This window comes from Capsicum annuum, chromosome 1 (genome assembly GCF_002878395.1).
Source record: "Capsicum annuum cultivar UCD-10X-F1 chromosome 1, UCD10Xv1.1, whole genome shotgun sequence".
NCBI lineage: Eukaryota > Viridiplantae > Streptophyta > Magnoliopsida > Solanales > Solanaceae > Capsicum > Capsicum annuum.
This window is the reverse complement of record NC_061111.1, coordinates 231,138,991-231,191,403: the sequence shown is the minus strand read 5'-3', so window position 1 is coordinate 231,191,403 and position 52,413 is coordinate 231,138,991. Positions and strand designations below refer to the sequence as shown.

The 52,413-nt window shown below is 36.2% G+C and overlaps 1 protein-coding gene across 1 annotated transcript; it reads right to left on the bottom strand.

The window, feature by feature from the left end:
- Positions 1-15,320: 15,320 nt before the first annotated feature.
- LOC107874472 (pectin acetylesterase 8-like) lies at positions 15,321-17,785 on the bottom strand. The gene is made up of 12 exons (XM_047412994.1): positions 17,668-17,785; positions 17,494-17,576; positions 17,258-17,393; positions 17,089-17,168; positions 16,888-16,974; positions 16,686-16,810; positions 16,511-16,571; positions 16,247-16,300; positions 16,073-16,150; positions 15,808-15,913; positions 15,566-15,711; positions 15,321-15,413 (listed from the first exon to the last, which is right to left on the bottom strand). Exons 1-12 carry the CDS (start codon positions 17,783-17,785, stop codon positions 15,321-15,323), a joined length of 1,167 nt encoding a protein of 388 aa, XP_047268950.1.
- Positions 17,786-52,413: the final 34,628 nt, after the last annotated feature.

Genomic DNA, 52,413 nt, shown 5'->3' with positions numbered 1-52,413 from the left:
CTTTCTCCGCAATACTATTTTCCCCAAATACCATACTTACTTGATTCAATTCATAATTCTCACAAGGCATTTGCAATCTTGGCTATTCAAATCTAACTAAGCCAAACTCTCTCTTCTCATTTTCAAGCTTAATTTGGAGTCACCAATTCCTCCACCTAAAACCGTAACATAGCACCATTCCGAATTATAAATTTACACACATCCACATTATTATAATTCCTCATCTCACAGATAATTCTTATTAACACTCAATCAACTCTAATCCACTTAATACTCATCATTTTCAACCATCATATTCATATCAACAAGTCTTGGAGCTTAGGGAACTATTTATAGGCATATACGCAATTCAACTTATAGCAAGGCCAAGGCTTGCAACTAATATCCTCAGACAGGAGATATATTCACAATACATGAGTGCTATGCAAGATCAATTTACAAGAGCTTTTAGCTTAGACTTCTAAATCAACATAGACACCAAAACTTATCCATAATATAAACTTTAATCTCCATCCATATATACACACATGATGTTCAAGCCTATCTTTATAATTACGTATACACTCCTAATCAACACCCATAAAACACCTTTTTCAAATTCTACAATCCTTTATTAAGACAACTTTCGGGCTCTATTCTTAAAAAAACACTCACTAACGTTTCCAATTAACTAAGCCATGCACAAGACTTCACTTCAATAATTCCCTGCCTACAAACTTAGATAAACCATCACACAACCACTTTCACAAACACAACACGAAATGCTTCAAATAACCATGACATCCATCAAAAGCCTAGCCTCGAGCTTACTCTACACTTGCCACCTTAGCTAAAATGAACATGCCATAATCTTTATCAATAAAAACCCGCTCACTCTCTCCTATCGTCACCACTGTTCATCCACACTCCCTCGATAAATGAAAAGTCATGAATGGGTAGAATATAAAGGGATATTGTGTATGACTTGGTGCGGTTATTGAGGCCAAAGAACTAGGGCATCAAATGTATGAATTCAACCAGAATCAAGATTAAAGATTAAGGATACCCAGGACATAAATTGAATCTTATTGGTCGTTAAGGGTGTTGCCGGTGGACTGAACTTGAACATACAATAAAACTTAAGCACATGCATTATGAACCGCGCTACTTGAGTTTGGAGTTTATAGCTTATGGAATGTCGATTTTGCCCGCTAGAAAAATTGGGACTCCATATTTTGATAGTTAGGAGAATACATGATTTCCCATGATATGCATGAACATGTATTATGATCGGGGGAATGAAACATAAGGCATGAGAAAATATCGAAGTCATTGAAAAGGCTGGGGTAAAATAGGATAAACACTACTACTTCTCACCACCAACTTGCAACCCACCGATACACCTACCTGAATCCCGCAATCTTAACTTAGTTGATTTTTTTCTACTATCTCCCCATTAGACTTAAGCCAACACTCCGAGTCAACGAATCACCATACAAACTCTAGTCCATGGCATTCACTTTACTCCAGGCTCCCCGGATACACCCATACACAAGATCCATAACTTAACCCGCATAACTACACTCGCGAGCGCAAAACCCAATCTTAACATAACTCTCAAATACCCACCAACTTAGACAACTTTAAAAGTTATCATACAACAATTCATGCACTCCGCAGCTTAGATTCTAGCACTTACCATGGATACATCAAACCTTCGCTAAACCATACTAACTTCTTCGTGCTTTACTAACATCACATCTCAAACTAACACCCTCGTCAACTTCTAATGCCCAAGTTAACTCACAATTACATCGTATACCACATATCATCATTCATACTTACCCGATCAAGGATAACACTAACCGCTTAACATTTAATAACTTAAAAAAAATCCCCATAACACCTTGAGCATACTACTATCTCGACACACAATATCACACTTGATCACAAACAAATAGACTTAAGCTCCCGTACGTACAGTTCAAACCTACTAAATCTCCTCCCTATCACTAACGTCGTAGCAATTTAATCATTAAATTCATTTTTCTCGTCACCCGCTATACAAACTTAACAACTCATTCTGACTACGATTAACAACAATCTCAACAACTATTTCCATCTATCAAACACCCCAAACATACTAGTCCACCAAAACCTCATAACGATAATAATCATCCACAATTCCATGGTCTATGCCATAATAATTTACTAACACCGCCTTCCACCACGTTTCCAACCCCCTGGTTCCAACCAATACAAGAACAATAGAGTAAACAGCTAGTTGCTAGTGAATCGAAACAGGCCTCACACGGCTTCACTAGACTTTGGTTTTGTATTTTGAAAAAGAAAATAAATATCAAAACAATTGTGTTAGTGAATCGAAATAAGCCCCACACGATTTCACTAGACTTCAAGTTTTCATCAAAAGATGATCAGAAAATATTTTCAAGAAATAAAAGTTTGGTACACCATAATCAAGGATACGAGAATATGTGTCTCGCTTTAGCTCAACTGAATGACTCAAGAGGGATGAGGGTACATCTTAAAAGCTATGGAACCTTTGCTAGTAAGCCCAAGAATATAATCAAGAGAGGAAATTGGAACTAGTTAATCACCCTGTCTCAACATTAGTACACTGATAAGGAAAATACGAAATCACATTATGAATTCTAGGGAGAAATTCAAAAACACTTCCGACATAGGCTTAATGCACAACATTCAAGAAAGTACATATGACACCTTAATTTTTCAAAACTCAAGAGCACTAATGAAACCATTTTTTTTCTAGCTCATTTACAAGCCCGTAATATCAGAGGAGATTATCTAAGAAAGCACCATCTATAAGGATTTATGCTTGACTATATCCGGTATTTTAGAACAAGGCGAAATATCCCAATTTATGCAAGATATGAACCCGTATGAATTTCTTAAGGAACCTTTCCATAGCACGTTCTACGACTTGAAAGAAAGGAAACATTTTCCTAAATGCCTCGTAGCCTCTCAAAGAAAAGTACAGACGTCTCCGTACCGGTCCGCAAGACTCTACTAGACACGACTTCATAGACACCCTAGGACACTTGAACTCTGTGCTCTGATACCAAGCTTGTAACGCCCCGAAATTAAATCCCGAGACGTCACACGGTGCTTAAGGTCACAAGTGACCCCAAGCTAACCCTTCATCTGGCATAACCCAAAGAAACTGAATAAAATACATAAAATAGAAGAAATAATGTGGAAACAACCCATAACTTAGTTTGACCAACATGAAAGTAAATTTACACGGTCACAATTCTGCTCATATATATACAAATCTAAAACTGAATACACTGACTACTAGTGACTGTCTATGAAGCCTCTACTAGCATTGACCAAAGATAGCCGGGTCATGACTCCCAACTACCCCTACTCAATACGATTGAATACAGAAAATACAATACACCTCAAATCTAAACAACTCAAGTCCCTGAATCAAAAGAACTAATCACCTATCGATCAAGAGCTGCGACCCAGCTAAACATGATATGTGCGCTACAGCTTGTACCTATATTTTGGTAAGAATGTAGCCCATGAAAATATGTGGGTCAACACTTTGAAATGTATTGAGTATGTGGGGTTGCATGCAACAGTATAAATAGTATAATCAATTTCATGAAAACATGCATACGGACAATGATGACTCACTTGGCTTGAGTTATATCAAATCATACTTTTTGTAATTTCATAATAAATAGTTCATATGATAAAATCTCATAATCCACGTGAATCATTATAAATCATAAATTATGATAAATCATCCTAAATCATCATAAATTATCATATCATCAAAAATCAACATAGGTAATTATAAATCATCATAAATGATCATAAACATCATAAACATCTCAACTCTTTGACTCAAATCTCGGAGTGACTCGATAATTTAAGAAACTTAATCTTATGGACACGGGAGTTTCCTATAACCGACAACCCCATGTGAGCTACGTGGAATACTAATGTTGAAACCCCCGTTGGCGGGAGCGTCATACTCTTTTCCAGGGAGTATGACCTTAAAACTGCAATAATCACAATCGGGCTCTCTAGCCAATAATATCATCATCAAACAACCCTACGGTGGCACATAGGTTTGGGGAAATACCAAATTTCCCTCTTGGTGCTAAGTACTACTCCCCGACAAGCTCAGAACGCATTAGAAAATCCACCACAACATCACAAGGGTCTATCATAAAGACCAAATCAAATCTCTTTCTCATTTATCAAATCATATCAATTTGTGGATTCCTAACTCAACACATTTTAGCTCAAAACATTTTAATCTTCCTCAACATCAACAAGGTATCAATGCATTGAACCATAACCGACTCGACATTTGGACAAGGATATGAAGACTTAATACGTAATATTTTCAACAATTCAGCTCATTAAAACCATCTGAAAAATACCAAGACTCATTGCAACTTTGATATCAATATACCCAATAACTCAAATCGTCATAAGGAAGCTCAAAATTTGACACATGGCTCAAAAACACTTGGAAATACCAATAATTCATTCTTGAACTTAAAACGTGGATACATGTTCAAAATATATCAATTCTTGATAGAAACACCAAGAATCTCAATTCATGGAACGAAAATAGTCAAATACTCATGTAATTCAAAACTTACAATTCAAATCTTTATAAGTTCATAATCGAATTATTTAGACATAATTCAACTTACAGAGCCATATGAATCCATTAAATAATCATAATTGGCAAGCTTGAACAATTTACATATATATATATAATCAAAATCTCATGGTAGGATATCTTGGAAATAAATTCATTTGTCAAACTCATAATAATCCATAATAAAAATTAAAGATACAGGCACAAGAACGGAAGAATTATTCTTGTTCAAATCCCCACATACCTAAAAATGGAAGATGAATATGAACTTCCGACTCTGAAACTTTATTCACGAAAATAAAGGGTGCTTCTCGAAGCCCTTAACATGATCAACTCGAATCCCAAATCAATTTGAAATTTCTACGGTTCAATCAAGAGGCATAGAAGGATGAAATTTGGAGTAGTAGGGTTGGGGTTTGAGCCTTAGGAAATTTTGGAGAAAAATGAGCTATTGAATGCCCTTAATGGACTTAAATCCATGGTTTACCCAGATGGATTGGAGTGGAAATGACCAAAATACCCTTAAAAATCAAATAATGTCAAATTTGTCCTTTGGTGGACTGTTTTGATAGGCTGAAGTAGATCGACCATAACTTTTTGCTCTGATGGACAAATTGGATGAAACCAATTTCATTGAAAAGAGAACTCTCAGAGCTTTCTGTTGATATATAGTTGCTCACCCAGATAATTATGTACAAAGATTTATGATCGTTTGAAGTTGACCCTAAAATTTGCCTGGCCTCAGTATTTTTTTCCTGAACATTTACTGTTCACCACTATTCACGGTTAGATCGGAATGATCATAACTCATCGCCCGAACGTCCGTTTTGGATGATCCACATATCGTTGTAAAGCTTATTCGATGCTCTACGCGATGACGGGTCGCATATCTAGAAATTTCACACAAAAAAATTATTAATCATGATAAAGAACAGAATTCAACACATTTTCATCCGAGATCTTAACGGACTCTGGGAAAGATAAAAAGGCTTTAACGACTCGACACATTTAGGAGCGAAATATTTAATGGAAAAACTTGGGGTATCACATGTAATCTATAAAAATACAATACTGGTACAAATTTTACATTCTGATAAAACTGAAGGACGAAATTGAAGTTTACATCACTAACTCTAATTGACATTTGTGAAGTCTCTACTATACTGACTACAGATAACTAGGAAGCGACCCCCACTACCGCTAATCAATGCATAGGATTAAGAAAGTAACGAACATAAATAATATCTAGCTAAAGTCCACGAAGTAGGAGGACTCATAATCTGCTGGCTAAAATCTACAACTGTTTGATTCTGAATGTGCATACTATAACTGAACTGATACCTACATTATGAGATAATGTAGCATATAGACGTATATGTGAATCGGTATTTTGAGGATGTACTGAGTATATGGGGGTGGATGCATAAGTAAAATATCATCTCATCATCATAATTTATAAAACAATGCATGCTAAATGTAAATGACTCACATAAGCTGGAATATCTAAAATACTGAAATCTGAAATCATGAATACCAAATCATATATGTAAATCTAGTGAGCCATAACATTTAGTTCTAAAAGTTGTGCTAATACTCTATCTTTAAATCATACCATCTAAGTGTAGAAAGGACTCACTTCTAAGTCTGAAATCTGAAAGCTGAAATTCGTAACACTTATCTTTCTGTAAAGTATAATCCGAGTAAAACTATGAGCCTTTACACTTAGTTTTCTAAAAGCTTTTCTGAAAATATTTTCTGTCAGGCTTTACTATTAGGGAGAACTTTCAAACCTTTTCTTTACTAGTAGGGAAAAATACTTTAAAACTGTTCTAAAAATCTTTACTGATATGGAGGTTCTCTTAACCGACATAAACCATGTAAGCTATATGGAGTCCAACGTCTCGTCCTTATAAGGAAGAAACCTCACGTTGGGGAGATGTGTCATACTCTTGTATGGGAGTATAACCTGTTGTCCATATGATCGATCACAAGCTAAATCTGTCATCCATAAAGAAATGGAAATAATCTAATAATCTGTACCTACGTTGTCTACGTAGTTCTGTGAAAGTAGGATGCGCTAAACCCACACTTTTCACTCAGTGCTAAATACTACTCTTTTTTTATCTGTTACGCTCATTCTGTTGGAAATCCATTTTTAAAATAGTATAATGGTTTATAATGAAAACCAATTGTATATCTATGAAGCTAAATCTATAATCTAAATCTGTAACATGGATTTCATATCTATTCGGAGACCAAAAGGTCAAATCTTTATCAATAATCTAAAAAGAATCTAGTAATAAAGTGTTCACAGCACAATCAATCTTGAAATAACAATACTCATTAGGGCTTAATGACCCATGCTTCAAACTTATGTAAAATCATAGCAAAATATCATGCTCAATATGCTTCTTGAAAATACTTCAACAATATCAAAATAATAAAATCAAGAATCTCAATATCATGCTTAAACTCAATTGAAAAAATCTGAAAAATTGCATCATATGCATAATTATTTGAAAATAATCAGGCAATTCGACATTCAATCACTTGAAATCTCATAATCTTCAAATAATAAAAATTGGGTATGAGCCCTAATTGTAAATCATGTGAATTTAAATTAAAATGATAGTTTTGGGCACAAGGACGAAAAGATTGTCCTTGTTCATAACCCCACATACCTTAATTGATGATCTTAGATGAGAAAGCTTGAATCTTGGATTCCTATGATGCTTTTGAAGATGAGTTCTTGGAGTTCTTAAATTGGAAATTATTAATCTTGAACTATCTTGGAGAATTGATGAGGAAAATTGGATTTCTTGGAGAGTAAGTTTGAGCTTTAGGGTTTTCTTTTGAAAGAGAATTTATGAATAAGTTTGACTTGAATTCCTATTTGTGTTTTTTAAAGGTTGTTTCTTGAAGAAGATAAATCAAATTGATGTTCTTAGGAATGTTCTTGAATGTTTTTCTTGAATTTCTTGGAATAGAAAGCTTAATTCTTGATTGTTTTCTTGAATAGAAGGTGATGGGATGGATGAATCTTGAAGAGAATTGATTAGGGTTTGTTCTTGGGAGTAAAGTAGGATAATGGAGGCAAAATAATGCCCCAATGACGGCTATACATTGCTATATTACGATCTGAATTGAGGAGGGGGGGGGGGGAGATCCTATTGCCCTTCATTCATTTAAATCAAAAATTCGTAACCCATATCCCGATTTTGCTCTTCGCCGCGACGCGGTACCATCGCGGCAACTTACTGCCTCACACGAAAATGGCTATAACTTTTCGCCTGGGTGTTGGATTAGTTGAAATTAGTATCGCTGGAAAACTAATTCAATTATCTACAATTTAGTAGATCTTGAGATGGAAGATTCTACATATACCAAAAGTTATACACTTTCAACCCTTGTAGAATTGTACACCAAACTTTGAATGAATCTAACGTTCTTAGCTCCACTTGCTCTAAGCGACTTCTATGAATATTATTCAACTAATACGAACTTCACATACTTAGGATTAAGGTTATGACACAATCATTCGAATTATGGATCAAGAGTACGATAATTACACCTCTACCGCGATGCGGTGAAATTGCGTTAAGCTACTGGAAAAGGACGAGTGGAAATTTGCACTCTGGCGCGACGCGGTGCTATCGTGTTGCACCACTGAAAATTGACAATTGGGAATTTAGACCTCTCTGCAATGCACCAATATCGCGGAGGTCGACTGGTATATGACCATTGCCATTTTGGCATCCACCGCGACGTGGTGAGTGCCCAGGTGGAACACTGCATTACTAAAAAAATGCTCTAACTTCTTCACCATATGTCGGATTTGGGCGAATTTGGTATTGATGTAAAGCTTATTCAATTTTCCACACAATGGAAGGTCTAAATCTAAAAAATTCCATATAAAATAAATGTTATTCATTTTTGAAGCCACTCTTAAAATTCTAGGAACGAATTTTAAGCTAGAAAAAGCACGGGGTATTACAGTATGAAAAATTCAAGTTAAAAATAATCTGTTTAATTAAGCTCGGTAAAACATCATAGATCCACCTCTGGCAGAGGTCACTCACTATACAAATATTAATTTTATCAAGGACCTTATCTTGAGATATTCAGTAATACATAGTTATTGATCATTCACATAATATAAACACTTTATAACGAGAAGTCTAGCTAAGCTAACTACAAACGGGTAATGATGCTGGTGATAATTCTTTAATAAGTTAATCAAGGAAATTATTAGAATTCTCTGCCATGTTTCAGATAAAAGAACTACCTAAACAATTGACAAATGTTGTATGAAATTTCAAAACTAAAACACACCAAAAAAATTGTACATCACACAGAAAAAATCAATGGCCAGCTAACTGTTGATCAATGCGAGCTTTTGAAAGAATAGCCAATTAAAAAGTTGAACCTTATCCAAGCAAACTTGAAATATAATTAATGGTTAGAAAGTAGTTGAAGCCCCAAAAAAATGATACTTCACCAAAAGTTGACTTCATTCCACCAAAATATTCATAATAGAGAGTAATAAATAAATCATATGCACATACATATACATAGATAGATCAATCACTAAATAGAACTGGTAACTTGGAATAACAGAGCTCATCCACAACTGTAAGGCATTATGTCCTGTAGTTTTAAGAATGTGAATAATTTTATTTATGCTATAGTACTAAGAAGGTACTATATGTCTATATCCCTTCACAAACCCCGCCACCTGATTTTGCAGATAAAAAAGAAAAATAAAAGCAACGGAAAAAAGAAAGAAAAGAAGAACGTAAGAGACACACAAGCAAGTAAGCCTTAGCTTAGCTAGCTGGCTCCAATGAAATTCTACCTCATGCAAAGTGTGAAGATGAGTCCCTTTCAGTCCACAAAAGCAATTGTCTTTACCTTAAAGAGCAACAGACACATACAGGAAACAACAATCAAGAACCTTTTGAAAGAGAAAAGTTGAGCCAAAGTTTTCTAGTAAAGAAGCAGAAATAGTGATGAATCCAGAGAATAATTTAATAAATAATTTATAATTGAAGTTTCATGTACATTAGTACTAAAAATATCAATAACAGATCCATCTTTAATCTGAAGCTTGAGAGAGGTGACAGTGGTTCTCGAATTTTCAAGTATCAAAATCTTTCAAAAATTCAAAATGAAAATGATATAACAAGACAAAACTCAACATATACAGGAGAAGACTACTTAACCCTAATGTAAAAATTGATAGCGGTGAACTTCTGGTGATTAAAAGGCCACCAGGTTGCGATCAGAGAATAGATTAGAACAGAACACAGAATACATGAACACAACAGATATAAAATGGCATGGACTGTTGAAAAAGTCACAGAATAAGTCACACAAACATGAGAAGTAAATTACTAACTCCTTGAAAAAGATAAGGATAGAGCTGAATATTTATCGGTTGTTCCACTCAATCTTTTAAATTTTGTTAGGGTAGTGTACGTCCTAAAGTAAAAATTGTTGTTCGGTTGACATACAACATAAAGCTGTGAAGAGACAAAACAGTTAATGGTTAATGAAGGTGCTCTTGGTTAGACAGAGGGGAGGGGAGAGTGCAACACATAAGAATATGTTGGACATGATCTATTATTTTCTGAGAAACTAATTAGATATTTTTAATTTTCTCCAATTGCTCATATTTTCTTTCTTTTTCTTTACTATCATGAAGAAAGAAGATCAAGAAAATGCAAAGTTTCTTCATCAAATATGGCTCAGCTTTTGATCAAAAAAGGAAAGCCCTTTCTTCAATAGTCACAAAAATTAAAAAAATGAAAGGATCTATGATCAATAAACCTTACCATTTTGCAAGAAAATATGCCAGAAAAAACAGAAGTGTAAAGTATAGAAGAATCTGCTAACAAATAAATTTTAACCAGAGTCTCAGCTCGAATCTGATATGAACCAAATGCCACTATTTTTCATGCAGGAACTGCCTTTCTACCTATTACAATTGCTATGTCTTTAGCTTTATTATTAACAACTATCTATGTTTACACAATGAAGACCACCTATACATATATACTGTAATATATCCCAGAGCTTCTTGACATGAAAAATTTAGAAATATATCTATTAGCGTACAACATATTCTTAATATAGTATAAGACTATGAGCATGATAAATGTATTTGATGCATGTCATGGAAAAATTTGGAGGGATAATTTTGAAACCTTTCAAGATGAAAATGAGTACCTGCAAGTCTCCTAAAGATAATATCACATGTAGGCAGCTATGACTAAAAATCAACTATATCCTAATATATTTCAATTTAACTACGAATATCTCAAAATAATAAGCCACAAAAATCACTTAATACACTTTTAACGCCTTATATTCCCTCCCCTGTCTTCCTCCAAAATCATTGGAAGGCTCAATCCTCCAAAATCACAATGATGCAATCATAATCCAACTTGACACCCGCTTGGTCAAAATAATCTTGATTGCTACCTTCCAAGGATATCCAGCCAATTAATCCTTAACCTCAATTATTGTTTTCCTGACAATGGATAATCAGAGAAAAAATTTATAAATATTGCCTACGGGTATATCAGTTGAAGTATATTTTTATTTTGATCAATCAAAACGCTTTCTCAAAATGTTCATGTTTTTCCTAATGCATACGACTTTCTAGATGTAGATGACAATATCTATGCATATGAATCTTACAGATCATAAAGTGAAGTAAAAGAGCTCCCAGTAAAATCGATCATGTATAGCTTAAATCTACTTGCCTGCTAAGACTCCTTAACTACTTGTTAAGATGAACTCAAAAACAAACTCTAATGTATGCACTATATATCCCTTACAAAAGGAAGGCTTAAAATTAAATATGCATAAAATAATCACACAAGGCGAAACGTTAAATATGAGCTGATGTAAATATCTATCAAGATCAACTAATCTGAAGTGGTTAAAGCAAAGTTGCCTTAGGTAACTCAACACGAAGTGACGTATTAACTTACATCTAAATTTGAAACGCTGAGGTAGCATAAAACTTGAATAATCAACATATAATCTTTTCTAATTCATCCTCCCTGAATCCTAATAATTGATACCCACTATTGAGGGAGACTGGACCATTCACCTAAGAACTCAAAACGCCTAACATTAATGACATGATTGATTTTTCTATCTGCTGAGTGTTGGGTACAAAGATACCTCTAGGCTGTATGTGTAACACGAACATCAAATATGGTAAAGAGGCTGTATGTGTAACACGAACATTAGATATGACTATGTAAAGCTGTAAGCATGTGAAATGTGATGGTTACATTGTTATAATTAACATGAGGTAAGATTAAAAATAGTAGACGCTAAGTCGACAATTTAGTAAGGTCTTTTGCTTTCAATTTCTATTACCACATCAATTTTTTAGCAATAAAATTAGACTTAGCTAAAAATAATCAATCAAAAATGTAATTCAGCTATCACCAAAGTAGAAATTTAGTTGGCCATTCCTCCAACAATTTTTAGATACATCCTTACATATTTATCACACAACTACAAAGATAAAGGCTTAAAATAAGCCTCTTTATATACAAATCAATTATTACACGTTCTCTTTCCCAATTAGTATTTCAGGACATTCATCGATGACGTTGAATGATTTGCTCTTCAACTTTCTCACCTCAACTTCCATCAGCCTCAATGTCGCTACTGATAGCTCGATTAATTTACTAGTTAAATCTCCAAGATTTAAAAAATCAACTTCAATATAAGATCACAAGTAAGTTAAAAGGGTAACAAAGAAATTGACACAAACATGAATGAGTATATGCATGTGCAAAATAATTAATAAGGAGCTAAAGACACAAGAAGTTTCATCATTGCTTTCACAAATAGAGCAGTGGGGATGGAGGATGAAGGAGAAGGGGAGAAAGTGCCCAAAACAAAACTCTATTATAGTTCTCTTAGATGTCATATTTGAAAATATTGTCCAGGATATCATAAGAGGGAGAAGGAGACAAAAAAATCCAAAAGAAGAAAGCTTACCTGTTACAAATTCCGAATGGAGAAGATGACTTTGAACTGTACACTACTGTTCATCCAAAACTAAAGCGTTGCAATTCTTGAGCGGCGAGGGTAAGAGCAGTTTGGAGGAAAATTAAGTGGGAGTAGCAAACTCAATTGAATGGTAAGAGCAGTGGTGATGCATGGTGTAAGTGGTCATCGTCATTTTGGCATCTCAAAGAAAATACTTGTAGCCTCAAAGAGAGGAAAATAGAGGGTTGCATATTGAATGCAGTATACTTGTTAAACAAGCCGACCAGAATCATGCCATGTTTATAGTACAATACATGTTACTTTTGTACAACTATCAATTACAGTATTCGTCCATTGCTTGTTGGCTTATAAAATATAGAATGTCTTTTAGGTTCTGATGCTTCTGTTGGAAGAAAGTTTTTGGCATTTTTTTTTCTTTTTTCAATTTTTTTATTCAATTACTGTACTTTGAAAAATCAAATTTTAGTTTTGTTCTCCATACTCATATAGTCATATATTTATTGTGCTAAATAACAAGGATATTAAATAAATTTAAGTATCACATTCTTTTTCGTTCTTTTACGTTAAATATAAATATTTTTTTTTGATAATCATGATGTTCAGACTAATTTACGTGCAAAATCACTTATTGTATATCTTTATTGAAAATTGAATTTAAAATTTTATGAACCCTCTTGTTAAAACACTAGGCCACACATCATTTTAGACCTCTTATCAAAATTGGTTGAAGACCACTATATCTATTGAGCTGTCCCTGGACGGAAAAGCCAATATAGAGGGAAAAAAAAGAATTTTTTTTAACTATACACACACAAAAAAAAAATTTACAACAAAAATAATCAAGTTTTTGTTTGCAGCAAAAATATTCATAAGGCCATTTTATTTTTTTCCCTTTTCCTTTTCTTTTTACAACAATTGTTTAGAAGAAAACTTTTTTTGTTGTTTTTTTTGGATGTCTTAATTTCTTAAAAAAAAACTTTTTTTTTTTTTCAAAATTTTTCTGTACAATTTTCTTATGTATATATTTAATATATATTTATATATATATATATATATATATATATATATATATATATATATGATGTACAAATAGTTATGTAGTGTATATGTAATATGTCGATATTACATAAATAGTTATGTGGTGTATATGTTATGTATCAATATTGTATAAATAATGTATAAATGTGTATCGATATTATACGAATGGTGCATAAATATGTATATATAATGTACAAATAATGTAGTATATATGTAATATATCGATATTGTATAAATGTATATAAACGTGTATCGATATTATATTAATAGTTATGTAATATATCGATATTTTATAATGGTGTGCAAGAGTGTATCAATATTGTATAAATAGCTATACAATGTATTGACATTGTATGAATAGTATATAATCGTGTATCGATATTATATAATCAAAAAAAGGAAAAAATATGCTTTAACTATCCAAAATAGAGTAAAAATATCCTTCGTTAGTTTTTTGGCTCAAAAATATTCCTCCGTTAACTTTTGGCTCGAAAATAAACCCCCCTCCCCTCTCTAACGTAATGATACTAAGCATGACGTGGACAAAAAACGCGACCTGAACAGTCCACATGAAAAATCTCTCATTTCATCCGGGGCGGACCTATGTAATATTCTGGGGTGCTCCGACACCCATTAAACTCGACACGAAATAGGTATAATTACATAGAAAATATAGAAAAATAGGTATAAAACATATAAAAGCACCCATTATAATAAAAGTTGATTGGGTGCATTGGTATTTAGGTTGATTTCCTTGTTCTTCATTGGAAGGAGGTCTCAAGTTCGAACATCATTATGGTGACTTTCTATTTTTTTCACTTTTTAAATTTTTTAAGCACCCACTATCCTTAAATCCTGAGTCCTTGCATTTCATCTAACTTTTTCTCATATTTACCATAACAACACTCTTCTATCCCCTGCAACTTCTCCTTTTTCTCACCTTTGAGATAACAGAATTACCGTTATCATTACCTCGCCAACAAATTTTGTTCACCAATATGTCAACTGTGACTAATATCCTAATTAGTTTTCTATTTTTGCTTGTTATTTTCGATTATTAAGAAAAGACAATTTCTTTTTTCTTATTTTATCTTTAACATTAATTATTTATTCTCCAAACTAATTTCAAGATACAATAGTAATCATCAATTAATAAGGCTACTATGATAAAATAGTCATATTAATAATTATTTTCTTAATAGGTGTGCCAAGTCAAAATGTAACAAGTAAAAACAAACAGATGAAGTAACTAATATGAAAAATAATTACTGAAATGATCAATGAAAATGAAACATACTCTCTTGTCTTAATTTATGTGGCATCTTTGAAATTTTGAGATTCAAATAGGTTTGTCTTTGACCTTAGTTTCTTCATATATCTCAAAGTATATAAATTTATTAATTCAAAAAACTTGAAGATTTCATGTGAAGTTTATGGTCTAACTTAAATTATTTGACTTTTGAAAAACAAAAAGTGTCACGTAGATAGTACTTTTTTAATTCACTAAATGTTGGGAGTGCTTTTTTAATTCACTAAATGTTGGGTCAGTTTTACATAACTTGGGAGAACATCTAATCTCATGAAGTTCAATAACTTATTTCTTGCAATCTTTAGCAGAGGGATATAGGTCTACATATTGAACCACTGCTTTGTCAGAAAACCAATCCGCAACAGCTTCACCAATTGTCTACACACATAAACGTAACAGAAAAACTCTGTTAGGGCGAAAAGGAGGGAAGAAGGGGTAAAAAAATAAAAAATGAAGGCACGTGATAAGCTTCAGAAAATTAATTTGCATACTCCGATAACTTTATATGGATAAAACAAAAGAAAAAGTACCTTATTAAGTAATTGTGGAGATGTAGGACTGAACCAATACCTCGCCCATATAATTTGACCATGAGAATAACACGAGGTTATGAAATAACCCCTCGTACAAGAAGGGGTTAGTTCCGAGAATGTCTTCAAGAACTCCACACCAAAACCTATAATTAAGAAATAATAAATGAAACAAAAATAATTAGACAGCCATTAATATTATACTTATTTGATTGGGAGTTACATGTATTAATTGATTTAACCTTTAATAATTTTACGTTGGCTAAATGTGCAATTGCTTAATTGGTTCCTGCAGTCGTCCCATATATGTTGTGGATCAAGATATTGAGGAACCAACGTGTTACCAACCTGGAGTTACAGATCATCAGAAGGTGGAGTATTGTATTTTAAAGAAACTACAGAAAAAATAAATGTTGTCTCTATTTTAATTTTTTTTTTTTTTTTTTTTGTATAATTTTGACTTGAGACGAAGTTTAAAAGAACGAAATTGGTAATTGCATCTTTGACCTGCCAAGTGTCATAAGCTGAATTGATTATAAACAGTGGAGTTTGGACATATGGAACAACATTCTGAGGGAAAAAACACTGCACCATCATAAGGAAAATTAGAGTTTTAGAGGGCAATATTTATATACCATGCGCCAAAGGCTTTTGTATTGAAAAAAAATTTGTAACAATTACCAGACTTGGTTTCATTGCAGACGTACACGATGGAGGCAAATTCTTAGCCGATCCCTGAAATGAGAGGAAAAAGAATATTACTACTACTCCCTTCGTTAACTTTTTATTTGTCGAGTATTTCAACAATAGATTTGGGCGTACCAAATTCAAAAAGGACAAATAAAAATGAACTTAGGGACTACTGCAAAGAAAATTTAAAATCTAACTTGCATCTTGTTAAGCATTTATACACCTTACTGAAACAATAAAGATGATGGGACTCACATGTAACTTCACAACTTTGTTATACATTTGTTGAATATCAGAAGTACCAGAGATAGTCTTCCTGCATTATACACGAGACACTTAGTTCCAGCGCCATACCCAAAAATCAGTAAATACGAGATACCATTCAAGTTTTTGAACAGTTTTCGCTTAGTGCAAAGCAAGAAGAACTCACGCGTTGATGAAGAAGCCGGCATCTGCAACACACTTAACTTTGGCATTCTTTGGTAAGAGGGATTTGAACTTGTCGCAGTTCAAGATTGTTGCCAAACCTCCTGCTGAAGTTCCGGATAAAATTGCCTGACATCACATTTTGGTATTCAAGATTTAGCTAATTGCGGGGGAAAAAATTATTAATGGATTCAATTGAATCTTACATTTTCAGCATTCCGCATTCCTTTCTGCAATAAATCATCCATAATGGCTTTGAAGATTCTTGCCCCTCTATAATAAACTTTGGTTTCCTAATATATTGTAGTTTGACATTTCAAGCTAAGTCAGTGAAGTTTTATGCTAAGCAAAACAAATACCGGTGAAATTAATTTTTCAATACAAGTGATATATGTTGTACTACTTACAGGGTCAACATGTGCAGCATCACCAGTGAAAGACGATCCATCACAGTATAGAACCCTTACTCTATTCCAATTGTAAAAATCTACCAATTACTCAAACGTTTGCAATTAGTACGTAGCCAATAAAATGTTACGCATATATATAGCACGAAGAAAAAAAAGCAAATGTTACCTGGATTAACTGTGGGATCATTATGAAGAATGCCTGAAAATGTAGCTGGTGGATGCAATGGCGTTGTCGTAGAAGAACCCAAGAATCCTTTTGAACGAGCTTTGCAACTTCGAACACTATCACACCAGCCACCACCCTAAAAGTATGTATATATATATATATCCCCAAAAAGTTAGTAACGCAACATATATAAGCATTTATAAGATAACAAATAAGGAGAATTAAATGTAACAAACATCCAAGTAGATGATCCAGCTTCGAATTCTGCTACCATATCCTCTATCCAGATAATATGCGGGTGGACTGCCATCAAGGCATACTGTTGAACTTATAAAATACACTACTTAGTAAACATGCAATTCTACTTTCTGTTAATAATGAATTCAATGTACAGTCTTAAAGTATTTTACCAGCGCCTTTAGCAGTCGCGCTTTGAAGTATCGTCATGTTGACCTTCAATTCTTTTGTTGCCAATATGGTTGTCAACATTGTTGACAACACTAACAAAGTAAACCAAAAGTTTCCCATCCTGCAAAATTTTCAAGTAAGCGAGTGTCAATTCGTGTTTTTTTTTATGAAACGTTCATGCTATAGTAAATTATTCAAATGTGGCAAGAGAGCTTGACCAGTAGTAATAAAAACAAAACAACACAAAAAATGGAGAACACCTCTAGCACGAAAAGCAGAATCAAGACGCAAGAAAGAATGTGCAAAATGACCAATATTGCTTATGAAAAAAAAGTTAAAATGAATATTTGTGTAAGGAGAAAAACAATGATGTCTCTTTACATGCAATCGTTTCAGAAAGTTGAACGTTATAAATAAATAGAGCAATTAATAAAATTTAGATATGTAACACTTATAACTAAAGGCTGAAAAAGTTCATGAATGGGGTCCCTTTTCACACAATTATTTCAGAAAATACATTAATGAAGTTTCATTAATATGTAAATTTTATTTTAAAAAATTAAATAATATTATGTACAAAATATATCTCGAAAATAAAAAAATATCACATACATTGAGTCAAAGAAAATATCAAATTTGAATGTACGTTTATTTTTCGGTGTCGTGTTCGTCTCTAGTTTAGGTTTAGTAGGCCTTTTAGCTTTGAAAAGCTAAGATTAATATCTAGCTGAACGAAGTTGTAACTATATCATACAACCATCGTTATTTATTTATTTTGTTTTAAAAAGTGTGTATATTACCGAGCTATGTGTCAACAAATATTTTTCATATTAATGGAACTTCATTAATGTATTTTCTGAAATAATTGCATGAAAAGAGACTCATAAACTCTTTTCGGCCTTTTAAGTTGCATGCGTTACATCTCTAAATTTTATTTATTGCTCTAACCTATTTCTAACCTTTAACATCCTCTTTGCAAAAGGTCAGATTAAACCAAACATTATTGTACTATCAAAAAACAAAGGGTGAGCACAAATAGTTTTTGTTCTCCTTTTTATTTATTTATTTATTTAGTTATTATCTTTTGAGTTTGTTTATTTGTTATTGTGTGCTATTTTTCTTCTTAATATATGTACTTTTAATATTTACGAAATCTCCGTTCTCTATAGTAGAAATTGCGGCATTTTTGTGTACTTGATACAATAGAGAAGTTGTTATGCCAATTATTACTTAGCAAAAAAATATCAAAATCATTCTGAATTATGTATGAGAAGTTGATTAAACACTCAAACTATTGTGGTGATCTATTACATATTTATACTATTTAAAAGTGAATTTATTTTCATCCCAACACACATATATAACTAGGCGCATGCTGGAAGATGTATATCACTCGTGCCACGTCAGCGTCACGTCACTGCAACATCAGCTACTATGTCATATTTCAATTTTTTTTCTTCCATATCACCCAATTGCTTCTTCTCACTATACACCACTAAACCACCAAAAAACCACCATCATAGCCACCATGCCATTACTAAATTCATGTATTTCACTATCAGAATCAAAATAAATGCCACAAATTTCACCACTCACAATCAAATCTACTATCTCCATTGTAACGCCCCGAGTCTACACCCTGGAAGTCACACGGTGCTTGCGACCCCGAAGGATAACAAGCTAACCCATGACTGGTACTTGCTGTGAGCACTAAATAAAATACTTAAATATATGCAGAAGTATAATTGAATATTCCATAAGGTTCTCAAAATACTGAAAGAATAACTGAATGTACCGATAATAACATCAGAAAAACTAAATATCTAACTGTGCTAGTCTAAAAGCCTATAGCTATCTGACTATCGAGTTGATGGGATAAACCCCCAACTAACCCCGATTGAAATAACTACTGAGCTAACTAAATTACTGATATAGATAAACTCTATCCTCGAAATATGAGGAGTCACCACTGTATCTGCTGCTGATAGCCTGAGCTGCTAAGTACGGTTAGGATCCTGAGCATCCGAACCTATGATATGATATATCATAATGCAAAGAAAGAGTATGCGTCAGTACGTGAAATGTATTGGTATGCTAAGTGAGGTAGGTTGATATACATGGGTTCATATGCATGAGATGATATTGTCTGAATGAACACCATGAAGTAACTAGATGAGAGTACATGTAATACTGTAACTACTGAACATATTGAATATGCAATACTATACATATAACATCTGTCTGAATTAGAATGAAGCTGAAATACTGAGTTCTGATAGCTGAATACTGATAACTAAAAGTTTAGACTGCTACTGAAGTACAGATTTCTGATGGTTAAGTAACTGATAACTGATAGCCATAGTTTTGTAGAACTGTCTGAGTTCTTTACTGAATACCGAGATTGAAACTGTAACTGTGGGAGTGTTCATCTAACCAACATACCCCGATTTATAAACTGAGTTGGGGTCCAACCTGTGACCCCAGTTGGAAGGGTGTTAGAACCTTGCCAAGGGATACTAACAAGGCTGTGTCAACCCTAATTTAGCAGAAAGACTCATGATATATATATATATATATATATATATATATATATATATGACTGCTTCAACCCTAATCTGGTAGGAGTACGACTTACCATACACTAGCTGTGTAGTTTGTAATACAGGGACTGCTACTAAGGGACAAACCCTCTATTGGCAGGAATGCCCCTATCCCTGGGTTCGCTCGGTGCTGAATCCTACTCCCAACTGAATCGACACTGAACTGATCACTAGACTGTTCTAGGCTTGACTGAAATGATCGTGTTGATTGACTGAACTAGACTGAGTTCTGCTAACTGATTGTGTACACTGTTCTTGACCTTTACTAGAATAATTCTATAACTACTGCAACTAAGTAAACAACTAGATTTCAGGTAACAAGTATCCCTAGGATTCGATAACATCAACAATAGAACATAGCAAATCTTGAAAACATAACAATAGTCAATTGTTCACAATTCATTTACTGAGATATTTTGTCAAACACTTGGAGATTATGAACTTTTACATGAATGAGAACACATGCTAACATGCCATGCTTACACTATTCAATTCACTTGGACATTCTATCAAAAACTTGGGAAGCATAATTGTGATACATGAAGAATAACATGTAGGGCATCATAACTTCAACATGAAATCTTGCAAAGTCAAGGGTTTTGACATGAGAGATAATAATTCAACACACATGCTAACATAATTTCATGGAAACTCATAAAAGATCTTAACTTGAAACCCATACAACAATACAAACATGAGCATAATTCAATTCATAGCACGGGAATCATAATTTTTGTTTTAAAAAAGGTTCTTAAACTCCAAGGGTGGAAGGAAACTCAAGGATGAACACCTAACATACCTTGATTGTTGATTTCATGGAAATTATTGAGGATTCACTTGATAGCGTGACGTGACTAGGGCTTGTTCTTGAGAGGATTTTGAGAATAAAGAATGAAATTTGCCCTTTTGAGAGTTAAATCTCGTGTTTTAGCTGAATTGGGTAAGGAAAAAAGACCTAAATGCCCTTGGAAACTCGGATTTTTAATACATAAAATTTCCCAGTGATGCATTGCATTGATAAGATCTATGTGATCATCAATGCATCGCATCGATGGGTGCAACGCATCAAGATCACATTGGCTTGCTGTGTTGCCTATCCAAACATAACCCAAACGAAGTTTGAAAATTCTGAAACTCACCCAATAGTACCTATTAACATCCCTGATCATGAATCAATTTAAAAATCAATATTTTGAGGTCAAAACGATCTAAAATAAGATCATCCAATTTTAAAGAAAAATGCTTCTAAGTCTTAACACTTAGCTGAATTTTTCTAAGTCTGGAACCCCTTTTTGGCATGCTATATAGGACTGAAATGATTAGAATTTTATGGGGTCTTACAATATCTCCCCCTTGGGAACATTCATCCTCGAATTCGGGAGACATGACATATGGCTGACCTATTTCATGAATACATGAATGATATGATAGTGTTATGCAGCTGTAACTGAACATGGAATAGAGTAAATCTAAGGAAAACTATTACTTTAGGATGAGTCTGAGTTTGTGGAGAAGAGTTGAGGATCCTTGGTTCGTATGTCTGCTTCTGCTTCCCAAGTAGCTCCCTTAACAGATTTATTCCGCCAAAGGACTTTGACCAAAGGAACTTCTTTGTTCCTTAGTCTGTCAATCTGGCAATAAAAAATTTTGACTGGGATTTCCTCATAAGAGAGACTATTCTGAATATCCACACTCTTTATAGGGACTACAACTGCTGGGTCGCCTATGCACTTATTTAGTAAAGAGACGTGAAACACTGGGTGTACTGATGCTAAGTCTGCAGGAAACTCAAGCTCATAAGCTACCTTATTGAAATAACTAAGAATCCTGTAAGGACCAATATATTGGGGACTAAGATTCCTCTTCTGGCCAAATCTCTTCACTCCCTTTATGGGAGAGATTTTCAAATATACAAAGTCACCAATCTTAAATTTGAGTTATTTTCTTCTTATATCTGCATACGATTTCTGTCGACTCTGAGTTGTCTTAATCCTCTCTATAATTAACTAAACTTTCTCTAAGACATCAAACACCAAATTAGGCCATACTACTGAGGCCTCACCTACTTCAATCCAACCAATGGGAGATCTAAATCTCCTCCCATAAAGTGTCTCAAATGGACCCATCTGAATACTAGAATGATAGTTGTTATTATACGCGAACTCTATCAAGGGTAAGTGGTCATCCCAACTGCCCGTAAAATCAACAACACACACTCTTAACATATTTTCTAAAGTTTGAATAGTCCTTTCTGCTTGACCTCTTTTTGAGGGTGAAAGGCTATACTGAGTTGAACTTAGGTACCAAGACCCTTTCAGAAGGCTTTCTAAAAATGAGAGGTGAACTGCATACCTCTATCAACATGATGGACAGTGGGACACTATTCAATCTAACCAACTCTCTAACATAGAGCTTAACATAATCCTCGGTTGAATAAGAGATATGAATTGGCAAGAAATAGGCTAATTTGGTTATCCTGTCCATAATAACCCAAATCGAATCGTGCTGATGACGAGTACGAGGCAAACCCATAACAAAGTCCATGTTCACTTTTTTCCACTTCCATGTGGGAATACTAAACTCTTGTATAGACCCACTAGTCTTTTGATGCTCAATCTTAACCTGTTGACACGTGGAGCACTTAGCTACGAACTCTGCAATATCTCTCTTCATCTTACTTCAGCAATAGACTTTCCATAATTCGTGGTACATCTTAGTGGCCCCTGAATGATTCGAGTAACGTGCACCATGTGCTTCTATAAGAATTCTCTGTCTTACACCATCCATATATGGAATACATAACCTATCCTGGCAATGCAACACACCATCTCTCCCTTGGGAGAAAACCTCCACTTTCTGGTCTCTGACTTACTCTTTTAGCTTAACTAAGTAGGGATCTCTGTCCTGCTTTTCTTTACCTCAAAAACTAAAGATGATTTTAAACTATTCTATACCAAAACACTACCCTCAGCTAAATCAACCAACCAGACACCTAGTTTGGAAAGTTGATCAACTTCCTGAACTAACTTCTTTTTTACCATCCTCAACATAAGCAACATTACCCATAGACAACCTACTGAGAGAATCTACCACTATATTGGCCTTGCCCGGATGATATAGAACACTCATGTCATAATCTTTCAATAACTCTAACCATTTTCTCTGACGCAAGTTTAAGTATTTCTGAGAAAATACATACTGCAACCTTTTGTTGTCTGTGAACACATCAACATGCACCCTATACAAATAGTGCCTCCAATTTTTTAAGGCAAACACAACAACTGCTAACTCAAGATCATGGGTGGGATAGTTCTTTTCATGTGGCTTAAGTTGTCTAGAGACATAGGCCACGACCTTACCTCTCTGCATCAAAACACACCCCAAATCAACTTTGAAAGCATCACAGTACACAACAAATCCATTTGAATGGCCGGGCAAAGTCAAAACTGGGGTTGTTGTGAGTCGAGTCTTCAACTCCAGAAAACTCTTCTCACAAGAATTTGACCACTGAAAGTTGACTTTTTTCTGAGTCAATCTGGACATAGGGGATGCAATAGACAAAAATTCTTCAATAAACCATCGGTAATAGCCAGCCAAACCTAAGAAACTCCTGATATCTGATGGAGAGATAAGTCTGGGCCAGTTTCTCACTGCTTTAATATTGTGAGTATCAACTATAATGCCATCATAAAAAATAATATAACCAAGGAAAGCTACCGACCTTAGCCTAAATTCTTACTTACTGAATTTGGTGCATAACTGATGGGCTATGAGAGTTTGTAATACTATTCTGAGATGGTTTGCATAATCATTTTCACTGCGGGAGTAGACAAAAATGTCATCTATGAAAACTATGATGAATATATCCAAGTACTGCTTGAACACATGATTTATCAAGTCTATAAAAGATGTTGGGGCATTGGTAAGACTAAATGACATGATTAGGAAGTCAAAGTGACCATATTGAGTTCTGAAAGAAGTGTCACTTTCTTTGATTGTAAGCAGATGATAGCCTGATCAGAAGTCTATCTTAAAGAAGTAACTGGCACCCTGAAGTTGGTTGAACAAGCCATCAATTCTAGAAAGTGGATACTTGCTCTTGATGGTGACTTTGTTCAATTGATGATACTCAATACACATTTTGAGAAAACTGTCTTTCTTATGTACGAATAGAACTGGTGCGCCCTATAGGGAGATGCTAGGCCTGATGAATCCCTTATCTAGGAGATCCTTCAACTGTTCCTTTAATTCTTTAAGTTCAGCTGGAGCCATTTTGTATGACAGAATAGAGATGGGTTGAGTATCTGCAATAAGGTCTATTCTAAAGTCAATTTTCCTTTCAGGAGGAACTCCGAAAAGATCTTTGGGAAATACATCTGGAAATTCACTTGCTACTAGAATCGACTCAAGATTAGGAGTCTCAAAACTAGAATTTTTAACTCGAAAAAGATAATAGACACACCCCTTGGATATTATTTTTCTCGCTCTAAGTTATGGAACAAGCTGACCCCTAAGTGCTGAAGTACTACCCTTCCATTCTAGGACAGGTTCATTCGGGAACTAAAAATGGACAACACTGTTTCTACAATCAACTGAAGCATAACATGAATAAAGACAATCCATGATGAGAATGACATCAAAATCTGTCATCTTTAATCTACTAAGTCTGCTGAAGTAACTTTCTGAGACACCATAATCGAATAGTTTTTGTATACCCGTCGGGCTATTATAGATTTACCCATTGGGGTAGAGACTGAGAAGAGCTTTGCTAGGATTTTAGGACTAACTCCGAAGTCAACAACTATATAAGGAGTTACAAAGGACAAAGAAACTCCTGGATCTAGCAAAGCATAAACATGTAAATGGTAAACTTGTAATGTACCAGTGACCACATCAGGCGAACTTTCCTGATCCTGTCGGGACTGAAGTGCATAGAGCCTGTTTGGGTGTTGCCCACTGGTGGCATTAGAAGCGGCACCCTGCTAAGACGGGTGATCGGACTGAGCTGGGGGATGATTATTCTGACTCTGTAAACCCACCTAAGGACACTCTCTGATCCTATGGCCTAGCTTACCACATCCAAAACATACATCACTTCCATCTCTACAGACACTCTGATGGTTTCTGCTATACTTCTAACAAAGAGGATTTGTTTAGGCACTGCTAACGCTACCCTGGGATTTAGAGCCTGGCGCCCTATTCTTATTACCATTCTGAATTTAGGCACTGGAGCGCTGGATGAGGAAAGAGCTAGAACTGAAGATTTAGGGCAGAATTGAGGATGATTACCACCCTTTGACTTAGGCTGAGTGAAGTTGAAGCTACCTATTCTAGCCTTCTTGCTCTCCCTCTTTTTCTCTCTAGTCTTTTGCTCCTTTATTTGTTGAGCTTGGCCCATCAGCCTAGCTAAGTTCATCTCCTTAATCAGTATTGTGGTCTTATACTCCTTGACCATACTGTCAGACACACCAGAAACAAACTTACTCATCTTAGGTCTGCTATCAGTTACCATACGAGGAGCATATCTGGTTAACTGAGTAAACTTGAAATAATACTCCTTCACTATAATGCCGCCCTACTTCAGGTTAATAAACTCTAAAACCTTGGATTTCCTCAACTCCAATGGGAAAAACCTATCTAGAAAGGTAGTAGCAAACTCTTCCCATTTTATAGGCCCTACATCTGCGCCCCTATCTGACTTACTCTACTTAAACCATATATGAGCCACATTCTGCAACTGATAGGCAGCTAACTCAACACTCTCACTAGTGGTTATATCCATAATATCTATTACCTTCTGCACCATGTCAAGGAATTCTTGTGGGCCTTTTCAGACTTAGACCCTAAAAATAATAGAGGATTTATTTGGGTGAAGTCTTAAATTCTAGTTGAAGCAGTATTGGCTATTAGGTTGGCCTGAACAACAGTTGGGTATTTATTTTGGGCTACTACAGAATGGACTAGAGTGGTAAAAGTTGCTCTGAATTCTGCCTGAGAGACATGCTCATCGAGGGTATCTGCCTGAACGGGCAGAGGTGTTGGCTGATTCTCAGTCCTACTTTCGTTGATCTTTTTGAGACGCATGTTCTATAAATCGAAGGGAAAATTAGGTTAGATAGACAATTAACTTGAACTCATGATAACTTGTACGATATGAATATTGAAAGAAGGGAAACCTTTTTCCTAAAAATATGTTATTGCCTCTTGTCCATAAGTGTGGCGCGCTACACACCCATGCACAAGACTCTACTTGACGTAGCTTTTAGACTTCCAAAGACTCTTTAGAACCTTAGTCTCTGATACCAAGTTTGTAACGCCTCGAATCTACACCCTGGACGTCACACGGTGCTTTTAACCCCGAAGGATCACAAGCTAATCCATGACTGCTACCTGCTGTGAGCATTGAATAAACTACTGAAAATGTATGCAGAAGTATAACTGACTATGCCATAGGGTTCTCAAAATACCGAAATAATAACTGAATGTACTAATAATAACATCTGAAAAACTGAATATCTGACTGTGCTAGTCTAAAAGCCTCTAACCATCTGAATATGGAGTTGATGGGACAAACCCCCAATTAACCCCGACTGAAATAACTACTGAGCTAACTGAAATACTGATATAAATAAATTCTGTCCTCAAAATATGAGGACTCACCACTATATCTGCTGCTGATATCCTAAGCTGCTAAGTACAGTTAGGACCTTGAGTGTCCGAACGTATGATATGAAACATCATAGCATAAAAAAAGGTATACGTTAGTACATGGAATGTACTAGTATGCTAAGTGAGGTAGGCTAATATACATTGGTTCATATGCATGAGATGATACTAACTGAATGAATATCATGAAGTAACTGGATGAGAGTACATGAAATACTGTAACTACTGAACATGTTGAATATGCAATACTATGCATATAACAACTGTTTGAATTAGACTGAAGCTGAAATACTGAGTTCTAATAGCTGAATACTGATAACTAAAAGATTAGACTGATACTGAAGCACTGGTTTATGATAGCTAAGTAACTGATAACTGATAGCCATAGTTTTGTAGAACTATTTGAGTTCTTTACTGAATACTGAGACTAAAACTGTAACTATGTGAGTGTTCATCTAACCTTCATACCTCGATTTATAAATTGAGTTGGGATCCAACATGTGACCCCAATTAGAAGGGTGTTAGAACCTTGCTAAGGGATACTAACAAGGCTGTGCCTACCTTAATCTGGCCAAAAGACTTATGAAATATATATATATATATATATATATATATATATATATATATATATATATATATATATATATGATTGCGTCAACCTTAATCTAGCAGGAGGATGACTTACCCTACGCTGGTTATGTAGTTCTGTAACATAAGGATTGCTACTAAGGGTCAAACCCTCTGCTGGAAGGAATTCCCCCATCCGTGGGTTCGTTCGTTGCTGAATCCTACTCCCAACTGAATCGACACTGAACTGATCACTAGACTGTTCTAGGCTTGACATAACTGATCGTGTTAACTGACAGAACTGGACTGAGTTCATCGAGTTCTACTAACTGATTGTGTACCACTGTTCTTGACATTTACTAGAACAATTTTATAACTACTGAAACTAAGTAAACAACTAGATTTCAAGTAACAAGTACCCCCAGGACTCGATAGCATCAACAATAGAACATAGAAAATCTTGAAAACAAAACAATAGCCAGTTGATTCACAATTTATTCACTGAGACATTTCGTCAAATACTTGAGGTTATGAACTTGTACAGGAATGAGAACACATGCTAACATGTCATGCTTACACTATTTAATTCACATTGATATTCTATCAAACACTTGGGAAGCATGATAGTGATACATGAAGAATAACATGTAGGGCATCATAACTTCAACATGAAATCTTGCAAATTCAAGGGTTTTGACATAAGAGATTCATAATTCAACACACATGATAACATAATTTCATGGAAACTCACAAAAAATCTTAACTTGAAACCCATACAATAATACAAACATATAATTCAATTCATAGCATGGGAATCACAATTCTTATTTTAAAAGGGGTTCTTGAACTCCAAGGGTGAAAGAAAACCCAAGAATGAATACCTAACATACCTTGATTGTTGATTTCGTGAAAATTATTGAGGATTATTGGGACTTGATCTTGAACTTGATGAAACTAGGGCTTGTTCTTGAGAGGATTTTGAGAATAAAGAATGCAATTTGCCCTTTTGAGAGTTAAATCTCGTGGTTTAGCTGAATTGTGTGAGGGGAAAAGTACCTAAATGCCCTTGGAAACTTAGACTTTTAATACATAAAACTGCCCAGCAATGAGATTGGCGACACACCGCTTCAATAGGATCACTGCGATCACCGATGCATCGCATCGATGGGTGCAACGCGGTAGCCAACGCGACGCATCAAGATCGTGTTGGCTTGCTGTTTTGCCTATCCAAACATGACCCAAACAAAGTCCAAAAATTTCAAAACTTGCCAAATAGGAATTATTAACATCCCTGATTATGAATCAATTTAAAAATCGATATTCTAAGGTTTAAAAGATAAAAAGTAAGATCATCCAATTTTAAAGGCTAAAAATGCTTCTAAGTCTTAACACTTAGCTAATTTTTTCAAGTTTGGGACCCCTTTTTGGCCTGATATATAGGACTGAAATGATTAGAATTTTGCAAAATTTTACAGCGATCACCATTGTCATTATTAAAAATACAAAGAATTACTACAAAATTTAACATCCATAACCAAAACAACTATCGAAATTACATCGCCACCATTGCCGTCATAAAAAATTACAAAGAACCATCATAAAATTGATACCCATCATCAAATTCGGATCAAAATTATACCATCGTCAATGAATTTTAATACTCACCAAAATTAAAGTAACCACCACTACAATTATCACCATTCATTTCACCATCTTCAATTTCTTCTTTTTCATCACCCACTACCACATATCTACATAGTACCACTACAAAATTATCATCACTTTTTACTTTTTCTTAATACTTCATTTTTCTTTTCTTTTAGATCTAGATCATTTTTCTTATTAAAATTTTAACATTAAAGAGGTGATAGTTATTCCATTGAATTGAGTTTGCCAAAACCCCAAACTTCTCAAAAAAGAACTATAGAAAAATCAATAATTTTCCTATCAAACAATAATTTTTCGTTCAAAAAGCTATATTTTCTTATTTGTAATTCATCGATTATTTTAACTTGTGACATTTCTTTTAATCAGAAGGATTTATGACATTTCTTGAGAAAAGAAAGAATTTAAATAGAATTTAAAAGAAAGAGTTTAATGTATGAAAAGTTGAAATGATATTAGAAGAAAAGAAATAAGGAAAAAAAAGATTTATTATGTTGAAAATGGTGATTCATAGTGGGTGTTGGAGAAGAAAGAGAGGAAAGTGATGAAGAGAATACAACGACGAAAGAAAATGATCGAAAGATGTGAAAATTAAAAAAGAATAAAGAAAACATAAATAAATTCAATAAACATTTCTATCTTTAAGTTATTTTTTATTTTGTGTCACATGAGCTTCTAGGTGCAAATAAATTCACTTTTAAGTAATATAAGTGTGTAAATAGATCATTACAGTAGTTTGAATATGTAATCAACTTTTCATGTATAGTTCAGAATGTTTTAAATATCTTTTCGCTTATTACTTATTCTAATTACTCAAAACTAGGAAAGAAAGAATAATTGAAAAAGCGAGAGCAAAGATACATGCATATACATTTGGGAGCGACTAAAATTAAACAAATTGAGATTCTACTTTATAGGAACCAAAATTGAGCTAGTCTTCGTGCTTGATTGAAAAGATTCTATATTTTGAGAATTTTTTAATAAGATTTTGAACTTTTTAATGCTTCGATCATAAGTTAGAGGTAATATATGTTTATCACTTTATATATATTGCTATCTTAATCTATTGAAGTGATAATTAATATACACGACTGGACTTTGTGTTGATATTATATTTGTAATTTATATAAATTCTAAAAATTATGATTTGGAATTTTTTTTAAATGTTGTTGGATAATTGGTTTTCTTCACAGGAAGAATAAATAAAATGATTGTTGGAGAATGGGTTATGGATCACCCATGTGGACCGACCCGATTCGACCCGTTATTGATTCGTTTTTTATTATCTGAAAAAAGGGAGATAAAAAAGGGAATAACCTGTTGAAATTGAAAAAAGGGGGAACAATTACTAAATAATTGTTCTGCCGCCCAAATTCCCATATATATTCCTATTTTCTCCTTCAAACAGATGGGCAAGAAAATAAAATTTCTTGAGTACAGCAAATTAAAATCAAGAACAAAACACCAAAATAAGCATTTAGTTTGTGAAATCACACTTTGATTCCAAGAGATTCAAAGCAGACTTGGGCAAATCCTTTTTGGTTACAAATTCAACGATTTTTGTTGAGAATTCTAAGGTACACAATTTATTATTTTACTATGAATTCATTAACAATGATATCAGAGCCAGGTTTATTGCCCTAATTTTTTATAGAATATCTCGATTTTAAGTGTAGAAATAGAAAATCGAATTTGTATATACCTGTAAGAAAAATTGCTGATCGGATATAAAATCATAAAATTCGGTCAGATGCGTCACTAAAATTCGGTCGGGCATTTCTACTTCGATCGGGTGCCACCGCAACTTCGATCAGGCGGCACCGCAACTTCGGTTTGGCGCACCGCAACTCCGATCAACGTACCACTGATTCGCTAATACGTGTCAATTTTTTTTTAAATTCGACCTTTCACATTATTTGTTGTTGTGATTGTTTTAGTGGATGCAAATGTTGTTAAAGCACATTATAATATTTTAAAAAAAAGGGTGATAGATGTTGCGTTTTTCAGAAGAAGATGAGGAAAAGTGCTTTCCTTTTCTTCTTTTTTCTTTTAATAAGCATAGTAAAAGTGTTTTTTTTACTTTAAGAAATATACCCTTTGATACAAAGATAAGTGTATATCAAGAGATTCAAGCCAACACAAGAAGCAACAATAAGAACAACAAAGTGCTAGTGAATCGAAAGAGGCCACGCACGGTTTCACTAGGTTTCAACACTTGTTTTGACTGGCAAAATAAGTTTACAACAAGAACAAAAAATGACAATTTTGCCCGTGAATCGAAAGAGCCCCACACAATTTCACTAGACTTTTAGATTCAACAACACAATTATCAAGATTACAAAGGTATAGAAACTTGACATACAATATTCAATAATCTAAGAACCCTAACAAAGAGAAAGGACCCTAAGACTAATGAATATCAACATCAAATTCTTACTTGGACCAAGAGGAAATCAAGAACCCCAACACCCTAGTTTTTAGCCAAGATACAACACTAGTATCACTCTACTAGTGAGCTTTTGGTTTTGACCTCTCCAAAATGAGAAAGAGAAGTCACCACTATTACAAGTCTTTTGTTTCTTCAATAATAGGAATGAACTAACTAAAAAAAAACTAACCCTAATAAATGACTTATATAGTCAATTACAAAGGAGGGACAAAAGACCAAAATACCCTTGACATTAAGTGGGTGGGTATGGGATGTTTTGTTGGGCCTCTTCACACTTTAATAAGTATAGGCCCTTAGATGGGCTCACAAAGGCCTCATATATGGCCAAGGATTTCAATAAGGTTTGGAGTTGTTGCAACTCACGCGCTTGATTCTGTGTGAAAGGTCTCAAGCTAGAAATTCCTGTATCATCCTCTCCATCTTGAAGAGAATTTGTCCTTAAATTCGGATTATTGTCATCCTCTATCATTTCCACCTGAGAGAGGTCACACACGTTGAAAGTATTGTGCACTTGATATTCTGGGGGTAGATCAATCTTGTAGGCATTTTTGTTGATCCTTTCAAATACTTGGAATGAGCCATCACCCTGAGACATCAACTTAGCATTATTTTTAGACGAAAATCTATCTTTTCTTAGGTTCACCCATACCTAATCTCCCGATTCAAGAATGACCTTTCTTTGTTGTTTTGCCTTGCAACTTTTTGGTTTTTCTTTTCCAACCGCAGCCTCACCTTCTCATGTAGCTTCTTCATGGCCTTAGCCCATTTGCTTCCATCTAAGCTTATCACAAGATCACTTGGCAAAGGGGTTAAATTTAAAAGGGTGAGGAGGTTGATTCCATATACAGACTCACAGGGTGTCATCCCCGTGCTTGAGTGTATAACACGATTATAAGCAAAATCAATCAACGGTAAGTGCTCCTCCCAAGAAGTCATTTTTCCCATGGATCGTAGAATAAATCCTAAGGTCCTATTTACTACTTCCATTTGGCCATCAGTTTGTGGGTGGCATGTGGTCGAAAACTACAACTTAGTACCAAGCCTACCTCACATGGACTTCCAAAAGTGGCTTAGTAATTTAGAATCCCTATCACTCACTATGGTCCTCGGATGTAATACCCCGATCATTTCTTAAGTCTAAATCCATCTTTTAAGTGGATATGTACGACTTCCAAAGTGATTGATATTTAAACCATGTCTTATTTCTCTAAGTTCTACATTTTTTCATGTAGAGCATTGAATAAGTTTTCCATCGATACCAATTTCATCAAAATGTGACATCGGACGAGGGAGTTATAACTGTTTTACTCAGCGATATCGAATTGCCCAGGTCTGACGGTCGACTTGGCGGACCGTCAAGTTCTTGGTGGACCGTCAAGTGTCCCGTAAAGCCAAAGAAGTGACTCCTTTTATAGGCCATCGTAGGACGGCCAAGTTGGTGGACCGTCAAAAGTTGATGGACCATCAAGGGGTCCGTCAGGTCGAGGCAGAATGGCCCAGATTTGGCACTCAAGTAACGGACGACTTAGTGGTCCATCAGTTTCCAGATGGACCATCACTTCGACCGTCACGTCGAGGCAGAAAATTCTAGTTTTGGCACTCGAGTGACAGACGATCTGATGGACCGTCGGAGACTTGACGAACCATCAGATCGACCGTCACAGGCCCCGATTAGTGAATTTCAGCTTTTTTAAAAGGGTATTTTGGTCATTTTTGCCCCATATGGTCTCTTATATATATATCCTAGTAGAGAATAGACATTCATTTTTCTCCTTTCCTCTTCCAAGAAACATCTAGAAATTAGGGTTTCTTCCAAACCCAAAAATTCAATCTTCTTCCAAGAAATTCAAGGATCTTCCATGGATTTATCCAAGTTGTTCAAGAATTAAGTTTCCCAAGTTAAGGGCATCAAGAATCTTGGTCTAAAAGTGTGAGAAAGAAGTTCCAAACAAGTTTCTACATCTCCAAAATTATAATCCAAGGTATGTGGGGCTTGAACAAGAACACTCCTTTCGTTCTTGTTCCTAAAGATCTACTTTCTATTATTGATTTACATGATTTTGCAAGTGAGTTTACACCAAAATTTCTTTATTTATGATTTATGAGATTTTATTTGAATAAGTTTGATATTTATGATTATTTCACCATCATGTTTCTTAAATTGAGAATTTATTCCATGAGTTATATATTGTCATTATGTATTGATGATTTCTAAGAGATTTAAGACAAGTGTCATGAGTTGTGCCTTTCCATGAGAAATTTGACTATTGGATATGTATATATCGATATTTGAGATTAAAAGTCAAGAATGAGTCCTATGATGTTTCCTTGAAGCTTTTGATATTTGAAAATGATTCGAAAATCAAATATACTTGACGTTGAGAAAGATTGTGTTGAGTTGAGTCGGGTTAGGAATCCACAAGATGTTCATGATTTACATATGAGATATATATTTATGTTTTGGTCTCTAAAATAGACCCATGAGTCTATATTTATTAAGGTGGATTTCCTAACTCGTTCTAAGCTGAGTCTGGGAGGAGTATTTAGCACCGAGCAAGAAATATGGTATTTCTCCGAAACTACATGCCACCGTAGGATTGATGTTGATAATTGTGGGCTAGAGGCCGAATATGGGATTGTGATAATGAGATTAAAGTTGTACTCCCTGGAAAGAGTACGACACCCCCGCCAATGTGGGGTTCTCTCCTTAGGAGGGTAAAACATTGGACTTCATGCGGCTCACATGGTGTAGTTATGTCGGTTATAAGAACATCCCACATTATAATGATCTAAGTACCATGAGTTACCCAATCACTCTAAGTCATGATTCAAAGGGTTTGAGTTGAGTTAAATGATTTATGAAGCATATTTATTACTGATGACTTCTGGAAATGATGTTTTAGATAATTCAAGCAAAGAGAGTTATTATTGTCAGCATACATTATTTTCTTATACATTTATGATATTATTTAATATGTTGCATCCACCCCTACATACTCAATACATTCCCAAGTACTGACTCCCATACTCTTTTGTACTCTATATTTCCTCATGATATAGGTTCAGGTGCTCAGTCTCAGCAGCGACAGTGATCTTTGAGTACCTTCATCTACATTTCTATGGTTGATGAGTCCTCATGGTTCAAGGGATTGTGTCTCTGATTTTGTCTTGTTAATAGATGGTTGTTTACTTTCAGTTCAGTACGAGTTATTTGGGGATCTGTCCTAATGGATCCTCAGAACTATGTAGTAGAGGCTTGGTCAGACTAGTGTACCAGCGTGTACAGAGATTTTAGTATTTTATTTGTACAGGGTAGTATTACGTCGTATTTCAGTATGTTCATGAAATGGTTATTCCTCTTTATCTTAGCATGATTTGTGCTATAATGAGTTCTGAAAGTGATTACAGGCTTAGAGGGTTAGCTTGAGGCCACGTGTAGCCTTGAGCACCATGTGACATCTCGGGATAGGTTCTTGGGGCGTTACCATCTTGGTATCAAAGCCTAAGGTTCAAGGAGTCCTAGGGAGTCTGACAAGCTGCGTTATATAGAATCTTGATCATCGGTGTGTAGCGTGCCACATCTATGAGCAAGAGGCTACGGGACATTTTAGGAAAAGTTGTTTCTTTCTTTTAAGAGTCTATCGTGTCTATGACTGTTTCTCTCTGCTATTAATTCGTGCCCTCTTATGACAGAAAATGCCTCCTCGTAGAGCTCACAAAAATAACGAACGACCTCAACCCATTGATCCTTTAGGTGAGATGGTGTTCCATGCCGAATTCCAGGCAGCTTTCCAAGCACTGGCCCAGGTGGTCGCTGCCAATGCCCAAGCCAACACCCAGGATACTGTTCCACCTCTGCAAGGGAATAATTCTACTACATGTCGGGGTCGTGACTTTGTGCAAATGAATCCACCTAATTTCTATGGGTCAAAAGTAGGTGAGGACCTATAAATGTATTTAAATAAAGTGAGAAAGATCACTTAGATTATGCACATAACTGAGGAGGAGAGTGTTGAATTAGCTTCCTATCAAATGAAAGATATTGCTTATGATTGGGAGGAGATATAGAAGAAAAGTAGAGGGGAGAATAATACTCCTGTGACTTGGCAATTATTCCAAGATACCTTCTTAGACAGATTCTTTCCCCCGGAGCTGAGGGAAGCAAAATTAGAAGAATTTATGAACTTGAGACAAGGCCCCATGACATTTTAGGAGTATTTACATAAGTTAAATCAGTTATCTAAGTATGCTCCCGGTATGATAGATGATTCTAGAGTTAGTATGAGTAAGTTCTTGCCCAGTGTATCTGGTTATGTTGTGAAAGAGTGTAGATCCTCTATGCTTAATAGGGACATGAACCTTTCAAGACTAATGGTTCATGCTCAGCAGATTGAAGTGGACAAGGTGAAGGAGAGAGAGAGAATAAGAGGGAATAAGAGAGTTAGATTAGAGCAGTAGGGGTATAGTCAGGCTAGATTTTTTAGAGGGATCAGCCCTCAGTTCCAGAGCCGTTCTCTTATGCCAGCACCTTCATCAGCTAGTACTCCTGCATTCAGTATTAGGTTAGAGCAGAGTAATAGGCCTACTATATCTGATGTGTGGTAGAGACCATCCCGGTGAGTGCTTAGTCGGTCAGAGAGGTTGTTTTGGTTGTGGTAAGTTGGGCCATAAGTTTCAAGATTGCCCATATGGTAGACAGGGGAGTCGCAATATTCTTCATCAGAGTCAGACTATTAGTGCTCCAACCCCTATAATTCGTCCTACTCTTCCTCAGGGTGCCTCATCTAGTACTGCAAGTGGTCAGTGCCAGAATTGCTTTTATGCTATATCACCACACCAGGAGCAGGAGGATTCACCAGATATTGTTACTGGTATGCTTCGTGTATCTTGTTTTGATGTGTATGTGTTGCTGGACCCTGGGTCAAGTTTCTTTTATGTGTCTCCATTGGTGGCTATGAATTTTGAAATCAGTGCTGAAAAGATTTCTGAGCCTTTTCTAGTCTCTACATCAGTGGATGAATCTGTGGTTGCTAAGCAAGTATATAAGAAGTGTCCTATCACTGTTCTTAACAGAGTCATATTTGCAGATTTGATTGAGCTAGACATGGTTGATTTTGACATTATTCTAGGTATGGATTGGCTTCACTCTTGTTATGCGTCTATAGATTATTATACCCGTGTAGTCAAGTTTCAGTTTCCCAATGAGCCAGTCTTTTAGTGGTCCAGAAATTCTGTATCTCCCAAAAGTTATTTCATATCCTATCTTAAAGCTAAGAAATTGATATCCAAGGGTTGTATCTATCATTTAGTCAAAGTTAAGGACACTAAGTCTGAGACTCTAACTATTCAGTCTCTTAGTGTTGTCAATGAGTTTCCTGATATTTTTCCAAAAAATCTCCCAGGGATACCTCTCGATAGTGAGATAGAATTCGAAATTGATCTTCTCCCTGATACACAGCCTATTTTTATTCCTCCGTATCGTATGGTCCCCACAGAACTTAAGGAGTTGAAAAAGAAACTCAAAGATCTTCTTGATAAAGGTTTTATACGGCCCAGTGTATCTCCCTAGGGTGCACCCGTTCTGTTCATGCGAAAGAAAAATGGTTCATTGCGCATGTGCATTGACTATCGTCAGCTTAACAAGGTCATAGTTAAGAACAAGTACCCTCTTCCTAAAATTGATGACCTATTTGATCAGCTGCAAGGTGCCAACTACTTCTCAAAAAGAGATTTGAGATCCTGTTATCACCAACTTAAAGTTAGAGAGTGTGATATTCCAAAGATGGCTTTCCAGTTATGGTCATTTTGAATTCTTAGTCATGTCCTTCGGGATAACGAATGCCCCGACAGCTTTTATGGACCTCATGAATCGGGTGTTTTGACCGTACCTAGATATGTTCGTTATTGTGTTTATAAATGATAGCCTTGTATATTCCCAGAGTGAAAATGACCATGCAGATCATCTTCAAATTGTCTTACAGACCCTTAAGGATCAATAGTTATTTGCCATATTTAGCAAGTGTGAATTTTGGCTTCAGTCAGTTGCTTTCCTAGGTTATATTATCTCTTTTAAAGGTATTCAAGTTGATCCTCAAAAGGTAAAAGCTATGAAGGATTGGCCTAGACCTATTTCCCCATCTGATATTAGGAGTTTCTTGGGCCTAGCTGGCTACTACCATCGTTTTGTCGAAGGTTTCTCTTCCATTATTGTTCCTTTAACCCAATTAACCCAAAGGAAGGTTAAATTCTAGTGGTCAGATTCTTGCGAGAAGAGTTTTCAGGAGTTGAAGACTCGACTCACTTTAGCCCCTGTGATGACCCTGCCTAATGATGTAGATGATTTTGTGGTATATTGTGATACTTCTAAAATTGGTTTGGGTTGTGTGTTGATGAAGAAGGGTAAGGTTATAGCCTATGCCTCCAGGCAGTTGAAACGTCATGAAAAGAATTATCCGGCCCATGACCTCACGTTAGCTGCAGTGATTTTTGCTTTGAAAATTTGGATACACTATTTTTACGGTGTTCATGCTGATATCTTTATGGATCATAAGAGTTTATAGTATGTGTTCACTCAGAGAGATTTGAATCTTCAGCAGAGGCGATGGTTAGAATTACTGAAGGACTATGATATGAGTGTGTTGTATCACCCGGGAAAGGCCAATGTAGTGGCAGATGCCCTTAGCAGATTGTCCATGGGTAGTGTAGCACATGTAGAGGAAGATAAGAAGGAGTTAGCTCATGAAGTGGACCGTTTAGCTATGTTGGGTGTTAGATTGCTCGAATCAGTTGAGGGTAATGTTTGGATTCAGAGTAGTTTTGAATCTTCCCTAGTTTCGAAAGTGAAGGAGAAGCAGGATATGGATTCTCATTTGACCGAATTGAAAGAATCAGTTAAAGGCCAAAAGGTGGAGGTTTTCTCCCAAGCGGGAGATTGTGAATTGAGATTTCAAAATAGATTGTGTGTCCTTGATGTTGATGATCTCAGGCAGAGAATTATGGTTGAGGAGCATGGCGCACGATATTCTATTCATCCCGATGCTACCAAGATGTACTGCATTTTGTGGGACATTTATTGGTGGAATAGTATGAAAAAGGATATAGCAAAGTTTGTAGAAAAGTGTACAACTTGCTAGCAGGTAAAAATAGAGCACCAGAGACCCGGTGGCGTGATGTAAGAATTTAACATTCCATCTTGGAAGTGGGAAGTAGTGAACATGGATTTCGTGACCGGTTTACCTCTTTCTCATCATCATCACGATTCTATTTGGGTCATTATAGACAGGTTGACTAAGTCATCATATTTCCTACCAGTACATACATCTTTTACCATGGAGGACTATGCTAAGCTGTATATTTGAGAGTTAGTTAGGTTGCATGGAGTTCCGTTGTCTATCATCTTCGATAGAGGTACTCAATTTACTTTTCAGCTTTGGAGAGCCTTTCAGAAGGTTCTTGGCACCCAAATTTATCTTAGCTCTGCTTTTCATCCGCAGACAGATGGTCAGGCTGAGAGGACTATCCAGACTTTGGAGGATATGTTGAGGACATGTGTTCTTGATTTCAAAGAAAGTTAGGGTGAACATTTTTCATTGATTGAATTTGCTTACAACATTAGTTTTCATGCTAACATTGGAATGGCTCCATTTGAAGCTTTGTATGGGAGAAGATGTAGATCGTCCATAGGTTGGTTCGAGGTGGGTGAAGATTTTGTGATTGGACCTAATGCTGTATTTGAGGCTATGGAGAAAGTTAAGTTAATTAGAGAGAGGTTGAAGACAACCTAGAGTTGTCAGAAGTTGAACACAGATGTGAGAATAAGAGCTCTTGAGTTTGAAGTTGGTGATCTGGTGTACTTGAAAATTTCACCCATGAAAGGGGTGAAAAGATTTGGAAAGAAAGGGAAGCTGAGTCCCAGATATGTTGGCCCTTATAGAGTTTTGAATCGTGTTGGGAAAACAGCTTATGAGGTTGAGTTGCCTGCAAAATTGTCAGCTGCCCGTCCTGTGTTTCATGTTTCTATGCTTAAGAAGCACATTGGAGACTCTGTTGTTGTTGATCTGTCGGAAACTTGTGATGTTTAGAATAGCCTTTTGTATGATGAAATCCCGGTTGAAATCCTAGATTATCAAGTCTGTAGACTAAGGAACAAAGAAGTTCCCTTGGTTAAAGTTCTATGGCGAAATCAATCAGTAAAGGGTGCCACTTGGGAAGCAGAAGCAGATATGCGAGCTAGTTACCCTCATCTTTTCTCCGCGAGTCCAAATCAAGATAAAGGTACTATACCCCTAATTTAGTCTCCTCCTAATCTAATGTATTCAGCTATATGGTTATTCCCTCTATGATTTGTGCATTTGGCAAAGTACTCAAAAATTGAGAGTATAGTGAGCCCTTTAATGTGAGTTGTTCTAGCTGGGCGTCCTCATTTTCTCTTGTTATTGGCCTATTTGGCAACATTCGAGGATAAATATGTCCAAGGAGGAGATATTGTAATACCCCGATCGTTTCTTAAGTCTAAATCCATCTTTTGAGTAGATATGTACGACTTCCAAAGTGATTGATGTTTAAACCATGTTGTATTTCTCTAAGCTTTCCATCGATACCAATTTCATCAAAATCCGGCATCGGACGAGGAAGTTATAGCCGTTTTACTCAGCGATATCAAATCGCCCAAGTCTGACGGTCGACCTGGCGGACCGTCAGGTTCTTGGTGGATCGTCAAGTGTCCCGTCAAGCCAAAGCAGTGACTCCTTTTTCAGGCCATCGTGCGACGGCCAATTTGGTGGACCGTCAAGGGGTCCGTCAAGTCGAGGCAGAATGGCCCAGATTTGGCACTCGAGTGATGGACGACTTGGTGGTCCGTCAGTTTCCTGATGGACCGTCACTTCGACCGTCACATTGAGGCAGAACATTCCAGTTTTGGCACTTGAGTGACGGACGATCTGGTGGACCGTCAGTAGACTTGACGGACCATCAGATCAACCATCACAGGCTTCGATCAGCGAATTTCAACTTTTTCAAAAGGGCATTTTGGTCATTTTCTCCCCATATGGTCTTATATATATATCCTAGTAGAGTATAGACATTCATTTTTCTCCTTTCCTCTTCCAAGAAACATCTAGAAATTAGGGTTTCTTCCAAAACCCAAAAATTCAATCTTCTTCCAAGAAATTCAAGGATCTTCCATGGATTTATCCAAGTTGTTCGAGAATTAAGCTCCCCAAGTCAAGGGCATCAAGAATCTTGGTCTAAAAGTGTGAGAAAGAAGTTCCAAACAAGTTTCTGCATCTCCAAAATATAATCCAAGGTATGTGGGGCTTGAACAAGAACACTCCTTTTGTTCTTGTGCCTAAAGATCTACTTTCTATTATTGATTTACATGATTTTGTAAGTGAGTTCACACCAAAATTTCTTTATTTATGATTTATGAGATTTGAGTTGAATAAGTTTGATATTTATGATTATTTCACCATCATGTTTCTTAAATTGAGAATTTATTCCATGAGTTATATATTGTCATTATGTATTGATGATTTCTAAGAGATTTAAGACAAGTGTCATGAGTTGTGCCTTTCCATGAGAAATTTGACTATTGGATATGTATATATCGATATTTGAGATTAAAAGTCAAGAATGAGTCCTATGATGTTTCCTTGAAGCTTTTGATATTTAAAAATGATTCGAAGAGCAAATGTACTTGATGTTGAGAAAGATTGTGTTGAGTTGAATCGGGTTAGGAATCCACAAGATGTTTATGATTTATAGATGAGATATATATTTATATTTTGGTGTCTAAAATAGACCCATGAGTCGATATTGATTAAGGTGGATTTCCTAACACGTTCTAAGCTGAGTCTGGGAGGAGTATTTAGCACCGAGCAAGAAATATGGTATTTTCTCGAAACTACGTGCCACCATAGGACTGATGTTGATAATTTTGGGCTAGAGGCCGAATATGGGATTGTGATAATGAGATTAAGGTTGTACTCCCTGGCAAGAGTACGACACCCCCGCCAATATGGGGTTATCTCCTTAGAAGGGTAAAACGTTGGATTCCATGCAGCTAACATGGTGTAGTTATCTCAGTTATAAGAAACTCCCACGTCCATTATGATCTAAGTACCATGAGTTACCCAGTCACTCTAAGTCATGAGTCAAGGAGTTTAAGTTGAGTTAAATGATTTGTGAGATTTATGAAGCATATGTTATTACTGATGACTTTCAGAAATAATGTTTTAGATAATTCAAGCGAAGAGAGTTATTATTGTCAGCATGCATGATTTTCTTATACATTTATGATATTATTTAAAATATTGCATCCACCTTCATATACTCAGTACATTCCTAAGTTCTGACTCCCTTACTTTTTTGTACTCTATATTTCCTCATGATATAGGTTCAGGTGCTCAGTCTCAGCAGCGACAGTGATCTTTGAGTACCTTTATCTACATTTTTGCGGTTGATGAGTCCTCATGGTTTGAGGACCTGTGTCTCTAATTTTGTCTTATTAATAGATGATTGTTTACTTTTAGTTCAGTATGAGTTATTTGGGGATCTGTCCCAATGGCTCGTCAGAACTATGTAGTAAAGGCTTTGTCAAACTAGTGTACCAGCGTGTACAGAGATTTCAGTATTTTATTTGTATAGGGCAGTATTACTTCATATTTAATTATGTTCATGACATAGTTATTCCTCTTTATCTTAGCATGATTTGCGCTATAATGAGTTCTGAAAGTGATGATAGGCTTAGAGGGTTAGCTTGAGGCCACGTGTGTCCTTGAGCACCATGTGACGTCTCGGGATAGGTTCTTGGGGCGTTACCATCTTGGTATCAAAGCCTAACATTCAAGGAGTCCTAGGGAGTCTGACAACCCGCGTTACATAGAATCTTGATCATCGGTGTGTAGCATACCACATCTATGAGCAAAAGGCTACGGGATATTTTAGGAAAAGTTGTTTCTTTTTTTCAAGAGTCTATCGTGCCTATGACTATTTCTCTCTATTGTTAATTCGTGCCTTCTTATGACTGAAATTGCCTCCTCGTAGAGATTGCAGAAATAATGAGCGACCTTAACCTGTGGATCCTTTAGGTGAGACGATGTTCCATGCCAAATTCCAGGCAGCTTTCCAAGCACTAGCCCAGGCGTTTACCGCCAACGCCCAAGCCAACACCCAAGCTACTATTCCACCTTCGCAAGGGAATAATTCTTTGCATCCCAGGGTTGTTACTTTATGCGACTGAATCCACCTGAGTTCTATGGGTCAAAAGTTGGTGAGGACCCACAAATGTATTTAGATAAAGTGAGAAAGATCACTCAGACTATGCACGTGACTGAGGAGGAGAGTGTTGAATTGGTTTTCTATTGAATGAAAGATGTTTCTTATGATTGGGTGGAGATATAGAAGAAAAGTAGAGTGGAGAATGATACTCCTGTGACTTGGCAATTATTCCAAGATGCCTTCTTAGACAAATTCTTTCCCCCGGAGCTGAGGGAAGCAAAATTAGAAGAATTTATGAACTTGAGACAGAGCCCCATGACATTTAAGGAGTATTTCCATAAGTTTAACCAGTTATCTAAGTATGCTCCCGGTATGATGGCTGATTCTAGAACTAGTATGAGTAAGTTCTTGGCCGGTGTATCTGGTTATGTTGTGAAAAAGTGTAGATCTGCCATGCTTAGTAGGGACATGAACCTTTCAACACTAATGATTCATGCTCAGCAGATTGAAGCAGACAAGGTAAAGGAGAGACAGAGAGTTAGAGGGAATAAGAGAGTTAGATTAGAGCAACAGGGGTATAGTCAGGCAAGATTTTCTGGAGGGATCAGCCCTCAATTCTAGAGTCGTTCTCTTGTGCCAGCGCCTTCATCAGCCATTAGGTCGGAACAGAGTAATAGGCCTACTATGTCCAGGTCCCAGGACAGTGTAAGTAACAGACCTCGTCCTCCCCTATGTCTGAAGTGTGGTAGAAACCATCCCGGTGAGTGCTTAGTCAGTCAGAGGGGTTTTTTTAGTTGCGGTAAGTTGGGCCACAAGTTTAGAGATCACCCTTATGCTAGATAGGGGAGTCGTGATATTCGTCTTTAGATTCAGATTATTAGTGCTCCAGTCCCTGTAGTTTGTCCTACTCCTCCTTAGGGTGACTCATCTAGTACTGCAAGTGGTCAGCACCAGAATTACTTGTATGCTATACCACCCCGCCAGGAGCAGGAGGATTCACCAGATGTTGTTACTGGTGCGCTCTGTATATTTCATTTGGATGTGTATGTGTATGTGTTGCTGGACTCTAGGTCAAGTCTTTCTTATGTGACTCCGTTGGAGGCTGTAAATTTTGAAATCAGTGCTGAAAATATTTCCAATCCTTTTCTTGTCTCTACACCAGTGGGTGAATCTGTTGTTGCTAAGCAAGTATATAAGAAGTGTCCTATCACTGTTCTTAACCGAGTCATATTTGCAGATTTGATTAAGCTAGACATGGTTGATTTTTACATTATTCTGGGTATGGATTGGGTTCACTCTTGTTATGCGTCTATAGATTGTTGTACCCTTGTAGTCAAGTTTCAGTTTCCCAATGAGCCAGTCTTTTAGTGGTCCAAAAATTCTGTATCTCCCAAAAGTCCTTTCATATCCTATCTTAAAGCTAGGAAATTGATATCCAAGGGTTGTATCTATCATTTAGTCCAAGTTAAGGACACTAAGTCTGAGACTCCAACTATTCAGTCTCTTAGTGTTGTCAATGAGTTTCCTGATATTTTCTCGAAAGATCTCCCAGGGGTACCTCCCGATAGTGAGATAGAATTCGGAATTGATCTTCTCCCTGATACACAGCCTATTTCTATTCCTCCGTATCATATGGCCCTCGCAGAACTTAAGAAGTTGAAAAATCAACTCAAAGATCTTCTTGGTAAGGGTTTTATAAGGCCTAGTGTAACTCTCTAGGGTGCACCCATTCTATTCATGCAAAAGAAAGATGGTTCATTGCGCATGTGCATTGACTATCATTAGCTTAACAAGGTCAAAGTTAAGAACAAGTACCCTCTTCCTAGAATTGATGACCTATTTGATCAGCTGCAAGGTTCCAGCTACTTCTCCAAAATAGATTTGAGATCCGGTTATCACCAACTTAAAGTCAGAGAGTGTGATATTCCAAAGATGGCTTTCCATACTCGTAATGGTCATTTTGAATTCTTGGTCATGTCCTTCGAGCTAACAAATGGCCCGACAGCTTTTATGGACTTCATGAATCGGGTGTTTGGACCGTACCTAGATATGTTCGTTATTGTATTTATAGATGATATCCTTGTATATTCCCATAGTGAAAGTGACCATGCAGATCATGTTCGAATTGTCTTACATATCCTTAGGGATCAGGCATTATTTGCCAAATTTAGCAAGTGTGAATTTTGGCTTTGGTCAGTTACCTTCCTAGGTCATATTATCTCTTTTAAAGGTATTCGAGTTGATCCTCAAAAGGTAGAAGCTGTAAAGGATTGGCTTAGACCTATTTTCCCGTCTGACATTAGGAGTTTCTTGAGCCTAGCTGGCTACTACCGTCGTTTTGTCGAAGGTTTCTCTTCCATTGTTGTTCCTTTGACCTGATTTACCCAAAGGAAGGTTAAATTCCAGTGGCCAGATTCTTGCGAGAAGAGTTTTTAGGATTTAAAGACTCGACTCACTTCAGCCCCTATGATGATCCTGCCTAATGATGTAGATGATTTTGTGGTATATTATGATGCTTCCAGAATTGGTTTGGGTTGCATGTTGATGCAGAAGGGTAAGGTTATAACCTATGCCTCCAGGCAGTTGAAACCTCATGAAAAGAATCATCTGACCCATGACCTCGTGTTAGCTGCAGTGATTTTTGCTTTGAAAATCTGGATACACTATTTGTACGGTGTTCATATTGATGTCTTTACGGACCACAGGAGTTTACAGTATGTGTTCACTCAGAGAGAGTTGAATCTTCAGCAGAGGCATAGATTAGAATTACTAAAAGACTATGATATGAGTGTGTTGTATCACCCGGGCAAGGCCAATGTAGTGGCAGATGCGCTTAGCAGATCGTCCATAGGTAGTGTAGCACATGTAAAGAAAGATAAGAAGGAGTTAGCTCATAAAGTGGACAGTTTAACTAGGTTGGGTGTTAGATTTCTCGACTCATCTGAGGGCAATGTTTGGATTCAGAGTAGTTCCAAATCTTCCCTAGTTTTGGAAGTGAAGGAGAAGCAGGATATGGATTCTCGTTTGACTGAATTAAAAGAATCAGTTAAAGACCAAAAGGTGGAGGTTTTCTCCCAAGGGGGAGATTGTGTATTGAGATTTCAGAATAGATTGTGTATGCCTGATGTTGATGATCTGAGGCAGAGAATTATGGCTGAGGTGCATGGCGCATGGTATTCTATTCATCCCAATGCTACCAAGATGTACCTCGATTTGTGGGAAATTTATTGGTGGAATGGTATGAAAAAGGATATAGCAAAGTTCGTAGAAAAGTGTGCAACTTGCCAGAAGGTAAAGATAGAGCACCAGAGACCCGGTGGTGTGATGCAAGAATTTAGCATTCCATTTTGGAAGAATATTTTAGGCCACAAATAATATTGCTAAGTGGCCAAGTCTCAAATCAAGGAATACAACTCTAAATCGTACGTAGAGTAGTTTAGAGTTGCTCTTTTGAGCTTTTCACTAAAGTAGACAATAGGCTTTAATTCTTGCATTAAAACCGCATCTATGCTGACTTTGCTAGCATAACATCCGACCTCAAATTTCTTGTCAAAATTCGGCAATTATAGCAAAGGGGCCGAGATGAGCATAACTTTCAAGTCCTCAAAGGCCTTAGCTTGCTCATCTCCCCACTTGAAAAACTGATCTTTTTTAATCACTTCAGTCAAGGGGGTGACAATGGTGCTAAATCCTTTGACAAAAAGTCTATAAAAACTAGTCAACCCGTGGAAGCTTCTCACTTCACCTATGGTTTTTTGGGAGTTGGCCAATTTTTAATGGCGTCAATCTTAGATTCATCCACTCCGACCCCTCTTGAGCTCACTACAAACCCAAGAAATACAATTTCATAGACACCACAAGAACACTTTTCTAGATTAGAATATAACTTCTCCTTTTGGACGACATCAAACACACATTTTACATGTTTTACATGCTCATATAAAGACTTACTATACACCAACACATCATCAAAGTAAACAACAACAAACTTTCTGATAAATGGCTTCATCACATGATTTATTAGTCTCATGAAAGTACTTGGAGCGTTTGTTAGGTCGAATGGTATAACCATCCATTCATAAAGACCGAATTTGGTCTTGAAAGTGGTTTTCCATTCATCACCCAGTTGCATACAGATTTGGTGATAGCCACTCTTCAAATCAATGTTAGAAAACAAACACGAACCACTCAATTCATCAAGCATATCATTTAGCCTAGGAATAAAGTGATGATATTTTACCATTATCTTATTGATGGCTCGGCAATCAATGCACTTAGGCCAAGTACCATCTTCCTTGGGAACTAGTAGTACTAGAACCACACAAGGTCTCATACTCTCCTTGGTGTACCCTTTGTTGAGAAGTTCCTTAACTTGGCATTGCAATTCCTTGGTATCCATTGGGTTTCTTCTATAAGCCGATTTGTTGGCTAATTGTGAGCCTGGTACAAAATTAATTTTGTGCTCAATGCCCCGAAGTGGAGGCAATTCTTTCGCAATTCCTTTGGGAATACATACTCGTAATCCTGCAAAACTTGAGAAATAGGGGGAGAAATGGAAACGTTAGTAGGGTTAGTATTAAAATAATGACCCAAGAGGAGCATCGGAGTGTCCTCGTCATGATCCACAAATAGTTCCTTCCTCCTATCCATCATCACTATGCTCCCGTACCCCATTAGAATTTAGGGGCCCCTCGGCTTCTCATACCCCCTCACTCTAAATTTCCTCTCTTTTTCCTCACTCCCGACCTTCTTTTTATTTTCCCTCAATTCTCGCATCTATTGGTGTAATTCATACACTTGGGAAGGCAATAATGGATGAAGAGAGACCTTTTGGCCATCCTTCTCAAGTGTATACCGATTGGACTTTCATCATGTTTGGTCGACCTATCTTATTTCCAAGGCCTTCCTAACAACAAGTGACAAGCTTTCATTGGTATCACATCACAAAGCAGCTCATCATGGTAGTTGGCTGCCTTAAAACGTATCACACATTGCCTTGTGACCTTTAACTTACCACATTCATTCAACCATTGCTACTTGTAAGGACTAGTGTGAGGTGTAGTCGGCAATTTCAAGAAGTTCACCATTGCAACACTAACCACATTCGCATAAATTCCACTATCTATCACTATAGTGCACATATTTCCCTTTACAAGGCATTTAGTATGGAATAGATTCTCCCGTTGGCTAGGATCATCTATCACCTTACTAATCATGGCATGCCTCACTACAAATTTTGGAACCACGCACTCTCTTTCTTGCGGATAAGCATCCTCACAATCATCATCATCATCATGTGGCTCCCTCTCGACTATCTCTCTATCTTGAGGCTCGGTCTCACTCTCATCACCCTCAATACCCACTTCTTTACCAAGGAAATACAATCTACCATCCCTTAGGAATACATTGCGTTGGTTAGGGCATTCATTGACTTTATGCCCCCAACCTTGGCACTTGAAGCGTTGGAACCCTTTAGGATTAGGATACTTGTGAACTTCTTTCCTCGGAGAGATTTTGTGGACTATTTTGGGCTCGAGTAGCCTAGTAGTGGCAGGTTGGTCCTTGTTTTTGGGACAACCCGAAGAGGATTGAACCATATCCTTACCCCTGGAGAACCCGAGGTTGATTGTCCCTTTGCTTTGAATGACGACCTCTCTTTAAGTTCCCTTTCAATCTCAAGAGTTGCTTGGAAGATACCTTCGACAGGATCAAACTTGTAAAGTGTCAAATGAGTGGAGATCTCTTTGTTCAACCCACACTTGAACCGAATGATGTCATGACTAATTTGTTCCCCATGATGATCAAGTTTCAATATGAGTTGTTGAAACTCATCATAATATGTCATAACACTTTGATTCCCTTGCTGCAAATTGTACAATCTAGCAAGCAACTCATAACGATAGCTTTCGAGAAGATACTATTGCCTCATTAGGTGCCTCAACCAAAACCATGGTGGTGGTTTCCCCTCTACCAACTCGTTGTCGAACTGCTTGAAGTATTCCCACCAAGTATTAGCATAGCCTTCAAAATGAGTTATAGCATAACAACTCTTCTTCTCTTCTAAGTTATCATTCCCTTGAAACACTTTATCACACACCAACTCCGAAGCAAGATATACCTCGGTGTCATTTTCACCCTTAAAGATAGGTAGGATCAATTTGATTGTATTGATGCCTACGTCTCTTTCTTTGTATCGGTTTCCCTTTTCTTCATACCTTTGGTATCTTCTTGGATCCACATGTCTCCTCTCATCTCCTCCTCTCTCATGTAAGCATTGTCAAAGGATCTATACCCTTTATAATTCTCTCTACCATATTCCTCAAAGTAGATGGAATGGTTTTGGACATTTAGAACTTGATTTGGAGGGATTGGATTTTGTGGAGGTGCTGGTCTTTGGTTAAGTAGCGCTCGGAAAGGTGGGTTTGGATTTAGTGGAGGTATTGGACACCCAATTCCCTCTTGCGGAACTTGAGGAGTTTGGGATTGGGTTGATCTATTGGAGTCTCGATTTAGGGGGTTATGAGTAGTTTGGCTTGTGGCATTTAGTGGAGCTAGTGAAGGATTTGGCAATTGTGGCCATGTTTCGGAAGCAACAATGGTGGAGAAATCTCTATCATGTCCGTTTGACGAAACCTGTTAAGGAGTAGAAGGGTGAGAGTTCCTTTGAATCTCCACTTGTTCTAACCTCCCACTAATAGTCATCACTTCTCCCCTTATGGCTCCTACTTCCGTACTCAACCTTTGAAGAGTTCAAGTCATAGCCTCAAGAGTGACCCTCATATTCTCCATTTCATTAGAATCCACTGTTTGAGATGGGGTTCCTTCAATTTTGAGGTATCACCTACAAAAGCAACAAACAAGTTAGTTTAAACCCCCTCTCTTCACTCATACTCTCTTGGTTCACTCACACTCAAGCTCCACAAGTGTTGTAGATTGACTAGTAATCCATGAATCCTTAAGGTATGAGAATGCTCTTGTTCGGAATGGATTTTTGCTTGAAACTCAAAGAATTCCCATCTGACTAGAGTCAAGGAGTTACAACGTAATAAAACAACAAAAGCACACAAACAAATGGTGACACGAAGACAAGGCTTCAAAGGACTAATTAACAACCTAGTAGGAACTCGAGTCAATTAGAAGAAACTAAGAATCAAAAATTAGAAACTATAATATCCAAATTGAGCTTAATTAATGACATGAAAAGTGATTAAGGTGATGTGGCATCATGGTATTGGTCACGGTCCATACATTTTGTTCATCAACTTGAAGCCTTAATCTTCACAATTTTTGTAATGGATGACTTTGCTTTTGGAGGGAAAATAAAGTCTTGTAACTTCTTTAAGTCCAATCTCAAATGGCAAGACTTGACTTGTACCAATCTCACAAAACAAGGTCCTTTAAAAAGTGGTAAAAGTTGTTGAAAAGTAGATGTCAAGTCATGGAAGTTATGTGCTCAAGTCTTCTCACAAACAACTTTACACTTTGTTCTTCAACTTTTTTTTGGGGGGGGGGGGGGGAATCTATTTTACTCTTTTTAGTGTTTAAGACATGAGTTGAAGAGAAGATCAAGATGAGAAAAACAACAACACCTTCAATAACACAACAAAAACACACCAACAATGGCCACTTTAACGTCCAAACACAAGCCACAACGCACGGCCAATTCAAGAACAACAACAAGTCACTTATCATTAAGCTCAACTTTAGATCTAGACACATTTTGTGGTGATGAGAAAGAAACCAACACAAGAAACAAACTAGACAAATAAAATTTTTGTAGATCTAACTACCAACTTTTGACCAAGGCAACAACACAACACAATTTTCTCAACCAAGAACAAGATGGGTAGATTTCTTTTTTTTTTCTGGAATTTTTCAGATTTCAGCAATTTTTTTTTTTGTATTTTTTTTAACTATCAAACCCAAGATTGATTTTGTTGGAACAAAATCAACCACAATCTCTGATACCAAATAATACAAAGCTAAGTGTATATCAAGAGATTCAAGCCAACACAAGATGCAACTATAAGAACAACAAAGTGCTAGTGAATCGAAAGAGGCCACACACGGATTCACTAGGCTTCAACACTTGTTTTGACTAGAAAATTGAGTTTACAAAAAGAACAACAAATGACAATTTTGCTAGTGAATCAAAATATCCCCACACGGCTTCACTACACTTTTAGAGTCAACAACACAATGTTATTAAGATTACAAAAGTATAAAAACTTGACATACAATATTCAATAATCTAAGAACTCTAACAATGACAAAGGACCCTAAGATTAATGAATATCAACACCAAATTCTTACTTGGACCAAAAGGAACTCAAGAACCCCAACACCCTAGTTTCTAGCCAAGATACAACACTAGTATCACTCTACTAGTGAATTTTTGGTTTTGGCCTCTCCAAAATGAGAAAGAGAAGTCACCAATATTACAATTGTTTCTTGAATAATAGGAATGAACTAATTAAAAAAGATTAGCCCTAATAAATGGCTTATATAGTCAATTACAAAGGAGGGACAAGATACCAAAATACCCTTAACATTAAGTGGGTGGGTTTGAGGTGTTTTGTTGGGCCTCTTCACTCTTTAATAAGTATAGGACCTTAGATGGGCTCACAAGGGCCTCACACACGGCCAAGGATGTGAACAAGGCTTGGAGTCGTTATAACTCACGCGCTTAACTTTGTGTGAAATGTATCGAGCTAGGAATTCCCATATCACCCTTTAGCCTTGGTTTCTGGGAAAAGGGAAATAATTATATGCATTGTGCAGTACGTGTACATTTTGTTGAAATAGATCCTTTCTTTAATTTTTTTGTTGTTGTATGGTATTGACATACAGTACAAGTACAAATTGTAGTATATATATATAAGGGTGTTTACTGTTGCACTATAATTGCTTTAATAAAAGAAAAATTGAGAATTATACAGTGTAAATTATTATACCTTTAATTTTTTTTAATGAGGGTATAAATTAGGCTTGATATTATTCTCGTCTAAAATAGTTCCTAATTTTTCATAAACATATTGTGACTTCTATAATAAATTGTGATATAAGTTCTCATATTGAATGAAATAATCATTCTTATTGTTTCTTGGTTCTTATTTTAGAAATGGCTGAATGGGGACAAACTCGAATCACTCCAAGTGGTAGTTCAGGATGTCGAGCAAAGAAATAAAGTGGAAGAGTACATCATCGAATGAAATATTTTCGAGGTCGTGAGATCATATGAAATGGTGTCCCTAGAGAGAGACAAAATCTTTTATGGAATGAAAGGGTTACGCGAAGGGAAAGAGAGAAGAAATTGAAAGAATTCAAGTCTTTTAAGATATCACCTAGTATTACAATTGCTAATTTTATTCATATGTTTGAATTAAAATGTGTAGAACTAGAAAATTATATAGAAATATTGGATTGGGAAGCATTAGCAATTTTAGCATATTCTCTTCATGAACCATGGGGTGAGAGATTAATTGATGTTTACCTTGAGATTTGGCCTAGCGGGCCTTTTTGGGTGTACATAAGTCATCTAGAATATTTGTGGAATGACTTTTATCTTTAGATTGACTTGTAAC

Excerpts from the sequence above, each read along its gene's own strand:
- LOC107874472 (XM_047412994.1), bottom strand. The coding sequence starts at position 17,785 with ATGGGAAACTTTTGGTTTACTTTGTTAGTGTTGTCAACAATGTTGACA. Across the intron at positions 17,577-17,667 it reads CGCGACTGCTAAAGGCGCTG|TATGCCTTGATGGCAGTCCA; the intron begins GTAAAATACTTT and ends TAAGTTCAACAG. Across the intron at positions 16,151-16,246 it reads CTGCAATGAAACCAAGTCTG|TGTTTTTTCCCTCAGAATGT; the intron begins GTAATTGTTACA and ends ATGATGGTGCAG.